The sequence below is a fragment of the Rhinolophus hipposideros genome (genome assembly GCF_964194185.1).
Source record: "Rhinolophus hipposideros genome assembly, chromosome: 12".
Lineage (NCBI taxonomy): Eukaryota > Metazoa > Chordata > Mammalia > Chiroptera > Rhinolophidae > Rhinolophus > Rhinolophus hipposideros.
This window is the reverse complement of record NC_138058.1, coordinates 46,629,066-46,686,763: the sequence shown is the minus strand read 5'-3', so window position 1 is coordinate 46,686,763 and position 57,698 is coordinate 46,629,066. Positions and strand designations below refer to the sequence as shown.

The 57,698-nt window shown below is 51.1% G+C and overlaps 1 protein-coding gene across 3 annotated transcripts; it reads left to right on the top strand.

Annotated features, from left to right (window-relative positions):
- The first annotated feature begins 9,447 nt into the window (after positions 1-9,447).
- On the top strand, positions 9,448-22,311 carry SIX3 (SIX homeobox 3). Of its 3 annotated transcripts, none has more exons than XM_081068315.1 (3): positions 9,448-9,707; positions 18,281-19,097; positions 20,887-22,311. In XM_081068315.1, the coding sequence occupies exons 1-3, from the start codon at positions 9,617-9,619 to the stop codon at positions 21,077-21,079; spliced, it is 1,101 nt and encodes a 366-aa protein (XP_080924441.1). In that variant the 5' UTR covers positions 9,448-9,616; the 3' UTR covers positions 21,080-22,311. The 3 variants fall into 3 exon arrangements, with proteins under 3 accessions (XP_080924441.1, XP_080924443.1, XP_080924442.1); XM_081068317.1 differs by lacking the exon at positions 9,448-9,707 and adding an exon at positions 10,056-10,090; XM_081068316.1 differs by lacking the exon at positions 9,448-9,707 and adding an exon at positions 10,523-10,647.
- The last annotated feature ends 35,387 nt before the right edge of the window (positions 22,312-57,698 follow it).

Sequence of the window (57,698 nt, the reverse complement as noted above, 5' to 3'; positions counted from 1 at the left end):
CGCACGAGCACATTGCCCACACAAACTGAGGTTAGTTCAGCTTTCACTGGAGACGCTGTGGTAGCAGGCTCCCACATAAGAAGCTCTTTATTGAACATGTATCCCACACTCTGCCCCTGAATGTGCTAATAGACAGGCTTCCCTCTTCACACTGTCCCACCATATGTTTAGCCTGCATATGGTAGAACTGAAAACATTGTACAACCAGGAAAAGATGGGCTCTTGGGAAAGCCAGCTTCCCTCAGATGAACTCGGAATGACAATACAGGGAGGAGGGGAGGTGGAAGTTTGGCTCCTCTGCAGCCACACTCATTGCAGACTCTTTCATAATCCTTGGTGTTTCCTCCTTTTGAATTAGGTGCTTCCCATGGAAGGGCCTTTATTTGGGTCTCAGGAACTCAAAAGACATCTGTTTATTATTGAAATTGAATTGCCCTCAACTTGTTGACTTTCACGCTTAGTTTAGGAAGAAACAGTGACTTGTTTAGAAAAAAAGAAAAAAAGAAGCATAAGAAAGCCAGATTTCTGGAGCAGAGGTGGAGGTGAGGGCAAAATGGAGGAGATTCTGGAGGGAGGATGGAGATTTGAGATGTCCTGTTTGGGGCAGGATCCATAATTCAATCTGGCACTGCTTTCCTCAGCTAAGGCCCTTTCTAAGAGCAAATCTCTGCTGAGTCCTAATGTGGATTGCATGTCCCAGATCCAAAGACCTAAGAAAGCATAAAAATGCATTCTGAAGAAAAGGCAATATGGGTGTAGATTTCCCATTTTGCCACTATTATTTATTTTTCTGGCAGTTGTAATTTTAAAATGTGCATCTTAAAGCTCAAACTAATAATCATCTGTTTCCAAGAGAAAAAAAACAGTTCATAATTGGTTAATACCACCAGAATCCTGCACTAGCTGGCGACCATAGCTATGTAAAAATCTAGCTTTCTACTGTTTTATCTTTAATGAACATAAACAAAAGTCTCTTCATATAGACAGGGTAGCCAATATTGTCCCTGCCTCTCGGATGAGAGTAAAGCTGGGTTGGGTGAGCCACTTTATCCACCCACTAATTAGTGACACTACCAAGTTTCCTTGTTTCTAAGGCAGAGGGCATTTTCAGTGGACTCTGCTCTATGTATAAAAACCTAACAAGCCTCCTGTCACTGTTTTGTATTTCAGAATGTTTCAAACAAAACGTTAAATTGGTACTATAACAAGACAATTTGTTAAAAATACAAAACTCCTTAGAATTGCAGTAATCCCTCATTCTTGCAAGAATGAAAGCAGGATATCACTACAGGGAAAATTTGCCCATGGAGAAGTCTCTGAGTAAGAACGTTCCCTCACTTTCTGGTGTAGTGGGCATCATTTTGTCAGACCTAGACATGTCAGTAACCTCAACCCAAGCTCCCTCTCCTGAATGAGGGAAAGATATAACATCAAAGGGGGAGAAAAATAAGAGCGCTTCAGGTTAACATAGCAGGCAGGCCATCCTAAGGAGAACTGTTTAGAGGAATTTATTATCAGGCTTCTAAATAAGTTCATTCATTTATATAAGCCCTTTTAAATGCCTCCCTTATGGCAGACCTGTCACTATATCTTAACTAGGTACCAGTTTTGCTTGTATGTTCTTCTCTTCACCATCTCAAATCATACTCAACTTTCAAGGCTCAGCTCAAACCCCACTTCTTCCAGGAAGCCTTCTGAGATTTCTCCCATGCTTCCCGCTTGTGTGCTTCACTCCAGGGTGCCCATAGAATAGCGTTGTCCTGTGCTGTCTTAACCTGTGTAAGTTCTTTGCCTTCAACAAGTATCAGCTCCCTGAGGAAAGGGTCTCCATATCACTTATCTCTGCATCTGCCTCACGTAGATGGTCTCCCCAATCCACTCTTTGAAATGGGATTTAAGGCAACTGAAACAGGGTGTCCTTCCACTCACATTGAGATTTAAGCCACTTTGGTTTAAATATATGGAGAACAGCCTTCTCCTCCTAGGCTATTGGCAGTATTCAGCATTCAATGAAGGAGAAAGACGTAGATGAGGGCGAGGCAAGTGGGTGGCCTATCTAGATAATTTGGGCACTCTCAGTAGTGGAGGGAAAATCAGACTGGTTAATTTGGGGTGAGAAAAAGGGAGCCAAATTACCCAAATAATTGTGTAGATCTGGCCTTTACTGGTGTCACCCTTTTTGATACAGTTAAGTTTTAAAAGCAATTTTCCCCACCTGTGTATCAAATATGCTTTAGAAACTTGGGAGTTGACACCTCGTCCAGATAGAATGGAATAAAAATGGAGGGAGTTCACTTTTTTTTCTTCCTAGGACTGCCAGTATTGAGGCACCTGAGCTTTTTCATAATACACTGACTTTCCTTATTTCCTGTAGGAAAAGTTGGCAGTGTAGGAATCATTACACTTTCCCTCCTTTAGCTCTGCTCAAGTAATCACAGGGGAGAGAACACCTACCCCCACCAACACCACCACCACCATGACACAACGACTTTTAGTATTGAAAACTAAGATTTTGCACGCGATCTGCAAATGTTAATTATTTTTGATGGAGAGATTTTCTTTATTAAATCACGAATTCCCTTCTTTCCTTCTAATACCTCTTGTTTTCATGTAGGCCTTTCAAAGAAGAAACTTTCTTATAAATTTTCAATCTTTTTAAAAAGTCCCCCAAAGCAGGCAGCATTCTGCTTTTTGCATTTAAAAGATTTAAGATACATTCATGTCTGAATGAAATGTCAGGCCAGAAGAAACTGTGCTTTATTTTCTTTTTCTTTTTTTTTTTCTTCCTGTTGGGCACTTAAAAAAATTCTCACCTACCGTAATTCAAAATAACCCTTCTTTATCATTCCAAATGTTTCATTTCAGTTTCTGTAATATTTACTTGTTCTCCTACTCAATTGGGGGATGAGGGGAGTCTGCCTTGATTTTAATAAGAAAATAGATTTTTAAAGTTTCTAAATGTAAAAATGGTTGAAAAGTTTTTTCCCTCTCAAATCGGCATTCAGAAAAATATATTTATATATTCATTTACTTCTGGTGTGAAAGCAGAATTGCCGCTTTTGCTCTAATGAAAGGGTTTTGAAATGATGCAAATCTATATGTGAGTGTTTCTAGAATTAGTACGCTTGTATTTAAAGTCGTGGTAGGGTTTCCTACTAGGGGAATCCGCATTGGGAGAAGTACCCCAGTCCAGGGCGCATTTAAGGACATTTTAATATCCAAACAAAAGCAATATTACCGTTGCTATCCACTCCCTCCCCCAGAGGAGAAACAATTGATAATTTGCATATGCACATGACACAAATTAAAGACAAAGGGCCCCTCATAGACTGGTTACTACGCAGCCCTCAGGACGCTGTGTATCCCAGCCTAGCACAGTTCTTGCTTCCGAATAAATAGCATTAAGCTCGATAACTAAAAATAGTGATTCTGGGCCCTCTGGCCCATTCTCACTGTAGAACCTTGTTTCCCCAATGACAAATATCCCCCAGTCTCTCCAGAAGCTTCTAGACAAAAAGAATGTATAATTCCAAGGGAAAAAAATATGTATATACTTTGCCCTTTTATTTTAATGACCAAACATTGTAATGCTAGCTAAATAGAAATTCTTGTCTGTTAATAGGTCCCTTTAGTTTGTAATAAATAAGAATGCTAATGACTAAAATTCGGTATTTGGTATGCATTAGCTTTTGTGAGCTTTTCTTTACAGTCCTCATTGACATGCAATATGGCAAGCTTCCTTTGAAACATATTTATAAAATAACTACAGTATAATTAAACCAACAAAGCCATCTTTTAAGTAAGCTTAATAGCTCAGGTTTTTTTTTTCACCTCAGTAAAAATTTATTTTAAAAAGAAAAATAGTTATGCTTCAATCGCACTGTACATTTTATTCTGTGCGTCTAATATTTCCTTTGCATCTACAATCTATGCATATCTAATTCTTTTTGACAACTATGATTATTAATCAAGTGCTCATGAAAGATATGCTTCATAGCTTCTTCAACAAGAATAATGTTTTTTTGTTAATGGAAATTGTAACATATCTTGACAGATACAATGTATAAGATACGCTTTTTTCTTAATTGTTAATATTGCTGTGCGGGATACACAAGGAGCAGATCAACAGATATGGCAGGTAATAATCAGAGTGGATGCTATTTTATACAGTGTAACTAAAAATATTTTAGTGATATAAAAGCAATAGATAAATAAAAGCAATTATGTTTAATTTTGCTTTCCGGTGTAAGAACAGTTTTTGGTGGTGGTTGCTGCTGTTGCGGGTGGGTTTAATAGAGAAGGAAGCTCGGGGCGCAGTGATCAGGACACAGGCAGCTCTGCCTTCTTGCAGCCAAAGGGTCCTGCAAGCCGCCCTTTCTCTGCTCTCTAAGGCGTCAGCGTCCCAGCGGCGCAGGGCCCGGCTGTATGCTAATTTGCAATACACAGTGGCTCAAGTTCACCAAGTTTTTCTCAATTTTGCAATCCGTTGCTCTCTCTTCTTGCCTCGCGGTTTAAGACCACGCGATTTTCCCACAGGAAAAACCCAAAAGACAGCAGGCGCCGGACGGGAGCAACTGGAACAGGTTCTGGCTGCGGGACTCCTGCCCGCTCCGCTCTGCCCCACGCGCCTTGCTCCCTTCTCTGCGAAACTCTGTCCGCTCCTCCCGGGGGTTGCCAGGCCCCCCATCCGCTCCCGGCGCGGAGGACAAACACAGTTGACATCACTGTTACAATCTTTATTTAAAACAGTTTCCACGGTTACAAATTACCGTGCCTCGTATGCAACAGGTTCCTCCGAAGCGGTATCATTACAGATTAACTGTAATGTGTAGGATTAGAATAAAAACATAAGGGATTAGGTAAAAGGGGGGACGCTCGAGAACTAACGCCCGAGTGCATCTCGCCTGCGAGCCAGCGGTGGGAACCCACAGGCCGTCGGTGCCCGGGCGCCGCGCTCACCGAGCTGGACCCCGCTCCTCCGCTGCCGGCGCCGGAGCGCTCAGGGGCAGCGGCGCCCGAGGGCCAGCGCGGCCGGAGGCGGTGGCGGGACGATTCCTGGGCGCCAGGGACTCGGGACCGGAGCCCGGCGCGGGAAGGCGAAGGGCTCGGAGGCCGCAGAGGCGGAGGGCGCGGGCAGGCCCACGGCCCGGCTGCGGGACACGTTCCCACCGCCGCGCGAAGAGCCCGGGATGCGGCAAAGGGGACAGCCCGCCCGCACGGGGTCCCCGGGTTTATCGGGGTTGCTGTCACCGCTCCTGTTCAAGCCTGATGGGCCCCCCTCACGGCGACCTGGTCTACTTGCACACCGCCGCCACTGTCCTGCAGGGCTGGGGCTGGGGCCCGGGGCCCGCGAGCAGTGGGTGGCGGGGGCGCAGGCCCAGGACGTGGGCCTTCGCGGGCCGCCACGGCCGGACGCCCGGGTAGGCCAGCAGCCCGGCCGGCGACGCCTGCCCTGGAACCCCAGAAAGGCTCCAGAGCTCCGTCGGCCCTCACTTCCCTTCTGGCCGGGCCGGCGCTTCTGGGCCGCCCCGAGGGCTGCTCGCGTGTCCCCGCGGAGCGCGCGAGGCGGAGAAAACACGCCGGGCTGGCGCGGGGGCTGGGATCGGGGGCTGCCTGGGGGCTGGAAGGGAGCGCGCAGCGTGGCCAGAGCGGCGAACAAAGCCCTCTCGGGAGCCCCGGCAGCGCGCGGCCACCCCGGCCCGCCCCACTGCGCCGCGGAGCGCGGGGCCTGGCCTCCGAGCGGGCCACGCCGCCACGCGGGCGCCGACGGCGCGAAGGGCAGCTCGGCCGGCAGTGAAGCCTCCCGCGGCCACCAAAACCACAAGAGCGAGCTGGAGGAGGCGACTCCCTGCTGATGTCCGTCCGGAAACAGGGCGACTCCGGGACGCGCTGGAGCCACGACTCTGCCAGCAGCCCTGGAGGGGCGGCGCGGGCTCCCAAGTGGACGACAGTGGGCGACCAACTTCGCCGCGACTCCTGCTTGGGAGAGAAGGGCCGGGCTGAGGAGGCGGCGGGAGGCGACTGTTGCAAACAGCTGTTCCTCATACATATTTCATTACACAATCAGATAATGCGTCCCACCACCTTCTCAATTATTCACAGATAAACATTTTCAAGACGTTTTGACATCTGTCTTAGTGCCTGCTATTAATTTAGTAATCACTGTAGTTAAAAATGTATGGGATTTTTGCCGTCGAAGCACCTCCTCTCGGGCGCGCGCGGGCCCACTGTTGGGCTGTGGCTGGAAGCCTGAGCCCTCCAGGGGTGAAGACACCTTTGGAGGTGACACGGCCTCTCCGGCGCATTGACACTGTTAATGGAAGGGATTAAAGGGGTATAAGAGGTATCTGGTTGTTTTATTTTATTGTTAGTGATGGTTTTCAACTCCCCCACCCGCATACTCCCCCTTTCCCGCCCCAGACCTGGACCGGACAACAACATTGTTCGGCCCTTTGCTGGGTGCAGCGGAAATGGTTAGCTTCTATCTAGACCGCGGGTTTCTGCTCAGGAATACTCTAGTTGGCTCATTTTGGGCCGGAGAAGGGAAGGGGGGGAGAGAGAGAGAGAGAGACAGAGAGAGAGAGAGAGAGAGAGAGAGAGAGAGAGAGAGAGAGAGAGAAGAAAACTCACGTAATCACTAAGAATTCCTCACCACACACACACAAAACCCTAACAAATACAATGCGCCTCACTCAAGAAGTCACAAACCTCCAAGGTTTTGCCCTGAGCCATGTGGCTCTGACAGAGGTGACAAGGGCATTTAGGAAACACAGAGAAAAAAATCGCTCCATTATTGGGGTGATCACTTCATAAGTTACATTGATGTCTAATAACTATGTTGTACACCTGAAACCAATATAATATTGTATGTCAACTAATTGAAAAATTAAAAAAATTAAAATTCGCTCCAGTGACTGTAGCCCGGGCTTTTGGGACTATGAGAAAACGAACTGCTTTTCTGCTTGAGTGATAAATGTTGCAAGGAGCTTAGCTGTGTACATGCAGTTTTATAAATCAGACAAGCCGTTTGAAGAATTTTGTAGAATTGACAAGTAAAGTAAAAGCAAACGTCTCCAACTCTGAAAAGCTGATTGTTATTATTGAAAAGCCTCCAAATAAACTACCCAAAGAGGGGAGAAATGCCCCGAGGTAAAAGAGATTTTGTGTCTTGAATCTCAGCTCCAGGGAATGGAAGTTATACTTCCGGTTTGGGAGTGATGGTCTCCTTATTCACTTTTCCCTTTCTGTTGCAGTCTCTTTGTGAGGTGTGTCAGCAGGTGGACTCTTATTAGGGAATAAAGAAACACAAACCTGAGGAAAGAGAGAAGTCTTGGAAGAAACTGCCCTTTCAAGGAAGATTAATTGATTCTAAAGTGATTTTTCACTCTTTATTGTTCAAAACAGCTACAACACACTCTTGCTAAAATTTCCAGGAATTAAGTGTATCTTGGGGAGAAAAAAAAGGACACAGTGTTTGCCCCAAAAAGGAAAGAAATTCTTCCCTGCTCATATCCTACACCCCCTCCGTTTCTAGGGCAACTACTATGCTTAAACATATCCCTCCTGCCTTGATTTCCAGATGGTTTGTCTCTTCTTCACAAGACAGACCTTGGAGGATGGTCATCCGACTTGCTGGCCCAGAAAGTCCTCTTTCTTTCTTCCTTCCTTCCTTTTTTTTTTTTTTTTTTTTTTGCCTAAAAGACTCTTCCCAAACTTATCCTCTATTTTCAGAGAGAGAGAGAGTTAGGAAGGAAGGGAGATGAAGTGGAAGGAAGGACACCATTGCGTCCAGTGTGCCTGCCTCTTCTGCAGGAAAACCATGGCGGCTAGTATATGGAATGTTCACTGGCCTGGAGAGGCAAACAGAGCTAAAATCACAAACAAGCCTGAACACTTCTTCCGGCATTTGGGGGAGAACCACTCGGGGACTCCTTCGCAGCTCCCCAGCTTGGAGGGGAGTCAGTGAGATCTGCGTGGGACTTGAGAATAGGGGCTGTGAGAACTTCTCAATATCTCTCACTCACAGACACACACACACAAATGAGTTTAATAAACCAAATCATGCAGTTTGCTTTGGAGAGTTCTTTTGCAGACTATTTGCTATAAAGGGGACTGGAATGGAAGTGAGGGCAGGAGGGTGTGGAGCTGAGCTAAGATTCTTTTTGACGACTAAATTTAGGATAAGAGAGTGACAGGGACAAAATAAGGGCCCTCCCGCTCCTGGTTAGAGCTGAACGTTCCCATTCGGATTTACGAATCTCACAGTATCGAGTGGGTGTATCTATGCTCTCCACACCAGGCTGCTTCAGAACGCTATCTCCTAATACTAACAAATAACCCCTGTCAAAATGCCCTCTTCTGGGCGTCTCCAGCCCAAACGAGAGGAAGTTGAAAAGGTCGGCTTTGGGGTGGATGAGGTGCTCTGTCTCATCTCCAGGGCTTGACCTGAAGTCTCTCACCCAGTCGGCTCAACAAAGTTGCCCTCTCAGGAACCAAGTCCTTCCAGCAGGAAGCCCAGGTCCTGGAGGCCTGCTTCGTCGCTCGGCCCACTCGCCCTGTGTGTGGCTTCCTGTACATCTGCCGCTGTGTCTGGGGTCACTCCCACGCGTCGTGCGGCTTTTGTCTGCGTCTGGACCACTGGCTATGCACCCGTGCATTCGAATAATTCGGTCTGTAGACACTTCCTTTTTCCTCAAATTCTGCTGTTAATGTTCTTCTAATGCTCCCATGTGTACTCGCGTACAATTGCATGGACGCTTCGTGTACAGTTAGGTGATAGCTTAAGCCTGGGCTCGGTCGTGTGCTACATACGTGCCTCCGGAGTCTGCATTCCGGGGAGATGTGCAAATGCAGACTCGGAGTTTTAGGTGGGGTGCAAGGTTAACAAGATTCCCTACCCCAAGGCCCTCTAGACCTCTCCTACACTTTCATCTGCCCAGCTTCTTAACCTTCCAGGAGGAGGGAGACACTGCTACGTTCCTGCACCTTGCTCCCTTCCAGAAGAGTGCAAATAGCCTCTGGGACCTCTCAGGGTGGATTTTGGCCCGGCCAGACCAGGCCAAATGGGGGAAGAGGACGTCGCGAGGTCGCCTGGAGATTCGCGACGGCACTACTCCCTCCCAGGCAACCAAACGTCGCCCCCGGGAGCCTGGGGAAGGTGTAGCACCGAACTGAGGAGGTCGCGGTGCCTCCAGGCCAGTGACGTGCGTGTTTGCGGGCGAAACTCGGCTCAGATTCCGGTGAGCAGCGGTATTTGTAACTGGGAACTGGCCTGGGCCCGCCCCCCGGCCCCTCCTCCCGCCCCCGCCTGAGCGAGCGGAGCTCGGCGGGCTGCGGGAGTGCGCGTCCAGGTCACCCCCAAGCACCGTGGGGCCACACCATCCCTTAGAGCCTTTGGAGTGGCCTAGGGACCTGGAGCGACAAGGAAGAGTACCAAGAATGGTGGCCACGGTCGTCCTAGGTTTTACGCTGTCTCCCTCCCCCCGGAGCCGCCTTGCCGCCTTCTAGTCTCCCCAGACGGTACCAGGGAAGGCCTCCGGGGCTGGGGCCTCCGGGTGAGGGGTTGGGGGTGGGGTGTGCACGTGCTCGCCTGCGGCTGGAAACGGTTCTCAGAGGGATGGTGCCGAGACTTGTGAGCTCCTGGAATCCTGTGGGAGTGTTTTCTCGAAGCGTGAGAGAGAAAGATGAAGGCTTGCTGCTAACTTCAGGTCAGTTTGTTCGTAAAAGGCCATTGTCAGTAGGTGGGTGGGTCCGTCTGTCTCTCTTGCGCATTGCCACAAAGTGAGGCCACTTCTTTCCCACCTTCCGTGCGGCCTCCCAGGCCAAGCCAAAGAGCCAAGGCCCAGGGGCCCTGAGGCGTGGCGGGGTGATGCCCTTCATGTGCGCTGCGGCGCTCTGGTCCTCAGCCCAAGCTGCCCAGGTGCCCACTCAGGGTCAAGCTAGAAAACATACGCGGGAAAGGGGCACTCCAATGGCTACCCCACAACCTCAGCGCGTTGTACCCACACACCTGGCATCTCAGTGTCGCTCTGGCTGGGTATCCGGATTGGCTGCGGCGGGGGGAGGGCGTGGAGAGCGATGGTGAAGTTGGGTTGGTACAGGGTGGAGGTGGAGATGGAAAGAGGATCGGGGAGAAATCAGACTTGGTGGGGATGTGGGGTGGGGATGAAGCTGGGGCAGCCTCCAACCGGCTCTTGGCCCGCTTTGCGGAGGTGCGTCGGGCTGCGCGGTTACCACCAGCACCACCACCTCCTCCCCCACCCCACCCCACCCCGCACAGGAAAATAAAGCTAATGGTGTAGTAATTTAGGAGGGCGTGCGGGCTGGGCGACCGGAGGGAAGGCGGATGGGGAACGCGCGCCCCAAGAGCGAGGGCAAACAGCTGTAGAGGCTGCCTCATGCTCAGGCCTCCGAACAAGTTAGCTAGACTGGGATCCACCAGGTATTTCGCAGGAAAGGGGGTGGGGTAGGGGTGGGGGGGACTGGGAGAGAGGGGAAAAGAGTCTCACAGGAGAACAGCGAGAGGGAGGGAAAGAGAGAGAGGAGCGAGAGCGCGCGCCGCGCGGTTTAAAAGGAGACACTTACACTTCCTAATGAATATTTATCCGCTGCTGCTCCCTGCTCCTGGCTTCCCTTACCTTTCTGCAGGTAAGATCCTCCCCGCGCCCCAGCCCTGGGGGCCCTCCCAGCTCCCCCAGTCATTCTCGGGGCACCGGTGATCTGGAGGAAGCGCTCTGAGAGCCGGGGAGGGAGAAGAAGGAGGGTGGCTCCACTGTGGCTTCGCTTGGGCGCGGGGGCTTGCGACCCGCACTGCCAGGAGCGTGTGCATGGGCTACTTGTGTTGGGGTGGGTATGAGTGCGTGCCTGTGTGTGTGTGTGTGTGTGTGTGTGTGTGTGAGAGAGAGAGAGAGAGAGAGAGAGAGAGAGAGAGAGAGAGAGAGAGAGCCCGCGAGCGAGCGCGCCTATTTCCTGCGCGCTCTGAGGACATTTTCCGACTTTTCACTCGGACGCCCAGGATTTCTTGCCTTTGCCTTTCTCTGTTTACCCCTCCTCCCACTTCGCGTCCCCTCCGTCTCCACCACCCTATCCCCACCGCCGGCGGCTGCAACGCGCTTCTGCGGGCTGTTGTACAGCTAGTGCGGGCTCCCCCGGCGGGATCCCGGTCTCTCCTAAGACAGCGTGTGATACTGGGTTTCTGCGATAACCCCCATACAAAAGCCGCCCGGCCAAACAGTTCCCCGCCCCTTTTCCTGCAACCGACGCTCCCCCTCCCCCCCACACACACCCTAGAGTACCAGGGCCCACAACGGAGTTCAGGGCGATCGCGACCCGGGGGTACTGGGTAGAGCTTCGCAGGGGCCGCCGGCCCGCGGTCCTGAGCAGGGACCAGGAGCCCGAGGACACCCTGGGAGAGGGCGCCGCTCACCCCCGACCCCACCCCCCGCACTTCCTCCTCCCGCCCGTGCAGGCGCGAGGAGCACAGGCAATGCAAGGCAGCCGGGGAGAAAACTGGGAGGGGAGGGGCTGACGATATAACCCGAATTTTTAAATGACTTACCCGGCCACCTGTTGAGACTCCCTTTGGGGCCGGCCGGCTGCGGAGCTGTGCGAGGTGGACACACAAAACCAAAAGCCGAAGTTGGAAACAGAAAATTCTTTCTCTGGCCATGCGGGGTGTGGCGGGTCAGGCTCGCAGCTCTGCGCTAGGGTCAGGCGGCTGTAGAGCCAAAAGCAACTTTGCCAGCTCTCCCGTCACCCCAGAGCGCCCCTTATCCCACACCTCCTGGGCTCGGAGGCCGGAGGCTGGGAACCCGCGGACTCGGCGATCAGGGCCCAGCACAGGCAGTTGGGCTTAAGCCGGGGCAGGCTTTCTAAGACGTGCTCAGAAGTCAAGAGCAGCAGCGCCGCCGCCTCCGTGCGGCCTTTCAAGACGCGGTCGCTCCTTATTCTTGTGCCTCGGCCTCTCTGGTCGCCCCCGACAAAGCCCCCAGAGCATGCCTGCTCCCTTCTCTCTAAATCCCCTTCGGGTCATTGCTCTACCAGCACCGGGCCGCGCGCTTCTCCTGCCAACCGTGTGGCTCTTAAAGAGCCGCATCCCGCCCCCCCGCGCCCTGCGCGCTCCCCCGACCCCCGCCTCCCGCCCTTCTCCTGTGGATCAAGCCCCCCACGCCGATGCCCCGACCGTTGCCCGCGGACTCCTAGCCCCCTCCCCTCCCCTCCTCCCCTGAGCAGTTGGGCCTGGCTCTGGGGCCACAGAGCTGAGTTTTTACCTTCCGCCTCAGGTCCCCTTTCTCTCCGATAGCATCCACCCCTTGCTTCCCCTCTCCTACCTTTGCCCCTTAGATTGGTCAAGGCTGGGGCACCACCTTGCTCAGCACAGAGATGAGCCCTAAAGATCATCAGTTTGGGCTTAAATATGGGGATGGGGGTGGGATGGTAAATGGGGTGGGGCATGCCAGTTGAACTGGGGGAAAGAAAGAGAAGAGAAGATCAGATGGATTTAAAAGGCTCTGCTAACCCAGGGGACTACCAGGCCTTTTGGCAGAGGGTGAGGACTGGTTGGGTGCCACTCATTTCTAAAGGTGGCTGCCCTGGAATGGTGTCCCAAGGTTACCAACCTGGACAGCCTGCTGTGTATCTGAGGGGTTGTGGGCAAATGGGGGTGCTCCCATCTCCAGGAGGCCCAGAGCATGGCTCTGAGAGCAACATGCTTCCTAAGCCCTGTGCACTAATCCCGCCAAAAGTAACCCTTAAAAGCCCGAGTTGGGTCAACAAGGAGGGACCTTGAGAGACAACTATCCTGGGAAAAGGGCATCAGGAGAGGCGGCAGAGGCAAGAAAGTCTACTTTTTCAGAGGACTGAAGCACAATTTCTAATAGGGTTTCTTAATCCCATTGGTTAATGGGGAAGTAGTGATGGCTTTGCCCCCCACCCTTCTTCCCAGAGTGACTGATGTTTCTCTTCCTCTCCCTCAGGCCTGTTTTAGTCCTGGTCTCATCCTAGCATCCAGTTAGTCCTGTACAGGGTGGCCCTGCCTAGAAGTTTTCTTCAGGCCTCCTGAAGACTGGAAGCATGATTAAAGAGAGACCAGAGAGGTCATGGCTCTCTTAGGGGGTGGGCAGGGTAGCCAGTGGTACCTTGCCTGCCCTGATGCCAACTGTCATAACATTTGACTATGTTTGGGTCTGTGGATGGTGGGGACAATGACGCTTGAGGAGTTGAACGTGCCCACCCCTTCTCACATCCAAGCCTTAGCACGTCAGTTCTGGCTGTCAGAAGGGGCTCCCTGCAAAGAAGTAGGTAGCCCCGTGCGCAGTGGAGACCAAAGGAACTTGCGGAGGAAGGAAGATGGAAAGCTGACCCTCCCTTGGGCGTCTGCCCTCTGCCACCCTAATATTAGGTCAGATGTGTCTTTAAGGAACTGGGGTGACTAACTGATTTGAATTGGCCTTCTTGGGGTAGGTTTGGCCGTGCTCCTTTTGGGCTACAACCTGAGGCCACAACCCAGTCCCCAATCTGTATGGCTCCCATCCTCCATGACTCCCACCTCTGTCCGCTGGGCGGGGTTTGTGCCCACAGCCCTGGGCCTGGCGGTGAGAAGTGCGGTGGCCCAAGACAGAGCCAAACTCCTCTTGTTTGAGGATGTGGGGGGCGGAGGGGCCTTCAGGAGGCGGCGGGACTCATTAGGCAGAGCGGGGTGCCGGGAGGTGCGCGCCGCCAGCCCCGGAGGCCGCCTTTGAGCCGTTGGGGCGGCTTCATTAAGCGGCGCTAACAAGGCATACAAATGCCGGGCCCAGCAGCTTTCTTGCAGTGGCGAGGCCTTAGCAGGGCGCCAGGCTAATGAGGGTCACTCAAAGGGGCTGATCAAATATTCAAATTTCCCCGCACGCCGGGAACTTTTATGTGCGGAGAAAGTTGAGGCAACTGAGCTGTGTTTACTGTCCCAGGCGACAATTGTTGGAGCGCGGGTCCCCCGAGGCTAAGGCAGGAGGCGGGGGGCGTGTGGGAGGGGGAGCAGTTGTTGTTGTTGTTGTTGTTTTTCATTCAAAGGAAAGTAATCGGGGTCCTTGAAGAGCTTCGCGGCCTCCCCGCCTGCGTGCTGCGCTCCCCTGCGCCCTCCTCGGCTGCCCGCTCCAAGCGCCTCAGTTCGTAGCTTGTGGGGAAACCCAGACCTCTGGTCACTGGGCCGGCCCCCGCCTCGCGCCGTCCTGGGGGCCGGAAGGGGCGTTGCCCCTCGGGACAAACTAGCCTCACCGAGCTGAGCGAGGCCGAGCGGATGCAGCTGCCCCAGCCCTCGGGTCCCCCCCTCTGGAGGTTGGCAGAGTTCTTGGCTTTCCTGGTAACGCCAAACAAGGAGAGAGTGGGAGTCTCTCAGGCTCCTCTCCTGGTGGAGTCGTGAATGCTGGAGTTGATGCTGACATTTGTAAATAAATGGCCAGTAGGTCCTGCTAGAGAAAGACACTCTGCAGCCCGAACGCCCTTTCTCCTCGCATCACCTGTACGCTGTCCTTCAGGTCATTTGGGCCAGGATATAGCGGGGACCATGGTGACAATTTTGTGACCTCGGCCTATACTTGCGCCAAGTGCCAGATCTCGGAGGGTGAGCAGTGAGAGGGTGTGGGAGAGCTAAGGCCCGCGGGCTGACGTGCCCATCCGATCTCCCCGCTTTGAGAGTCCCAGGGTGCAGGCGCCCCCTACGCCTCCGCCTTCAGCGGTCCCCCAGGTTCGTCACCCCGTAGTCGCCCTGCCCAACGCCACGGGGGCCCAAAGCAAGGGGAAGGAGGCCTAGGGCCCGGACCCCGAGAACCTTATGCTTCTAACACCCCCCCCCCCAGCGCCTGTTGGGAGGCGAATTTGGGAGGGGAAGCTCTGGTGCTTCCCAGCGGTCCTCCCCACCCCAGCCCCCGCTCTGCACTGGGATCTGCACTCCTAGACCAAGACGCTGCCGAGCCTGCGGTCCCAGTTCCGCTAGGAGCCCGGCCAAGTGTCCCCGCCGAGGACCCGCCGCCCTGCCTCCCTCCTTAGCTCTCGGGACTCTGAACTTACGGGCTCCGGGTGGCGGGTGTGGTGCGTCCGGCCGGAGCAGAGAGGCGTTGGTGGCAACTGGACAGCGAGGTGGGCTCGGTGGGCGGCGCGGAGCTGGGCTTTACCGGGAGGCTCTGACAGCCTGGGCTGCCCTCCCGCCCGGCGACGCCCGGCGCTGTCCCAGCGCACAAAGCTGCGCGCTCTGCCGCCGCCCTCCGCCCTGCTTGGCGCTCTGTAAGCCGCTGCCGCCACTGGAGCAGGCTTGGTGCGGCGGGTCGGCAGGAATCCCAGCCGACGCTGGGGAAAGGGTGTTGCCGAGCAGAGTCTCAGCCCCACTTGCCTTAATTCTCCCTGAGTGACGATGGTTTTCGATTTCAGCGCTTTCGGCAGAGCCCGCGGCACCTGCCCAGCCTCCCTCCGGGGCCAGCAGCACAGCGGCGGGGAGAGACCGTGTCTCCCCCACCCGCAGGCGGGTGTTGCGGGGACGGGGAGGGGACTGGGTGGGTACACCCGCCCGCCCGGCGCCTGGGTCCTCGGCTCCAGGGGATGCAGTTTCGGGGTCACGAGCTGCTTTCAAAAAGTTGAACACAATATTCGGAAACCCACCCGTAGGAATTCTCCCCCCACACGCGGCACAATACCCACTCCCCTCCCCTTTTTCATTCCTTCCTCCCCCGCTTCCTCCTCCTGCCCCTTCCTCCTCCCACCCCTCAGCCTATAATCCTTCCCCTACGAGAGAAAGGGATCGGGAAGAAAAGATGAAGTGTCTGTTTTTGTGTCCCAACCTCAAGGCTCTTTCTGGGCGCAATGAACGACCGCCAGAGCTTCGAAGCTGAGCGGGAAAGGATGCATTGGCCGGGAGGCAGCTATATGGAGGGGAGAAGTCACCCCAAGTAGGCCTTGGCCGGTCTTCCTTTTGAGCGAATGTTTCCCGGCCTCCGTCAGCGGGTTTAGGACCAGTGATCGTCGGCTGCCTAGGGCTGAGTGGGCCGCTGTCTGCCCCCTGGCCCAGCCCAGAGCCTCCAGCCCCCTGCGGAAACTCCCCACCCGGCTTTCGCTTTCCGCGCCTGCAGGCCTGGCGCTGCGGGGGTCAAGGCGCAAGGAACGCCGAGCTCGGGGGTTAGGGTCTAAGCCCCTGGCAGCCCCGGTCGCGTTAGGTTTCACATTTAAAATTCTTTCTCCATCTCTCTTTCTCTCCTGCCTCACTGAGACCTCCAAAGCGGTGTAGACGCGGAGCCTCGCCCCCAGGTCTGCATCGGAATGTAGAAAAGATCTTTAAAAAAAAAAAAAGTTTTGAATTCCTCAATGATTTTTCTTCTGGAAAGGCAGCTTAGGATAATTATTTCAGCTTTATTGAGGGCAGATTAGTTGAAGTCTGGACGCTGCGTTTCAATACACGTTGTCCACGGGCCGACAATGTGGGCATTGTTGGCTACCGTGTGTGAACTCATTCAAAATATATACTTTCTAACGCCAAACCGAGTCCTGTCTAAATATACACCGCGCAGGAGAAAGACGTCTCTGACCTCGACAAATCTGCGTAAATCACACTCCCATAGTTACAGAAGCCTCACAAAGGGAGGCCCGGCTCAAGATGCTGATTACATCTTCTTGAAAGCGACATACCTTAGAATAAATACTCCTTCACGGCCTGCGGCCTGCAGTGGCCAGAGAGAGGGACAGCTATCTCCATTCTGTGGGCCTCTTGGGGTCTGTTTTGGGCTTTCCTTAGAGAAATTAGACTTTTATTATTTTTTCTTTACAATGTGAACAAGCAAGCAATTTGCAGGCCTCTATGCTTCTTTGGGGCAGCCTCCAAAGTTTGAGTGCCCTTCTGGGGCTGGTAGGCAGGCCCAGTGCTCCTGGGGGTCGGGGGTAGTGGGCTTGTCGTGGGGGCAGAGGGTTCCCAGGCTTCTCAGCTTCTAGGAGAAGCAGCTGAAGACTGGGGGGGGAACAAAGAGGCAGGCTGCTTTTTAAGATGGAAAGAAGTGTCCTGTTATTTCTACTGCTGTTTTGAAATGCAGGGCAATATGGCAAATCAAGTTTCCTTGACTGGGGCAGAGTAAAGAGAAGCTGGATGCAGTGTAGAGAAAGTTGGGGTAAATGTGGCCGTTGATCCGGGAAGGGGGACGCCAGGGCGGCTTCCTATCCCCTGGGTCCTGGGCTCCGGCTCCCAGCACCCGATGCCCCCCGAAATCGGAGATCCCCGGGCACAGCAACCTGCCAGACCGGGGTCGGCTGGCGGTGGGCCCCATGATCTCATCTCTTCTTTCTTCCTCGCCACTATTAGTGCTCACATAGGCAGAAAGAGGCTGCCCGACGCGCACACCATGTGCAAACCGTGCCCTGTTGGCTGGCCCTCGGCCTTCATGCAGCATATGTAGTCTCTCACCTCCCAACAAAATCACCTCCCAACAAAATGCCCCTTTTAATTGCTCATCCCATTCAACAACTCTATACCCATAGGTCTTTGAATTTCTGGATCAACTTCTTTGAGGAAGAAGAAAGAAGGGAACTCAGAGACAGCGAAGAAAGGAGAGAGAGAGAGAGAGAGAGAGAGAGAGAGAGAGAGAGAGAGAGAGAGAGACAGAGAGAGAGAGAGACAGAGAGAGAGAGAGAGAGAGAGAAAGTGGCAAGATTAAGAGTTGCAAAGATTTTTTAAAATTCCCTTTCTCCTTCTCCCTCTTTCCCTCCGCTCCTTCTCCCCCTCCCTCCCCCCCTTCTGGCTAAGTGGTAAAACCGTCCTTACGTTCTCGGTATTGATTGGCAGGGCTGACAGTGATTGGCAGCGGTTGCCGTGGCAACGCCACAACGACATGCCGCAGACCAATAGAAAAGCGAAACAAAATGTTTCAATGCTGCACTCACTGTGGATTTAGGGGAGATATTATGAGGCTGTTGTCATTAGGGCGATTGCTGTGGAATCGCTGAATCTTGACTCGGCGGTGGTTGGCTCTCGCTCTCTCTCTCCCTCTCCCTCTCTCTGTCTCGGGTTCGCTCTCTGCGCGCGCGCACCGGGCCGCTCTCCTTCCTCCCTCTCTATGTGGCTGCGCGGGTGTGTGTGTGTGTGGATGTGTGTAGGGTGTGGGTGTCCCTTACGCCCTTCCTCCTACCCCTCCTCCTCCTCCTCCTCCTGCTCCCCCCTCCTTTCCTTCTCCTCCTCCCCCCTCTCCTCTCCCTCCTCCTGGTCCTCATCGCCCCTCTCCTCCTCTTCCTCCCCTCTCTCTTCCTCTCCCTGAATTTTCTCTCCTCTCAGGTCAGTCCATGGTATTCCGCTCCCCCCTAGACCTCTATTCCTCCCACTTCTTGTTGCCAAACTTCGCCGATTCTCACCACCGCTCCCTACTTCTGGCAAGTAGCAGCGGCGGGACCGGTGCGGGCGGCGGCGGCGGCGCGGGCGGCAGCGGCGGCGGCAACTGTGCGGGCGGCGGCGGTGCTGGCGGAGCAGGCGGCGGCGGCGGCGGCGGCGGCGGCTCCAGGGCCCCCCCGGAAGAGTTGTCCATGTTCCAGCTGCCCACCCTCAACTTCTCGCCGGAGCAGGTGGCCAGCGTCTGTGAGACGCTGGAGGAGACGGGCGACATCGAGCGGCTGGGCCGCTTCCTCTGGTCGCTGCCCGTGGCCCCCGGGGCGTGCGAGGCCATCAACAAGCACGAGTCGATCCTGCGCGCGCGCGCTGTGGTCGCCTTCCACACGGGCAACTTCCGTGACCTCTACCACATCCTGGAGAACCACAAGTTCACCAAGGAGTCTCACGGCAAGCTGCAGGCCATGTGGCTCGAGGCGCACTACCAGGAGGCCGAGAAGCTGCGCGGCCGCCCACTTGGCCCGGTGGACAAGTACCGCGTGCGCAAGAAGTTCCCGCTGCCGCGCACCATATGGGACGGCGAGCAGAAGACGCATTGCTTCAAGGAGCGGACTCGGAGTCTGCTGCGGGAGTGGTACCTGCAGGACCCCTACCCCAATCCCAGCAAGAAACGCGAACTGGCGCAGGCCACCGGCCTCACTCCCACACAAGTAGGCAACTGGTTTAAGAACCGGAGGCAGCGCGACCGTGCCGCGGCAGCCAAGAACAGGTCAGTGACAGGGCCCGCGGCCTGGCTACCGTCTCCGGACCCCGGGAGGGGGAGAGGGGTTGACATGGGGGCGGGTGGGGCAGGGTGCCATCGGCTGCTGAGTGTGCGAGAAGCCGCGACCCCCTGGCCAGTTGGACAAAGTTTCCTCTTGCCCAGACGTGCGGAAGAGGGGCGCGTGCTGTGGTTTTACCGATTGCTTTGCTGGAGAGAGGCTTTGGTCAGGGTGGAGAGTGTGTATGTGTGGTCCTGAGTGTCCACGGTCCTTGGTCCGGGCCCCGGGAGCCTTAGCCCTGCACTGCAGCTGCACCCGAGCACGCCTCCTCAGCCTGGCGGTCCTCAGGAGCCTACTGACAGGGAAGGAAGGACAGAACACTCCTTGCCATCTGGTCCTTATTTCCATGCATTGCACAAACCCGAGGAAGAATCTACAAATGTCAGGGAGAGGAAACCGAACCTAGGCCCCTGCCACAAAGGGAAAAGGCGGATGGCCTCATGCAGCCAGCCTCCTTCCCATAGCATGGCAAGTTGTATGACCTGGAGCAGGAGAGCCGGGCTGGGAGTGGAGAGATCCTGCGCGCGCTAGCCCTCCTGCCCCAGCCAAGAAACATCCCCTTGGCCCACTAAATTGTGAAGTGAGCAGGAGCAGTCTCTATATCTCGCAAATTTGCTACAGAATCACCAAGTTGTACCGGGGTTGACCCGTCAGCTGAGCTGGGCCTGGGGCAAGTAGGGAGAAAATAACTGGAGGGAAAGATGGGGAAAGGAGAAAAGAACAGGGATGGAAGAGAGAAGTGAAGAAGTTCATCAAGGTGAAAGCCTTAATGGGGAGCCTGTGTCCCTACTCCGCCTGGATAGGCGCTAGGCCTGGTGTAAGTACACTGGGAGCAGGACCCCTGCTGCTGACAGCTTCGGGGGCTGGGGGCTGGGTGTGAGTTGCTGGAGTGAGTGAGTGAGTGTGTTTGGGTTTAGGCGGCCCACGCCTGAGCTTTCAGTCCTCTCACCGGCCTATGGAGGCAACTTTTCGCCTGACAGGGGGAGAGCCCAGGGCCAGGGGAAGGCCTCCTTGTGGAGGGGAGTCAGGGACAGAGGTTCAGGCAGCCGCTGTTTGACCCGTGAGACGGGGAGCAGGAGACTGCTCTGCGCTCCCCTCCTGCCTTCTCCTTTCCCTCTTTCTCTCTCCCTCGTCTTTCCCCACTTTTCTACTCCCAGCGTCTGCATTTTCTCTTACCCCGGTCCTGCGCTCTGCGCAGGGATCCTGAGAGCAAAGCCAGCCGGCCCTGCCCCGGAGAGGCGGTGGGTGAGCAGCCCGCAGCTCCCGGAGTGTGTTTGGGGGGCCTGGGGAAGGAGACACTGAGGCGACGGAGCCGCTCCTGGGCCAGCTGGCTCGGTCTGAAGAGTCCCAGGGACCGGGGAGGAAGAAACACCCTGTCTTCCCCTCCCCTTCTGCTCATTCGGGTCTCTGCATCTTTCCCTGCGTGTGCCCAGGGGCCAGCCCCGAACTGAGAAGCCTTTAGAAGCTCGAGGGAGCCCTGGGGAGGGACACGAGAGCCAAGTTCCGTGCTGGGGAGGCTCTGCGGCGCTCAAGGAGCAGCCGGGTCCTTTTTAAGGGGAATGCACGCAGAGAGCGGAGTCGGGGGCGGTGGCAAAGGGCGCGCGGAGTGGGGGAAGCTGGGGAGCCCCGCGGGCGGCAGGCCCCGCGCTCCTGGCGGCGCGGGCTCGTAGGCGGCTTGGCAGAGCCTGGTGGCGCAGCCGCTGTGTCAGGGCAGGCGCCGCTCTCTGTCTCCCGCAGGCTCCAGCACCAGGCCATCGGACCGAGCGGCATGCGCTCGCTGGCCGAGCCCGGCTGCCCCACGCACGGCTCGGCAGAGTCGCCGTCCACGGCGGCCAGCCCTACCACCAGTGTGTCCAGCCTGACGGAGCGCGCGGACACCGGCACCTCCATCCTCTCGGTAACCTCCAGCGACTCGGAATGTGATGTATGATGCCCAAGGCCGCCCTCCTCCCCCTCCTCATTCGCGCCCTCCTCCTTGCCCTCTCTTCCTCCTCCGTCCCCAAAACAAACCGAAATCAGGACGCACAATCACACACACACAAGTACACACACACTCCTACCCCAGCCAAAAATATATAAAATCCAAGAAAAATAAATTGAACGCAAACCATCAATAGCCCCCAACTACCAGCTACCACCAACACCACCCCAAAGGACCGCGACGCCAACAGACAGTCACAAATGCTGATGTTTCGGGCAGAAACATAAAAGAGGTGACAGTTGTATACTTTCTAGGACAAGCACGGCTTCTCCTTTCGGTTCCCACGGACCCGGCACCCCACCTGCATGACGATTTATTTGTATCTGGGAAAATATTCTCTCTAGTTTAAAACGATTTAAAAGAGTCGACTACAAAAAAAAACCAAGCACCACTACGATGACAAGACAACAAAAGCAAAACAGACAAAAAGAAAAAAATAAAACCGCCATCTCTGTTCGGAATTTGTTTTAAAAAGAAAAAGAAAAAAGAAAAGAACTCCTGGAGAGGGAAATAGCAAATGTTTCTCGCCTTTTGTTGCTCTCTCTCTTTCTTCCTCTCTCTCTCTCTTTCTTTCTCTGTTTTTAAGTCCAAGTATTGGTCAAACAAGATGCAATCTTCTGTTTTTTGTTCAGCAGACAATCATTTTCTTCGTAAGCACCTTTTTCTCTCCACTCTGTCACTGCCTGTGTGGGTACTGGTTATAAATGTGGAAAAAGAATAGTTATGACTGTAACAGATTTTTATTTTTATTTCAAAATTTTATATGAATTATGTATATCTTAATGATCGGTCATTTTCCCAGTTTGTAATATATGTGTAGAAATTGCCTGTATATGATATTGCTTTTTCTCCTCCCCCTTTCTTTCTTTCTCTCTCCTTCCTTCTTCCTCCTTCCCGCTCACCTGTCTCTTTCCTTTTTGGGGTTCTCCTCCCACTCCGTGTTCCTGGCGCTGACTTGGCAGTCAAGGTGTGCTTGGAGGGCAGGGTTAGGAAGAGGGACCCCGTCGATAGCGAAAGCGGAGGGTGAGACCGTAGTATTCTTATGCAAAAGCTATTTCAAGTATTTCTTAGCTGCTTTGGAGATATCTCTCACTCCCCGTAGGGCGCTTTTACTGTTATCTTAACTGCGTGTTTATCTATATGTAAAAACTTTCTAAAGCAAATACAGTATTCTCCATTTTCTTATCTCTCCCCGAGACTGGTGTTTTTGTCCGCCCCTGAGCCGAAGCCCTGGGGTGCAGTGATCCGGCCTTCCTTCCACTCCAGCTACGCAGCCAGAGCTGGGGCAGAATTTTAAGGCTGGGTCTGAGCTTTTTTCCTGGAGGAGGGTGGGGGGAAATGGGAACAGGCCCTTCAGAAAAGAACCAAAGCCAAAACCTGACAGAAAAGGCAAAGAGAGTGCAGAAGGAGGGGGCCAGTTGCTTCAGCGGGAGCTGCCAGGCCACCATCCCCAGGAAGTGTAGCCTGCCGCGGCCCTTGTGGGTCACTGGGGGAGTGTTTGGCGTCTTTCGTTGTTGTCGCCATTTTTTTAAGGGGAAACATACAAAGTCGCCAAATCCAAGCATCCAACCAGAGCGGAGCTGACAGGTTTTGTATACTTTTTGGGGGGGTGGGAGTTAACTGTAGCCAGAGCATGGAGGAGGGTAGAGAGAGCAAGCAAGGAGTAGTTTAAGGAGTTTAGGGCCTGGAATCAGAATGAACTCCCTTCTCACCAACCGTGTGCGCGTCTGTGTGACTGGATGACTTGCCTTATGGGTCTCCACCTATATCTTTGAAATTTCTTCCCGACTTTTGGGATCAACTGGAGTCCCTCGAGTTCTTAAGATGTTTCAGAGTCGATTTACACTTCAAACTGAAAACCAAAAGAATCACCTCCTTTTGCTAACCAGGTTTCTGCTGGCCTCAGGCCTCCCGGCCCCCCGGAGCAGGGCCCCCACAGTTTCCTGTGATGGCATAGCTGGTGGCACCTCTCCTGCTCTGGGCCAGGCTGGCCTGCACCCAAGGAAGAGCCAAAGAGGTAATTTCAGAAAACTTGCCTTCCCTTGAAAGTCCAATTTCCAAAGCAAGGAGGATTAGGGAGAAACGTGCCTGGAATATCGCACTGTTTCCAAACTAATTTTGACTTCCGATTTTCTTTTGTCCCCATCCCTGGCAGCACCATGGGGTTTATGCAGGCGGGCTGGACAAAGGTGGCCATGCCCAAAGGTGACCTGAGCGCACAAGTGGGGCCTTTCGTGCCCAGGGTGTGGGCTTGCCTGGAGCAGAAGGTTCCCACATGCGCCCTTGCTTAGAACCAGAGCATCCAGACAACCTTGAGAGGTTCCAAGTTCTGTGGACTGGCACCCAGTGTCAGAATCTTTGCATGTGTTTACTGCCCTGGAAAACGTTTCTCATGATGACACATTTCAGGCAATGGAGACCCAAGTGGTAGGAATTTGGGGTTCTACACAGATTGAGCTTCTGTTCTCGTGTACAGAATGTTGTCCCTAGATGAGGGGCTTTGTCCCCTAACTTTGTTTTTTAAACGGCTTCTCACATACTTGACCCAGAGCCTGGGCCTGAAACCCAAAGAAGTGGCTGCCTCCAACAGTGTGAAGAGTCTGGATTGACCCTACCCCATTGCCTAACAGAATTTATGGCTGGAGAGTGATTCCTGGAAGGGTCTTCACTAGTGACACTAGAAAGCAGATGCCTTCTTGTCTGGGGACATGGGACAAACCTCTGGAGTTAAAATTCTTCCTTCTCTCAACATCCCCAAAGCTGCCTGCCTGAAGGAAGATAGAGAAAGCAAGTTGGGGCATACGCACCTATTCCTCTTTCTTCACTGCAAAAAGGAGGCTGTCAGAATCCGCAGCAGGCTTCAGCTTTGGAGGCCTAGGCCCTGCGGGTGTCACCCACCTGCTCTCTGTCTGTCTCGCTAGCTGTCATCTATCACTCTCTGTCATCTCCTATGTTACTACCCAGGTCTGTACAAACACCAGTACTTTACTCTGCACTTTCTGACCTGACCTACAAATTCCCCGCGGGAGAGGCATAAGCACTTGGGAGTGGTGCAGATCTGTGCACTTCCGAATGCTGGGCTTCCACCATGCAATCAAGGTCTGCACATAAAGTGATGTGTGTGTGTGATGTTTACAGTAAATGTGCGCACAGTGCATCAGTGCACACAGTGTGTATATATATATACACACATACACTTAGTTCTGCGAGGAGTGGCTCCAGTATACCTATAGAATGCTGTGAGTGCAGAGCCTTTCTGTGCAGTGGATAGGTGTCTAGATTCTGGTGTGGACATGTGTGGGTTGCCTTGTTTTAGTCAACCCACAGATATGACTGCCAAGTCGCCCAGCCCTAACTGACCTTCCTCTCCCTTTAAGGAACGGGGAGTCACAATGGGTATTCTTTGACTGGAGGGCTCAGGGAAGTTGGGCTCTGTGGCTTTCCCAGTCCACCCCTTTAGCCAGATACACTGCAGATATCATGTTGGATGTGGTCCCTGCCCCTTTAAACATCAGAGTGAGGGAAAAGAGGCCCCTTTCTGACTAGATCTCTCCTTTCATCCACTGTCTGCCCATTCTTCTTTCTGGGTCCCACAAAGCCATGGCCAAAGCAGTCAATGTCCCAGGGGCTGTGGGGCAGAGCTCGAGGTCAAGGCCTGGCTGAAGCCCTGCTGGCGGAAAAGCCATCTCAGCCACTGTGCACAGCCCCTGTTGCCTGGGAATGTTTCTGATTGTGCCTTGGGGTTGGGGGATGTATGCAATGATGTGTGCTCTCAAGTGGGCCTTGTTCGGCTGGATAAGAAGGCCTCAGCATTAACCATCCGTCGTCCCCTCTGTCTGCCCTGTGCCAGAGTGTTGGCACTCACTACCCTGTGCCACCGTGCTTCCACCTGGCACCTCAGCCAGCACATTGGGCCTGGGAATCTCCCTTGTGTGCACAGGCCTCTGTATACCTGGGCTGCTTACTCTAGTGTATGAGGGGCTGGAAGAATAGCAGCCAATTTGGGGATACTCTCTTCGTTCGTACCTCCCTCAAAGAAAAACAATAACAATCCGGGATTTGCACAGGAAACCTGAACCGGCAGATCTGAAACTGGGAAAATCTCTATCAAAGTCATTGAGCCCTAGAAGCTGCCTGCCTGGAGGAAGATAGGCCAATCTACCCCTTCCCGCTTGCTCACCTCTTTCTCCTCACCCCTCACCCCCATACCTAGGGTGCTTAGCACCAACCTAGCTCCTCTTCTTGCTCTCCTCCAATCACGCAGAATTGACTGCCAGCGCAGTTGATTATCCCCATGAGATGTATAGCTGATTAAAATGAAGTGACCTGGAAGCTGCCACGGCACAGGGTGGGGGTACTGATCATTAGTGGGATTGGAGGCATAGGAGCCCGGCCAGTCTGGGCTGATTGGGGTTGGAGGCAGTGGGACCAGCCAGTGATGCCTAGAACTTGGATGAGAAGAGGACTCCAGTGAGGTACTGGGAGGGCCAGGCCCAGGCCTCTGGCAGGCGAAGTGGGGATGGGACACGAACCCTGGTGTGGACTGTGGTGGCGGAGTGGCTCCCTCAGCTTCTTCTGAAAAACAGACTGGGTCAGCCAGGCACATTCTAGACTGAGCCCGTCGCTGGAGTCCCTGGAGCTTGCAGCCTAGTCCCAGGCCTGTGGCACACTAGACTCGCTTGGCGTCCTGGAACATTGGACATCCCAGTCTCTTCTTGCTCTCGCCATCCTTCTCTGCCTCTGTGGCCTTCTCAGTCCCACCTAGAACACCGGCTGCCACCTCAGGGGACTTTCCTGGGCCTTCCCCAATTCCCTCCACTCCCAAGTGCTGGGGCTGAGACACACAGATCGCCAGGATGCAGTCCCCCACATCCTAGCACTCAAGCCTGCTCATCTACACCCCCTTTGCCCTTCCGGCCCCAGCTGAGTTGAGCCTCCTCTGCCCCAGTGCAAGGGCCCCCGTGGTTGTCTGGCCTGAGGGAGGGCAGGAGGGAGGGAGGGAGGAGGGGAGCTAGCCAGGCTCCGATTTCTCCGGTCAGCTGAACACAACTTTCCATTCGAGTGTATTCATGCAGCGGCTGATTGAGCTCTGCTGTGTCGGGCGGGCGGGGCTCTGCAGGAGCAGGCAGGCGCAGCCAGGCGGGCAGAGGCTACACCACACACACACACACACACACACACACACACACAATTATCTACACAAATACAGCGCTTGACATGTTATGTACACATCTCACACCAAGCTAGTTCATCATACACCTAGTATAGCCCTTTCCCTTATTGCCCACCTGTCCCCAGAGCAGTTTCCTAACACCCATAGACCCCCTTTCCCTACACAATGTAGGGTCTACCTTTCTGATTACCACTTTACAAATTCTACATCGGTCCTTAGACACAAACATAAGAATCCTCCAACCTCCTTCTCCCCTGCAGGCATACTCTCCAGGGCACACACCCTCCAAACCGCACCAATGCATGTACGCACACATGCCCAATCTCACAGTCACACCCTCCTACAGAGCTATCCACACCACAAAAGAAACACACGTCTGTATAAAACAGCATTAGCACCAATAAGCATTAAGTGCACAGCCTGTTATACACAGGACAGTGGGCTGGGTTTCACCAAAAGTTCACCTACAAGAAAGGGAGTGGATGAACAGTAAATACAGTCAGAGAACACAGCCACTACACAACCCACCAGAACAAGAACAGAGGACATGCAGAGGAAATCTTCAGACACGCAACATACATGAGTCAACCCAAAGACATAGAAGAAATGTCACCCAGGGGTACTTTAACCCTTAAACCTCATAGCCTGAATCTAGGCACGGAGAGGCCATCCATTGCCCACCCTCACCCACTCCCAGCACACACACATACACACACACACACACAAGCACACACACACACAGCCTCCCCAGTAGCACTGGCTCAGTACCCCTCTGGTACAGAGCAGAAACAGGTATCCACTCCTAGCAGTATCTCCCCACTTTACAAGTGAGTCTATGACTCTCACCGATTTACACACACACTCTTCTGAAAAGGAATGGGCCATAACCTGCAGAGATCTAACCCTTCAGACATTGAGGACTTTACAGAATGTGCTGGCAAGACAGGAAATTACAGATAAAGTCATATACACACGTATATAATCTCCTCAGGCTGCTCAAGTGGGTTGGGAGGAGAGCCTCTCTGTGGGAGGATGGAGATTGTTGTTGGACGGGACTGCCACGGTCCCGAAAGGCACAGGCTGTTCTCCTCCCCTTGGAAAACTTGGGACTTGCGGCCAGGGCTGAGTCCGAACCCTGGGGGTTAAGGCAGGATAGTGTGTGCGGTCCAGGAACCTAAACAAAAGGTATGAGGGGCCCAGGCAAGGCCCAGAGGTGAGGGGGAGCCCCCTGTGTGTGGGAGGTAGTCCCCTAGGCCAGGGGTCTGGGACTATGCCCACTAGGCTCTGTGGGTGTGCGCTCCCCTGGGTCCCCGCTCCGCTTCGGGGCCCTCGCGGCGCTCCCTGGCGCTGGGCCTTTGTCCCCGCTTCCCTGGCTCGAACTCCGCCTTCCTTTCTTCAGGCCGCTGGGAGGCGCTGTGGCTGAACCCCCGCCGCTCCCCGCCCGATGTGCTCCTCCTCCAGCCGCGCGTCCTTTCCCCGGCGCCGGGTACCCACGGAGCCGGGACGCCCCAGGCGACGGCCGGTGCTGTGTCTGGGGGCGACCTGGAGCCTTTCCAGGCCGACACTGGCTTCCGTTTGTTGGATTTTGAGATGAGTCTTTACCATTATAACTAATTTGCGACCAGTATTAAACAAAAATTCTTAGCAGGGCCCCTTAATGACTATCCGGGTGCACCTCTGGCTCTGCAGCTCCGGGCGGGGGCCAGCGCTTCCTGCCTGCCTTCTACCACCTCGTCCCCAACACTTGGGCGCAGCGCGCCAGTCCGGACTGGGAGTAAGGCCAGACTGACAGACACCTGTACACATGCGGGCGGGGGGAATCCAGGCCACCCCTGCCTTTCCCTGACTTGAGATGAAAGCTGCTCTGATTACACCGGAAGGGGACACTGAAGCTGAGAGGGCCATGGCTTGGCCACTGTCACACAGCCAGCCTCTATCTTTACCTCTGCCCCCAAACACACACCTGTGTACCTGGTGTTCCGGTGTTCCCTTCCAGTTTTCCTCACTCCTGTGCTCCAGGTAGCCGAGTAAATACTTTCCTAAGACCCTTCTTTGTGCGCGTAAGATGAAGCAAATGTGAGAGAAGGGAAGGGCGCGGAGCAGCCGGGCCCAGGCCCTGCCGGTCTGGGCCACCTCCTCTCACGCTCCTTGGACCTTACAGGGATGTCGCCCCAACCAAAACGTGCCTCCTACAGGGGCAGGACGTAAGACGAGCGCTGGGCAAGGGGGTACGCGCTGGCTGGCATTCCTCTGAAGCCCAGAGGATGGGCCAGGATTTCAGCGGGCGCCCCTTCCAGACTGCACTGTGCTCCGCGTGAACCACCGGCGCTTCCCGGTGGCCTGGGGAGTGTGTGTATACGTGTGAACTTGGTTGAGTGTGCCCTGAGACTTGTGCAGATTCCCATGAGATGAAAGAGAAATATTAACTTCCCGACCTGTCTACCTGCAGATGTGACGGAGGGGGAGGAGTCAGTGTCCAGAGCGATGTGTGCTTATAGGTGTGGGTACATCCAACTTTAGTCCAAAACTCAGAACCGAGGGGGAGAGAGAAGCACAGTTAAGCCTGGCCCTTAACTTCCTCAGAGTCCAGCGGACAGTGGAGGTCATCACTGAAAAACAAACAAACGAGGTGGAGTTGTATAGAGAGGGTTTTGGGGAGCGGCCACTCGATTTGAATTACAACTTTGGGGGTGGGAACAGGAAAGCCTTCTTAGAAGAGGTGGCTTTGACTGGAAAGATGAAATGGACTGCTGGAGGAGATTCCAGGCAGCAACAGCAGGAGCAAAGGCATGGAGGAGGTTCGGGTTCCGGTGCAGGGCAGTGTAGTGTGGCTGGCGCCTGGGTAAGGAAGCTGATAATTGAGTCTGAGAGAAGGGGAACGGGGACCAGCTACAAGGTCAGACATGTTGTGTGGCCTTGATTCCATGGACACTAAGGAGCTAAATAAGGCTTTACGGAGAGTGTAAGTCGTCATACTCCGAGCTTTGCTTCAGGACTTAGTTGGCGGGAGTGAGGCTAGACACAGGGAGCCGATTCCAACGGGCGGATGAGAAGTGAAGAGGCAGCAGCACACGTCAAAGACGTCACCGAGAAGGAATGAGGAAGGACGTGAGGACCAGATGGAGACCTATGGGCTCTCTGAGGACCTGATTTCAGTGTTTGTCCCCTTTCCCTGGGTCTGTGACTTGGTCCCAGATCTCAGCCTCTGACCCCAGTTTCTCCGCAAGCATCATGCCCAGTGGCCTCTCATGAGGCTCACACGTTCTCCGCAGAGGGTTCTGTCCGTGGGTACCGCGAGTGGATCACTGTTGCACCTTATTTAGAAACCCATCCCCTACCCGGACGGGAGTACTGGCCCACCTCCCAGGCCCACCACGTTCTGCTTTAGTTCCACCTCGCAGTAACACCCTCTCTGGGAGGGCCAGCGTGAAGGAGGATGCTGGAAGCTTGAGCCTCAGGCCCGAAGCACAGCGGGTCCTCAAGGACTAGCTGGATTGAACTGAGGACACCAGGACACTAGGTGAATGGGAGCGTGGTCCTCATGAAAGGTCTCCGAGGGTCAGAGGTGGAGCAGGGGACCCAGGACACGCACGCCTGGAGAGTCTTGGTCCGAGCGCGACAGGCTCGACGCAACTTCGGGGCGCGCAGCCTCCCGCTAACGGGTTTTCGCGCCCTCGGGGCATCCCAACAGTCCGGAGCGGAATCTGCCCTTTGAGCCTTTAGGACGGCAGGGAAGACTTGCCAGGCTGAAGCAGCACCCCCACGCGGACATATATCAGGTTCAGAGCCGTCTGGCAACTTGGCCATCTTGTTATTGGACGAACGAGGGGTTAGAGACCCAGAGAAGCCTAGTGAGTCCAAGTCACCTCAAGTTTCTGGGAGATCCTTCCATTGCACCTCGCGGCCTCTCACGTCTGCTCCTCGCGAGCCTGGAGTGTACGCGTGACCTGGGCGAGTCTGTGCGAGTAGGTGTCTGCGTGCGTGGCCTTTGGATGACTCTACCTCCTCACGTGTCTACTGTGTGTGTGTGTGCGTGTGTGCGCGCGCGCGCGCGCGGGGTGGGGGGGACACGTATCAGGGAGCAGCACCCAAAAGCCTCAGTTTCCAGACTTGCTCTCAGGTTCTGGCTTGTGCTGTGAGTAGGAGCGTAAGGACGGGTGAAGGCAGACCACAGCTCTGTCCCCACAGAAGAGCCCAGGACGTAACCCCGCAAGTGGAACGAGCCGGAAGGCAGGAGAATGAATCCATTTCCTTGGGATTGGGAGGATAAGGGCATCCAGACTCCTTAAATTTTCGAGAAATTTCCAGCCACAAGTTTAGGAGCTTTTATGAGCTGGACACCCAAGGAAGAGTCCTCTTCCGCCTCCGGGGCCCCCGAGAGCCAGGCCAGGACTCTCAGACCTTGACCCCGCAGGGGCGCAGCGGGATGCCCTCCTGTTTCAGCTGTGTGCGCCCAGGCGAAAAGCAGGACCCAGTCGGCCGCGGCAGGCAGCTCCCGGCCATGGGCGGGTTTTTGCTGCCACCTCGCGGCGGCGGTGCGCAGCGCCCCAGCCTTTCGCGGCGTGTTGCCGAGGGCCTATACGTGAGGCTTTTCCTTTTCCGCTGGGTTTTTCCCAGCACCTCTTCCCCCAGGATAGCCTCCTCCTCCTCTTAAAGGTGTCTGCGATGGACCAAGCCCTATCTTAAGCCAAAGTCCACAGTTTTTAGTCTGTAGGACCCTCTACGTTGGCCTGTGGTATTTGGGTTCATCCTTCTAGCTTCTTCCTCTCGCTTTTACTATTTGATTCTGTAGCTGCCCACCTGGAGTTACATAATAGGTGTCTCATGCTAAGGCTTCCTTTTCGCTGCACGATTAACCTCCTTTCCAGATGCTCCTGGGTCCTGTAAAGATGGAGCCTGGGGACCTGCTTCCAAGATGATGGTCTGAATGGAGGCAAGCTACACGGATTGAGAACCAACTCAACACCGCCCTCCCACCAACCCCCCCACCCCCCCCCTCCTGTCGCCCCCGATCCCCAACCACTTGCTGAGCCCTTCGGGACTGTGCTCCGCGAATGGAAGCATGACCCTGCCCTGCCACTCTAGTTTAGTGGAAGGAGATAATACAACATAGAAATTATAATTTACGAGTAAATGGCCACATAGAAGTATGAACACAGAGAAAGCCAAGAGGAGAGCATTTGAAGCAAATCTTCATCCATAAGTAAGCAGATCTTTTCCAGACTGGCCATGAGGGAAAGACCATCCAGGGACTGGTAAGAGCGTGTCCAAAGACACTCACGCGTAGAGGGCATCGGTGTTGAGAAGGACGCTGTGTCTGCGGCGTCTGATGGCTCACACATTGCCTCACTCTGAACAGTATGGCCAGATTTGGCTCATGTATTGAGTAGAACCTTTGGGATTTCTTCCTTCCCCATTTAAATAGATCGGGACACAGACTCAAAAGGGCTCAGTCTCTGGCCTTAAGCACACAGCCAGCTAGGTGGCCCATAACTATGGAGTCCCAAATGGCGCCTGTGGGAGGCTGGGCCCCAGTGCCAGGAGACCTCAGCTGGGAAGTCGGGGGTGGAGAGGAGGCCAGAGGAGCCATCTCAGGCTCTGTTCCTTTTCTCAACTGTAGTTGTCCTACCCTGCTTCTCTGGTATGTAGCATAAATACCAATCCTCAATCTCTTTTCTTCAAATCCACAATTCAAAAAGCTTTGTTTGTGCCTGTTTGTTTCGTGTGTTGCCAAAACTATGTGGCAGCAAAACCTGACCTAAACTGATGTGAAGCTAGTTATAGTTTTTATTTCTCCTATTTGACATGGGTATCAGATGTTTCACTCTGAAAATAGTCATGTGTTTGCTTACAGGTATTGCTCTGGACCCTCTTGGGTGGTGTTGTGCGATATGTAACACAGGCATCGTTATATGTACCTTCCGGAAATCTCCAAAAGTCGGATTTCCCAAACACATCCCAAAGGTTCTGGGCAAGGGACTGTGCTCTATCGCCTTGAGTCTGTATTGTCTAAGGGTAAAGAGGTTCGTGGTGGGACAGGAAGTTGGGACAGTAGGAATTTAAATAATGCAAGGAGATAAACCATGAAGGGTAAAATCCAGGAAGTGTAGGTCAAATTGGCTGTGGGACAAGGTCAAAGAGCCATCCCAACAAGGCTGGTGGCATCATGGAGAGCCCCAGGGACTGGGGTCTTGATTTCTACACAGGCTGGAGAAGGCAGATAAATCCTGGCTCTTGACATTTGGGGCAAGAGAAGGAGCCACAGGGCCCTCTGGGAAAATTCATCTGTTTGGATGTCTTTCTGCTATCCACTTGGAAGACTGGCCCAGGACCAGGTCCCTGTCTCCAAACACTCTTTCTCCTCCCTGAAACATCCAATTCCCGTGTAGCTTTCTACTGGGTATGTCATGATGAGTTGGGCTGGCTGGCTTCCTGGCCAAGTTTAGTCCACAATAAACTGAGTGATATCTCATGACATTCTAGGTTATCTCCAAGGAGGGAAGGAGATCTAGGTTTCCTGTGGTCACTTGTACCTGTCTCCAGCAGCAGTACTGGTCAACAGGGAGAGAGCTGGGCTGTATTCAGACGTGGTGAGTCTTGTGGTGTGGTCTTATAGGTGAATTTCCAAACAGGCCTCAGACCTCATGAGCATGGGCTCCATCTTGCCTGCTCCTCTGAGACCAGGAGACAGAGGGTCTGGAGGAAGATGGGCTTCAGACACAGTGGATCAGCCACCTCTTTCCCCTCTGGGAACCACGTGGGAAGCTCAGTGCTGGTGAAACAGAGAGTGGGATGGACAGGGAGATAGGTTAGGACGAAGGCCTGGAATATGCAAGATTGGGTCCTTCTTCTTCTCATTCTTAGTCCATGAACTTTAGGTCTGAGGGCAACGCATACTGCTTACTCAAGGCCCCGTGGGGCTGTCCCTAGTGAGCTTTGGCCAATGGACACTACCTTCCCAACAACAACAGAAATAGAAAATGTCCTTCTTCACTCAAGTGAGCTCTAGAACTCTTCCTTTGAAATGGGGGAGGGGTTAACAGGATGGATAGAGAGGAGGAAATACTCAAAGCCTGAAAAGTTTTTTGTTTTTTTAAAATTGTGGTAAAACACACATAACCCAAAATCACCATTTAAACCACTTTAAGGTATACAACGCATTGATATTTAGTACATTTGCAACATTGTGCAGCTATTACCACTATCTAGTTTCAGACCATTTTCATTGTCCCAAAAGGAATCCTTGTACCCATTAAGCAGTCACTCCCCATGGTCCCCTTGCTCTCTCCCCCCAGACGCTGGCACCCACTAATCTACTTCCTGTCTCTATGGATGTACCTATTCTGGACATTTCGTATAAATGGAATCATACTATACATGGCCTTTTGTGACAATCTTCTTTCACATAACATAATGTTTTCGAGGTTCATCCATTTGTAGTGTGTATCAGAACTTCATTCCTTTTTACAGCTGAGAAATAATACCCCATTATATGGATTTGCCACATTGCTCTCATCTATTTATCAGTCGATGAAAGGGGGTTTTAGCACCTCCCCAGGGAAGGGTCAAGGTAAAGGGGGAGATCCTCTGGCCCCCATGCATGGGTCACCCCAGCCTGCCAGTAACTGTATTTTTTTTTTATTATTAGTTTCAGGTGCACAAGACAAGGTAATACTTAGACGTTCATCATTTATATCCCTCACACTGTGAACCCCCCATCCCCCTTCCACTATCCCTCCGACATCGCACCGAGCCATCACATTATATATATAAAATTATAGTTGGCATTCATTATTGTTCAGCTTCAGGTGTACCAGTAACTGTATTTAAACTTTAGAAGGAGAAGTCATCTGGACTGTGTATGCTTGGCTGGTGTAGTTTTCAGGTGCCTATTCCCCAACACCCTGGACACCCTATTATTTCTCAATACGTTTATTTAGAACAATTCTAAGCTGGTGCTGGATGAAAAGAAGAAATGGGGCTCGAAGCCACCTAGAACAGGAGACGAGGGCATCTGCAGGCATTTGGAGCCAGAGGTGGTGGTCAGGAAGATCGGGAAGGTGGTCCTGGAGATCAGGAAGGCTCATGGGCAGCCTGCGATGACAGAGCAGGCAGCTGGGGGTGCTCCTTCCTCTCTGTGGTTTCCCCACCCCTGCTCCCTCTGCCTGCTCCCTTTTCTTTTTACTGCAGAGTCAAGGGGAACATAGAAACTTCACCTTCAGTGGAAAGGAAGAGCTTGGTTCAAGAAGAAGCTGCAAAGTTGGAAAAACCAAAAGGACCCCTTTTAAGGAAGTCCAATTCTGCAGAGATTAGATCTCTGACTCATCTGCCAAGTCTACTCCGCGTCAGGGACAGCTCTCCTTTTTAATGGCCATTCTCTCAGAGTCGCACTCTCTCCTTGGTGCCAGACTTCACTCTTCCCCCAGGCCTAGCTCGAGTCCACCCTCCAGGTCAGGCTGGAGACAGTCAGGTGTGCACTAATCTCACCCCTGGATTGGGGGGAGTCCATCTCTACCATGAAGCCACAGCTAAGAGCCTCAAAGGGAGAAAGAAAAGGAACACTGATTGACTGCTTCCTAGGTATCAGACAGTATCCTAGGTTCTTTCATCATCTTATTTCTTTCAGTCCTCCCATCATGCTGGGTGATTACTATTATTATCCCCATTTTACAATTGGGAAAATTGAGGGCTCGGAGAATTTTGATATACTTGCTAGTCTCTATCACACTGAAGTCACCTTGCAGGAAGGCAAGGAGTTCCAGGCTCCATCAGAGACGAAGAGTCAGAAAGATGACACATCCCCTTGTCTGTCCAGGTGAGGCTACTCCCTCCCCAACAGGGCTCGTCTCCTCCAGCTGTTCAGCTCTTCTTTCTGTGGCAGAACTGCCCCTTTATCTCTCCATGAGAACTGTGGCCGTGTTATTTTCAATGTTTATGTAAAGTGTTATAACACTCAAAACGGAGTGATGGGAATCTGGAACTGCCCTCCCCAGGAACATCTGAGTCACAAGAGAACAGCTCAGAGCCTGGGTGGTGAAGGTAACCTGAGCTGGGAAGCGTGATTCAGGGAGCCCTGAGTCATCCTCGCCTGTGCAGAAGCAGAGGCCACAGGAACTCTGCAGGTGACCCAAAGGGCAGCTGTGGTTTTCAAACAGCAGGAAGAGGGGCTCACTCAGGCTGTGTGTGTGGGGGATTATAGTGGAGTGCAGCAAGTGCCAGACAAACACCATGTCCTCCGAGAGCCCGTGACCACATTCCGCCTGGCCTTACAGGGTCTCAACGTGTGGCTTAGTTCTCCCACTAGACGGGGAAGGGTGGTATTGCCCACCCCTTTGTATTGCCCATAGCACCTAACACAAAGTCTGGCATGTATTTGTTGAATTGATGAGTGAGTGAGTGATAAACACCAATGCGGGGCCATAGACAAAGAGCCCAGGCATTGCCAATTCCCCATGGACTATACCTAGAGAAACCCACCAGTGACTTAGGTGGGACGTACTGAACCCGGAGCAACAGAGATACAGCAAAGGAGTAGAGGCAGGGAATGCCTGCGCATGTGGGGATGGCATAGACAGGAGGATGCGCTGGGGTCGGATGGAAGGGAAGCAGTCAGGGAGCTAGCCAGGAGGAGGGGCTAACAGGTCAGGGCTTGAGCAAGAGGGGTGGGTGTGCCCCGGAGGGCAGCTGAATACGACTGTGTGAGGGAGGGTGGCCCGGCGGGCAAGGAGAATGGTCTTGGAGGTGATGTCACACTCAAGTACTTGGAGTTGAGACTCAGTACATCCTTGCTTGGGGTCAGGTTGGACACTAATAATCAAAGCTCTTTCCTGGTTCTAAATCCACCCATCACATTTTGGCAAATTTTAGAACAACCCTCCTGTTTCTCCCAGCTTCTTTATTGAGTTTAAAAGTCATCTATTTAAGCACACTTAGATCATTCCACTTTAATAATTTATCTTATTACAAACACAGGGAAAACCTATGTGCTCAAAGGGACATTCCATTTTCTCCACATAGATGTGTGGGCTGAGCTGTCTTTGGATGGTAACTTCTCGCTGATGAGTGTGCACTGGAATACCAGGTGAGGTCATGGATTTCATGAGGAAACACAAGAAAGAAAAAAAAAACACCTCACTGTGTTTGGTGTGTGTTAGAGCAAAACCACTACCCTCCCATCCACTTAGCAAACCCATTTCCATCAAATGAACCCAGAATTGGAACCAGTAGTTTTGTAGGTCAATATCTTTCTGTGCAAAGTCCCCATACACGTGTCACAAGCCCAAATCGCCACTTTAATATATGTGTATTTGATTTCAAGAGAAGGGTAAGTGTATTCCTCCCCAGGTGATTTCTGTGCACAGGGGCACTTCTGGGTTTGCAATTTCTCAAGGAGGTGACTTTGTGCTGTGGAAAAGTCAGGCTTCTTTGGGTTTGGGGCCCTTGTTCCAACACCTTTTTCAGAGAGATGCCAGCCTCCAAGGGCCAGTGATGTTAGAGTGGGGGCCTCGCTCGGAATCTCAGTGCTTCTTCATAATAACTCTGCCACCTTGAGTGGTCTAAGTCTGCTTTCCTCATCTGTAAAATGGGTACAGCAGCACATTTCCGGCCAGGGTTGATGGAATGTTAATGAGATAGTGTATGTTTCCAGTACCAGCTATACAGTGGGCGCTCAGTACCTGCCTATAGAGAGGACCCATGTGTGGTGGTGGCAGCTCTGAAATGGGGTGATGGTGGCCGGGATTGGGGCAGAGTAAGTGAGTGGGCAACTGAGAGGGTGTGTGTCCTGTGCAGGGGCTCCTCCTGCCTAGACACATGATAGACACTGGGTCCAGCTGAGCCCGGTTCTGGGCCAACTCTGCCCTCCTCTCCTCTATTCCATTTCAGAGCCCCACCCCGCACCAGCACTGCCTCTCCATTCCGCTGTGATAAAGGAGCACCAAAGTTATGGGCTTTGCCCACTCATGGGGACACAGTCCGGGTCTCCACTTCAGAATCCCTTCTCATCCCTGCTCTTTTCTTCATCCGTCTCCCTCTGCTTGCAGGATGCCCAAGCCTCATCCCTGGCTACTTCTCCAGCAGCCCTCTTCTCTAAGTGCCTCCCTCTGTCATGTCTGCCGCATGCCCTGGCTTTTGGATATAGGTTCCCATATTACAGAGACATGGGTGGCAGAGAGATGGGAAAAAGCCTGCCCCAAACTGAGCGCCAAAGCAACATCAGGGCCAGGGCAAGCTTCTCCTGTTGGAAGAAAGGGCACCTGGTAAACCTGGGAGACCAGGGAAGAAGGCTCAGCCTCTGGTAACGCTTTCCAGCCTGGCCCCATCTTTACCGTACTTTTAGGGCAGCAGTTCTCAAGCTCACCTGACTCTTAGAGGCACCTGAGGCTTTTGTTAAACAGTCACAACCCTGAATCCTTATTGAATCGAAATCTCCTGGTACTCCAAATGCTTTTTATGAACAAGCAAGATGGAAAAACACTGCTTTAGGACGATGCCACGCAAAGTGTGTGTGTGTGTGTGTGTGTGTGTGTGTGTGTGTGTGTGTGTGTGTGAAGGTCCCAGCAGCGCAGCAGCGTGGGTGTCACCTGGGGACTCTTGGGAATGTGGAGTCTTAGGTTCCATCCTGATAGGCATTTAACAAGACCCCCAGGTGATTTCTATGCCTAGGGGCATCACTAGGTTTGCAATTCCTCTAGGAGATGACATTGTGCAAGAGGAAAACGTAGGCGTTGTGACCTTACTCATGTCATTGCCCCAAGCCGCGCTCTTGCCTTTCTCCTCTATACATTGGAGGTAATAATATCTGCGAGCGGTTGTGTGGATCAGCTTGCATGCTGAGTTGGAATCATTTCACAAAGTTTAGACACAGTGACTATCCCTGTGGTCTGGCCCTTGCTGCTGTTCCTTTCACGCTGACCACCTAGGACTCCCCGTCCTGTTTGTCTTCTCGCAGGTGCTGGCCTTTCCCCCTGCTGCACTGCCCAGTCAGAGGCTGACTGCCTGAAGGCGGGCTCTTGGCTCCTGCAGATAAACTCCTGGAGAAGGTGGTCAGCAGTAGGTGGGTCATCACCTTGGCTTGCCCACACCCTCTCCCTCCTATTTCCAACTCTGGCCATAGGAACCATATACCCCCATCAATCAACGGACAGACGCTGCAGCAGGAGAACTGGGAAAAGAATCACAGACCCACTGCCAGGGCCTCAGCCCAGAGAGACTGTGCTGGTCCCAGAAACAGCCCAGACAGAAGTGGGTTTGGGGGATGGGCAGGCCTCTTGAGGGGGCTTGGGGCTGGAGAGTAGCTGCGCTGGGGCCAGCGGCTGGAACATCACAGGAGTGAAGAAACTTCACCTGGAGCAGAAGAGTGTATGAATACAGCAAGCACTGTTGTGATACCAGGCAATGTATTCCCCAATCAACTCAGCTGAACTGACTTCTGGATGGAGAATGAGATGAGGCTGCCGCCAACCTCCTCAGAGCTCACAGCAATTGTCAGCTCCAGACAATTCTTCTTCTATTAAGACAGGTCTAACAGCTGCCTCAGGTGGGTCTCTGGAGCCCTTCAGTCTGCCCTAGTCCGACTAGTCTTACAGCTGTGTGTCTTAGATTTTCCTGTCCCATCCCCTTCAGTTTTCTACTTTATCCTGTTTGTTCCCATAAATGTCCTCCCATGTGTCAGATCATATGCCCCCCCTCTTGTTTTGTCTCAGAAAATAGGATTGTTATGTTCACATGACTTCACTGAGTTTTATTTTATGGAAGGCAGAGGTAGAGTATAATTATCAGACTCTTTTTCCCAACAACTCACTGTAGATTTCCTATTCTGTCTTCTCAATTGCAAACGTTAGTTTACAACAATCATGTCTATAAGTTTTCAGTTGGTGGTATTGAGTTTTGCTTTGTGAAGTCACATCTAACCACCAGACCACAATTTCTTCCCCCCAGCTACCCCACAGCTATCTGGGACACAGCCCTGCTTTCTCCCATTTGGGTGCTTTAAGGTGGTCACTCCTGAAAAAGCAGACATCTTCTCCCTGTGATCTGATAGGACTCTTGGAGAACATTCTTCTGAACAACCCCACAAAGATCTATAGAAAGGTTTTTAAAAATTATAAATCTGAAACACAGAAGTAGGGTTTCCAGGCAAGAATTCCGGCCCATTCTCAGGAATTTTTTTCGTTTTCCCATTCCCGAATCCCGAGATATAAACTGTTTCTGTTCTCCATGATGAATCGATAGACCACAAAGTGACCGCCAATACTACCAACCACCTATGTTCAAGGAGCTGATTTTCCCGATTTCCCGACCACTGACTTTTCTCGGGATTCAGGAATGGGAAAGCAAAAAAAAAATTCCTGAGAACAGGTGGGAATTCCCACCTGGAAACCCTACACAGAAGCTTGAAGGATGTAAGAAACGTAACAGGGCAGGGACATCCAATATTAGACCACCTGATCTCCATGTGGGAATGCTGAGATCCAGAGACTCACCTGGGTGACCCAAGTGGATCCAAATCTGGGGAGTGACATCCCAGGTGCACTTGTAAGTTTTCTTTTCACCCTAGTTCTGGGGGCCTTTGTCTGGCTGAAATTTGAAGAGGGGTGTCTTAGAACGGGGGCACCACTGGCTGAAGTCCAGGGGCCTTGGCTTCCTCTGAGGGGCCTTTCCTCTTTTTTAGAGGCACATGATGAATTACTTTTTCTATCAGGGCCTGGCAAGCTTTCCAGGGGATTTGCTGTTCCTGGCAAATCCTCCCTCTTCCTTCCTTTTATTCCTCTCTTTCTTTTCCCAACTCTCCAGCCTCTTCCTTTCGCTTCCCCCCTTTTCTTACTCTTCCCTCAGAGCCCTTCCCAGTGTCCCCTCTCAGAGGCCTGAGTTCCCACCGACAGGTCCCTGCAGGCGGAAGAGCCAGCACCCCATATCCTCCGCATCCCCCACCTCCTGTGTCGACCCCCCCTCCGCCTGGCTCAGCGGCAGATGCAGGCACCTTCTGCTTTGTTTCCCATCCTGAAGACGAGCAGCTGCTGCACTAATTGCCACCAGCAGGGGGTCCAGGCGCCGACCTCACACTCCTCCTGCCATTGAGGCGGCGGCCCAGAGGGGGAGGTTTTAAGGAGCCCAACGAGCTAAGGCGCCGTGGAGCATTATTTCAGGAATTTTAAACTCTCGTTAAAGGCTTTGCCGCGTCTCACTTCAGTACACATCATGCTCCAGTTACTGCTCCGAACCACAGGGGCGTCAGCCTGGGCAGCACTTATCAATATTTTAGCATGAGAAAGGCAAATGATGTTGAAACATTGGACTATATTTCCATCTGTTCAAACTGAAATGGGACAACCACAGCTCAGGAAATGGAATACCTTCTCCCCAGCTGTCTCAGAAGCTGCAATACTCACCGGCCTGGCCTCTGCCCTTGCCTCAGTGTCTCCTTCACCTCTCTTCTCACTTGGTCCCCCCACCAGGTGTTCACACCTTGTGGGCAAAGTCTAAGGAACTTGATATTGACTAGGCTCTGGGTTTATCGTAGAGCAGGAGTGGTGTCACCTCAAAGAACTTGAGAATGATTCCTTCTTCCCCCCAATACACACCACCTTGTTAGAATGTGCCTCACCCATGGATTGACAGGGAAAAGCAAGGTTAATATGATGTCCCTTCTGGTGTCAGAAAACATCGACTGCATCCCTTGCACTGGCCTGGCTCAGTGCCTGCAGATTGTCCCTCCTGCAGGAAGACCCCAGGATGGGTGGTTAGATATGAAGAGGAACACACAGGCCATAAGCAGGTGCATAACCGCTGCAGAATACTGTAAACAAACAAAGGATTTTTATTATACTCCTGTTTATCGTGGCATAAAGCAGAGTTTATTGGCAGGAAAGAATCTTGACAAATATTGGCGTTCATTTGTCTCGAAGGAACTGAGCAGTTCCTAGGGTGTGGGAAGCAGAGGAGCCTGTCATGGGCCCTGAGACCAGTTGTCTCAGATAGTGATGTGGTGGCTCCCATGAGTCCATGGGCTATCTTCACAAGCTGGGCGCTAAGAGGGCTGAGATTCACAGGGTTCAAGGAATATGGAACACTCACCCTTTTTGTCCCCAGCCCTAAAACAGGATGAGGGACTGCTTCCTCCTATTTTCCCTCAGACTGTCTTTTTACAACTTCTCTGCTTGCAGACAAGGCGACCCACACCCCAAGCCATTTGGAGGAAGAGCGTCTCCTAAAGTCTTCAGAAATGCAGTCCTTGGGCTGGCTCAGGCGGTTAGAGCTCCGTGCTCCTAACTCCGAAGGCTGCCGGTTCGAGTCCCACATGGCCCAGTGGGCTCTCAACCACAAGGTTGTCAGTTCAATTCCTCGAGTCCCGAAAGGGATGGTGGACTTACTGGAGCTGAGCTGTGCCCTCCACAACTAGGACTGAAAGGACAACTTGAAGCTGAGCTGTGCCCTCCACAACTAAGATTAAAATGACAACAACTTGACTTGGAAAAAAGTCCTGGAAGTACACACCGTTCCCCCAATAAAGTCCTGTTCCCCATCTCCAATAAAATCTTTTAAAAAAGAAAAAAGAAAAAAAAAGAAATGCAGTCCTTTTCCTCTGTCAGGACAGGACAGAGGAGGGGAAATATCTAGTAGCATTTGAACCAAATATGCGAAGTGCTAGATGACATCACAAAGTCATCTCTGAAGTCTGATTTCCAATGAGTCAGAGGTCAAGGCCATTGCTGACGTTCTTGGAGAAGAAAGTTCTTTGCAGGTGTTTGTGTCTGAGTGAGGCCAGTGGGGAGGCAGCAATGTGACCCTCCCCTCCCCAGGGATCTGGCAGGGAGAGGCTCCCCAAGTGGTGTAAAAATGTGGACCTATTTGTAAATAGAAAAATGGAATGTGTTTACTTCGATCCAGAAGGGTTCTTTTTAACCTCACTGTCTCTATAAGATGGAGGATTAATGTCAAAATGTTGGGTAGACACAGCCTCCCCCCTCCCTCCCTTGACAACGGAAGGTGGGGCTTACTAAGGAGGAGAAAAACTGGGGGCACTTTGAAACCAGATTTTAAACGAGAGTCTCATGCTTCCCAAGATGTCCCAAGTATGCCCAATGATTGAGACATCCAAGCCAACCATAAATAAATCTAAAGATTCCATAGGCAGGACATTTTTATTTTAAAATAAATTATTTTATTTTAAAATAAAATAAAATAAAAAATAAAATAAAATTTTATTTTATTTTTTGTGCAATGCATTGGGGGTGACCTTGGTTAATAAAAATATGTAAGTTTCAAGTGTACAATTCTATAATACATCCTCTGTATATTGTATTTGTGTTCACCACCCAGAGTCAGTTCTCCTTCTGTCACCATATGTTTGACCCCCTTTACCCTTTTCTACCCTCCCACTCCTTCCTTTTCCTCTGGTAACACTAAACTGTTGTCTGTATCTATGAGTTTTGTTTGTTTGTTGCTTTAAGTTTTATATCTCACATCTGAGTGAAATCATATGGTTCTTGACTTTTTTCTGTCTGACTTATTTCACTTAGTATGATAATCTCAAGATCCATCCATGCTGTTGCAAATGGCAGTATTTCATCTTTTCTTTTTGCTGAGTAATATTTATAAGCAGGAAGTTTTAAGCAGGAAATTTAATGTGGACCTGGTAACATCATGGGTATATTAATATTATGTTTGATATACAGCTTATGAAGTTCTTAATATTGACCTGAAGAAGACCCAGATTATATCAGTTAATTCAACAGTGTTTATTGAGCATCTACTATGCACGAGGCATTGTGCTAGGAACTTGGGTTCTATCAGTGCACAAAAACAGTCAAAGATCTGTGTTCTCATGTCAAGGAAGATGGACAATAAAAAAAACCCAACATAATATATAAGTAAAACATGTAGTGTATTTGAAGGTACCAAGGCTGTAGGAACAATGAAAAATAGAACACGAAAGAGAACAGGAAGGGTGGGGTAGGGGCAAGTTGTGGCCAAAAAATAGGGCTGTCAGCTTAGGCCTCAGTGAGAAAGTGAGATGCGAGCTGATATGAAGGAGGTGAGCCAATGAAGCATCGGGAAGAAATGTGTTCCAAGAAGAGAGAACAGCTATGCTGAGACCTACAGATGCGCATGTTGTGTTTGAGAGACAGCCGGGAGGTCAGTGTAAGTTGAAGGGGGAGCATGGAGAGGTCATCACAGAAGTGATGCTAGGCGAGGGTGCCAATGCACAGCCATTGTAAGCAGGGGCTTGTGCTTACAGGAAATGGGAGCCCTAGGAAGCTTCTGAGAACCTGGAAGGTGGCAGATGCCACTCACAGGGACTGGGAAGGCTGATGGGAGAGCACGTTTGTGGCAGGGAGGAGGCGATCGGTAGTTCCTCTTGGACATGTTGAGTCTGAGCATCTCTGAACCTTCCAGGTAGAGAGGCGCAGTGGGCAGTTAGACAGGCAAGCAGGAGGCTGAGAGGGGTCTGGGCGGGTTGGAGTTGTTTGCGTATTATATACAGATGGTGGTTAAAGCCATGGGAAAATATGACCTCACCAAGGCAGAGAGTAGCTGGAGAAAAGGAAAGGAAAAGAGCCCTGAGCACTCCAACTGTTACGGGTCAGGGAGAAGAGGAAGCACCAGCAAGAGGCTGAAAAGGAGCGACCAGGGAGATGGGAGGAAAACCAAGAGAGGGTTGTCCTGGAAGCCAACGAAGTGTATCCAGGGAGGGGGCGATTGTGATGAACGTCAAGTAACGCACATGCAGGGGTTAGTAGAGCTTGACACACGTTAAGAAGTCAGCAAATAGTAGGTATTTGAATTATTGTATGAGTACCATTATGTGAGCTTTGGGGGAGAGGAGGAAAATGGAAGTCAAAGTGGAGAAACATGCTCTTGGTGAATGAGGTCATCATCAATAAGAATCTATACTCACTCAGAATCTGATGGAGAGGGATCCTTGATTAGCAACCACCAGATTAGAGAAATTCTGCCCTTCTAAGCAACCCTGGGAAAAGGGTCCAAGTTTAGGGACGGGGTGGGGTGAGTTGCCTTTGATCTTCTCCACCCTGCTTCCATTCTCCACTGTGGGGAATAGGCAGCCAGGACACAATCCTGCTCACCTGTGGGCTCTCGAAATGACTTCTGGGACTCCCTTTGACCTTCACCTTTGACCTGGGGATCAGTTCCTCTGCCAAGCCTGCTGCGGATACCTAGCTTAGTGAAACATGGCACGGACACGCAGACTAGTGTAGACATGGAGGGGCTGCTGAAAGAATTAAGGATGAAGGTTCTGTGTGTGGTTGTATGGTGGTCCTGGGAACAGTGGTTCACGGGGCCATTTTTGAGACTGCGAGGTTTTTGGATAGATCATTGCACAGTTTGCTGGCTGCTCCATGAAGTTGTGTGCTGCATGTCTCCCATCGCATGTCCCCAGTAGCTAGCACAGTGCACAATGATTGATCAAGCGGTATGCTCACGAACCCAGGTATGCACAGGTCCTCTCACTGCCTCCCCGATCCTTAACCCTGCAGAGCAAAAACTCCAGCTGGGATGGTGAGTTCCCTTCCAGCTTTTGTTCCTCGGTGTATTCGTTTGCTGTGGGATCCTGTATTTTTACTAGAGATAATCCTCAGAGGCAAGGGATCTTGACAAGTAAGAGTCAACAGTTTTAATATGCCTTGAAGGTTATTCTGATACACGGCTCGATTGGGCACCCTCAAGTGTACACACACCTTCCCTTCTGGGAAAGTGCTAATCTGCAGTTCGTGTTTGTGCTGTAGGCCAAATGGGGTCCCGGGTGGGACAGGCAGAAGGAAGGATGGAAAGAGCCAAAAGATTCCCTCTGCCCCAAAAGATTCTCTCACCTAATCTGCAAGCCCCCCGTAAGTCCCACCATGGAGTCTCATCCAAGTCTTAGGGCTATGTGATGTCCTCTCCAAAGACCCATAAAAAGGCAGCTTCTTTGTAGAATTCATCCCTTTTTCTAAAGGTTGGAGGCTGCTGAAAGAAAGAACTGTCATCTCATTTGGTCCGGGGCCTGTCCTGCATGTGTCGTGGGCTGCTCCCCTGTGCTTGCGGCATCCACCCATGAGCCAGCCCAGGGCCACCAGCTGTGGGTTCTGACGCAGTCTTTTGAGAGGCATTGGTGCCATTTGCTGTGTCTCTGAGCCATCCTGCTGCTGGTCTCCTCCCCAGGCCAACGATTAGGGCAAAGGTACAGGGAGCCAGACTGTCTGCCCACACCTGGCACTTTTGCCAGGAAGTGTCTGGACGGCTCTGCTGTTCTGCCCCTCGCTCCAGGCACCAGGATGAAATGAAACCCCAGACGGGCAGTTGGGGATTATCTAGTGCCCTGGGCCAGATAGGCTCACTGCAAGGATTAGTGGTTTCCTCTGAAAAAGCCACAGCCACTCCATCAGACAATACCTTTTCTTCTGGGACTCTCTTTTTCCCTCTTAACCAAGAGGCCCAACATACAGGGGGCTCCATCCTGCAAAGGAGAGCTTATCTTGGAACACAGGGATAAGGGATAACACAGGGATAACATTTGGTGACAGGGAAATCACTACCTTCCTCAATAGCGCAATCCATCTGTAGTTGTTCTAGACAGTTCTTAGTACTGACTCAGAAGCAGTCCTCTGCTGTTTCCTCCTTGGGTCATGACGCAAAGCCTGCTATTCTGTCCAGGGGCAATGGGGCACCAAATAATTCTACTATCAAGGTACCAAAGCAGATCTTGGTCTAAGCCCTGCCTCCGTAGGAATTCTGGTGCTCCCATTATCTACAGGACACCTCTTCAGACACTGCAGGTCCCTTCCTAAGGGGAGGATACTTTCAGGATAGAAGGATTGTTGCTCCTACTGAGCTGCCCACCTCTCCTCCAACTGCCCCTGCTATCCCCTCAGGCACTTGTCTGCTCAATGTTCCATTCAGCCATCACTCCAGCCGGGTTTATAGCCCCTGGGCAACTGTGCACAGCACTGAGTGGGGCCGCTAGGTGTTTCCTCATTGCCCCTGGCACTCTGGACTCTCACCTACCAACTGCTCCTCCTGGAACCCCTTGCTGGGTTCCCCTCAGCCCAATCCATACCTCTTTCCCCATCACCACAAGGCCTGCATCCAGCCACCTCAGCCCCGGGGGGGGGGGGGGGCGGGATTGGACAGGTATCCATGGCAAAGGGCTAGCAGGCTCTGTCTTAGAAACAGAACCCACAGCCTTCCTCGCTGAGCCTCTCTCAACCCCAAATTCCAGAGTTTGTACTTTTTTTATTGTGGTAAAATATACATAAGAGTTATCATTTTAATCATTTTTTAAATGTGCAGCTCAGTGGTATTAAGTATATTTACAGTGTTGTGCAACCATCACCAGCGTCCATCCCCACAACTTGCTCATCTTCCCCCGCTGAATCTCTGTACCGATTAAACAATAACTCCTCATTCCTCCCTCTTCCGGCAACTACAATTCTCCTTTGTGTGTCTATGACGTTGATTACTGTAGGTATCTCCTATAAGAGGAATTGTACAGTATTTGTGCATTTGTGATTGGCTTATTTCACTTAGCATAATGTCCTCAAGGTTCATCCACGTTGTAACATGTATCAGAATTTCGTTTCTTTTTAAGGCTGAACTACACTCCATTGTATGCATAGATCACATTTTATTCACCCAGTCATCCACCAGTGGACTCTTGGGTTGTCTCCCATTTTTGGCTGTTGTGAATAATGCTGCTATGAACATGGGTGTACAAATACCTGTTCAAGTCCAGAGTGTGTATTTTACATGTTGCTCAGAGAGTTTCTCCCTCTTCCCCCACAACACACGCTATGTTCCTATCCAATGGAGAATCTTCCCAGGGCAGGGCAGGAACCTGGTTCTTCAGTGGCGCTATAACTTGCACTGTTTTGCGTCATGTCAATGCTTTTTAGGGGTTAAAAAGCCCTAGAGCTCAGAGAAAGACCAAGGTGAGGTCTACACACTCACTAGAAGATCCCTTCCTGGCAATGGCATGGAGGTGAAGGTCTGCATCTTGGACTTGGCCATTCTTCGTCGAGGTAATAGAAGAAAGAGCAGAAAGAGGAGGGATGTTGAGACTCCTCTCTGATCCCCATCCCTCCACCTCCTTCTCACCCCCTCCAGAAAGGGTTGAGATTCTGGCAAGGACGTGTAATTCTTCAGTCAAGTAAGAGGAGGATCTGAATAAGCTAAATTGGGGTCCCAGTTGCCAGGCCTTCTCCAGCTCTCTCCGGCTGCCTTCTTCCCACCCCACTCATTGGTGGCTCATCCCACCTTGACCAGCTGAGGTGGGTGTGGGCCTATAGCCTGGACCTGCTGGGCTGTACACCTTGTTTCCCAGGCTGCGACTTCCTTGCTGTTGCTCTTGATTCTTTCTTACCAGATGGTCTTTTTCTCACCGATGGAGTTGCTGAAACTCGAAGCCAGTTTGAGAGGGGACAGCAGAAGCGCCCTTCAGCCCATGGTGGTTGTGGCTCTGAGACCAGTTGCTGGAGTTAAAGGAATCTTCCAACGGGTCTTGCTGGGTGTTAACCTGGTAGGTTGGTGCCCAGTAACGCTGGACACAGAATGGTGGAGCTTCAATTTCTTCTGTAAAATGAGAACAATAATAACCACTTTGTGGGTGTGTTATGAGGAATAAATAACAAAGCAAAGACACTGAGCAAGTTCCTGGCACTTAGTAGGTGCTCAATAAATACTAATTATTGTGTTTATTATAGTTACTGTTTTGCTTTGTCTGTGATTATCCTTTAGCATATTCTTCCCTTAGGGGTGTCTTGGGAGGCCCTGGGGTTCAGGTGCTCTTGTGTTGGAGCCTTCCAGCTCTAACTTTCTAATACCTGGCATGTCCATATCCACGTGGATTATTTTATTCTCATCCTTTGTTGCAAACCTGCCTCTCTTCCAAAACGCCCCAGTTTGGTTGGTGACACATCACCCCAAATATATGGAGCCTCCTTCTCCCTCAGTCCCCCATGATGTTCAGCTAGTGTATGGCCCACCTCTGAGCCCAGCTGTCTCACTCCAGGAGGAATCAGTCACTGGCTCGCCTGCACCTGGAATATTTTTACATAAGTCCAGGATAGTACTTATCACAACATGCTGTATTTCTGTTTTTAGGCCTGTCTTTCCCATACCACTAAGGGTCACGTCCTCTATTTCTTTTTTTGTTTTTTTTTTAAGATTTTATTGGGGAAAGGGAATAGGACTTTATTGGGGAACAGTGTGTACTTCCAGGCCTTTTTTCCAAGTCAAGTTGTTGTCCTTTCAATCTTAGTGGTGGAGGGCGCAGCTCAGCTCCAGGTCCAGTTGCCGTTGCTAGTTGCAGGGGGCACAACCCACTATCCCTTGCGGGAGTCGAACCGGCAACCTTGTGGTTGAGAGGACGCGCTCCAACCAACTGAGCCATCCAGGAGCTCAGCAGCAGCTCAGCTTAAGGTGCCGTCCGTGTTCAATCTTAGTTGCAGGGGGCGCTGCCCACCATCCCTTGCGGGAGTCGAGGAATCAAACTGGCAACCTTGTGGTTGAGAGCCCACTGGCCCATGTGGGAATCAAACCGGCAGCCTTTGGAGTTAGGAGCATGGAGCTCTAACTGTCTGAGCCACAGGGCCGGCCCCTCTGTTTCTTTTTAAAGATGGGTAGATGGATAGATAGGAAGGAGGCTGTGGAAAAGCACTGTGAATTTTGGGTCTAGCAGCATCTTTCTCTCTAAACATTAACTGAATCCTCCATCACCCTTTTTAGGAAAATGGAGCAACCACCTTTTCCCTCTACCAGGATATGTTGATCTTAGGCCCAGAAAGTATAGGTGACTTGCCTAAGGACACAGAGCAAATGAAAGCATTAAAGTGTCTGAATGCAGGACACTGAAGTGTTGACCTTGCCAGTTCCTCCCAGTTCTTAAAGCTTCAGAGTGGACAGATGAAGAAAAGGAATAATGGAGGCAGCACTCAAAGCTACAGGTTTGAGAGACTTGTCTCAACATACACAGGAAAGGAGAAGGAAAAAACAAAACAAAAAATCAAAGCAAAAGTCCCAGACAATTTCTGGGTAAGAAATATGCTGAAAAGATTTGAAGGGTTCTAGGGAAGATTTGTTATGTGAAACTGCTGTTTCCTGACCAGGGACAACTTCTCTCAGGCATCAGTAAGCAGCACCCTGGCCCCTCATGACCTGCAAAGGAGATAAAATCAGGCCCTCTTTGGCAGGTGACCCCAGGTGAACTGTTCACACATGCACAGAACAGGGCATAAGCAAGGAGAATTAGGAGGAATGAACAAAGCTAGGCTAAGATGGAAGAAGAGGGAAGAGGTGTGGCCAGGCAGAAATGACAAGGATTGACAGGGGAGCAGAGAGAGGATGATGGTGTGTCGCCATTAGAGAAAGGATAAGTGATGATGATGGTGGGCATTTACTACCCACCCAGTGAGTGTCAGAGCCATGCAAGGTCGATATTATCCTCATTTCAGAGATGAAGAGACTGAGGTTCAGGAAGGTGAAATAAATCACCCAAATTCACAGTGGCAGAATCAGCATGGAACTCAAATCTGTATGACTAGACCCCAGGTTCTTTCCTCAATGGTCACATAGAGAAATTGGGGTTTGGAACTGGGGGCCACAGTGATAGGACCTATTAGCCTGGAGGAAGGATAAAGAAGGATTTCATGACGGGGCATATCTGCCAACTCCTATTTGCATAAGTACATACCCACAGGCCCATTCCTTCAACTGGCTGGAAAGAAAAGGATTTGGAGTCAAGAGATCAGCTTCATCTCCCCCAATTATTGAGTGGATTATGTCGTGCGGGGGACCCTGCTCGCTGCGCCATTTGTCGTGCAGGGTGGCAGGCAGGGTCTCAGCTCCCGCTCCCCACATAAGAATGCAGGACACAGGACACGGTGAGGCCAAACAGGAACACCCACAGAGCCATAGATAGGGGAATCAAACCAATATATTCTCCCTGGCGGCTGGGCTGGAGACACAGGAAGCAGGATCTACATAATCTGCCTAACAGCAGTCCTCACTTGCCAGCCACCATCTTCTTGCTAGCCCCCATTCTTTCTGCTAGCGTAGCCACAACTGTTATATTAGTGGCCAACGGCTCACTGGTTACAGCTGACGGCCAACTAGCCACAGCTGATGGCCAGCCAATCACAGTTGATGGCCATTTACTACCTGAGCCAGCACCTTTCTATGTGAGGCCGAGAGCCTGGAAACTGCTTTATGGGGCTCTGTCCCCACAAATATCTACTGGCAGGACCAATAACCATTGGAGTTTTGAAGCAGTGATGTGCATAGATGATATTTGCAGATAGTGCGACAACTGTAATGGGATTTGAAAATACCTGTGATCATTGCTAATACTACTGTGGTTGGTTGCCTCCATTCATAATTTCAGAAAAAGCTAAATTTCAGTTAAACGTCAGTTTTTTTGTTTTTGTTTTCACATGGTCAAGGACTCCTTTGACTCCTATCCATCAATCTCTTGGTGGGAAAGGCAGGAGGGTATTAGAAACACTTGTTTTAGAGCAGTGTTTTCCACTTGGGAACCTATTAGAAACCACTCCCCCACCCCCATTAAGTGAATCAAAAACTCCGGGGTGGGGCCCAGCAATCTGTGTGTGAACGAACCTCCAGGTGTTTCTGCTGTATGCCCAAGTTTGAGACCCTTAGAGACGTCTTAGAGCTCAGTGGGACATAATTTCTGGAGTGGAAGGCATGGCCAAGGTGACTCCTTTCCCTAGAAGTCCTAGAGAATGATCAATTACACTCTATTTTCTCTCTCTGCTTCCTTCGGACTAACCCTTCACCTGAGGTGGTCTGGTGGGGTGGAGTTCAAACACCCAAGATTCTTGTTAATGCCTAATGAAGTGCTACAAAGCAGCTTCTGCCACAAGTGCAGAATAAAACCTAGTGGCAGGGACAGCGGCTAAGGTTTCACTCCTTTATGTACATAAAAAATAATTGGGCCTTCTAATTATCTCCATAAAAGTGAGAAACAAAACCTTTCCTGGCTTATTAGCACTAAGAAATCATTAGACGCCCTCAATAGCTTTCTAATGATTTCTAGAGGAGGCTGCTATTTGCAAGGCATGTGCCAGCCATTGTGGGGTCGTTATGGAGCCTTTTAGACCTGGTGCACACAGAACCGGGCACTTGCATGCTCAACAGTGTTGGTATGGGTGCTCCCTCCCTAACAGCCCATAGCTCTTCCTTCCGAGCCAGCAGCTTCCGGCCTGTTCTAAGGAGGGAGGTGCGCTCTGGCAGGGCGGGCTCCCGATGGCAGACAGGGCAGCCTCAGGAGACCCCACTTCTCCTCTGGCCCTATCTTTTTCAGGGACTCGGAACATGTTAATCCTGTCCCAGTCTCCTTTGGGAAAAACGTCTAGGCTTCTAACATTCCACTTCTCTAACTCAGAAAGCACAGGCTTTGAAAAGCTGAAGGCATATTTTGATAAGCTGGACAGTGGTATCTCACCTGACTGGTAGGAGGCTCCCCTGCCGGTCTTGGGTCTCTGAGGGGTTGAGGTTTAGGGCTGAGTGTTAGGAACAAAATCTGCAAGTGGAGACAATCTGGCCTACATTTCTCCAGCAGGTGGCACCATAACTTTATTTTCGGAGCCTCTATGGTCAGGGAAGGCAGCTGAGTTTGCAAACCGGGAAATGTGAGTAGCCAGCCACCTGGCGCTCCCCTTCTCCATACTTAGGGCTTTCACATCCCTTAGATAGCAAACGAACTCCAACCAACCGTCTCCTCCCAATCCCTCAATATTTCTGCTTCTTTATCTGGGCATCATAAACAAACTTGCCAGAAACACTCACTGATTGTCCTTCTAGACCTGGAGCATTGAGGAAGAATTTGAGCAAGCCATAATTATGCTACCACCCTAAAATTCTGGGGCTTTCCCCAAACACCCCCAGCCTCATCGTAGAGAGATTTACCATCCAGATCTAGCACTTCTAAAATCTATATTTTCAACCTATGTAATAATGAGATCACTCGCCTGGCTGACCTCATATCTCAGAGGCAGCAGGAGAATGTGCTTCAGGACTTAACTCTACACAGTCTTTGGAAAGATGAAATCCTGACCAGTAAGTCACACGTTTTTTTTTTTTTTTTTTTACACATGGGTATGCCTTACTACGTGAATAGAACTGCCTCTCTTTGTATAGAATCTCAGAGTTCATTCCCTTAATTCACCTGCTCACCAGTGCAAAAGCGCCTCCAGCATGCAATATGACAACCGGAGGGAAGCAGAGTTCCTTCCAGGTTGCAGATGGTGTCTGCAGCTCTTTGAATGCTCACTTGTAAAACGCACGGGGGAAGTGGCTCTCCCCAGGATTCACAGCTACAAAGTGGAAGGATCTCCTAGTGTTGTCCTCCGTCAATCCCAGCACATTCAATGTGTGCTACACAAAGGCCCAGCAACACGAATGCCTCCCAATCACTCTTGGCACACGTTTGTCCAGATCTTACTGAAACCTGCCCACAAGGCAGTCTGGTCCACTGTTGGGTAGCTTCGACTTTGAGAAACGCTTTCCCTGTTGTCTGGTTATCTTCTTCTACATAACGACTATCCCCAAATTTAGTGATTTAAAACAGCAACTGTGTTCTCATCTCTTATGGTTTCGTGCATTAGAAATTCAGGAAACACTTGCCTGGCTGGTTTGTCTGTTCTATGTGGCAATGACTGGGGTCATGCGGTGGCATTTGGTTGGCCATTGAACTGGTCTGGAGGGTCCAGGGCATCTTCTCTTCTATGTCTAGCTCCTTGGCAAGGACGCAGGGAGATGGAGCTGGGCTGGGCCTGTGATGAGCTCCTCCATGAGGCCTCAGGGTAGCTGGGCTTCTTACATGAAGGCTCAGAACTCCAAAAGTGAGTATTCCAATGATCAAAGTGGAAGCTGTATGGCCTTTCATGAACTAACCTTGGAAGTCACATATGCCCCTTCCACTGTATCCTATTTGTCAAAGGAGTCAGAGGCCCACCCAGGTTCTAGGGGAAGGGTAGTAAATTCTACCTCTTGATGGAAGAGGTGGAAAACAACCTGCCACTGTGTTTCGAAACAACCACAATTATTGAATTGCAATGAGCTTTTCTATATCTGCCTCTAGCTCTACACTTAATAAATCGAGGCTTTTTTCTTTATTCAAAACCTCTTTCCAAGTTTCATGGCAGCCTCCCTAAATACCTAAGATTTATGACCCAATCCACAAAATGATACAAAAGAATTAACAACGTTCACTCTTGTTTTACTTTCACCTATAAAATTTAAAATGAAACTTTATTATTTCATACATAGATTGAGGCTGGCACCTTCAGGTTGTTTCAGCTACAAACACGTTACCTGCTAACATGTTTGTTAGTGTAGAAGATATTCCAAAAGAGAGTGAATGTTTCCCAAAAGGAGTGTCAGTGGGGCTCTTAGTCATTTGTCTGCCTTGTGTTACAGAAGAGCTTGGGTGCCAGCCTGATTATCTCTAGTTTCAAGGAAATTACCTGTTCAAAAAATGGTTAAGAAGCTCAAAAGGAGTTTACAAGTAATCTTTAGATTGAAAAACTAAACAATGAATGCAAAAAGAACAATGAAAAACAATGGAAACAACAATGAGATACCACTGCACACCTATCAGAGTGGTCAAAATCCAAAACACTGACAACACCAAATGCAGGTGAGGATGTGGAGCAACAGGAACCATCATATACAGCTGGTGGGAATGCAAAATGGTGCGACCGCTTTGGAAGATAGCTTGGTAGTTTCTTACAAAACTAAACATACTCTTATCATTCAATTCAACAATCATGCTCCTTAACTTACCCAGAGGAGTAAGATCATTCCTTAAAACTAGAGATGATCAGCCTGGCCCCCAAGCACTTCTGTAACACAAGGCAGACAAATGACTAAGGGCCCGCCCCATTGACAATCCCTTTGGAAAACATTCACTCTCCTTTGGAATATCTTCTACACTAACAAACATGTCAGCTGGTAACATGCTTGCAGCTGAAACAACCTGAAGGTGAGTACCAGCCTCAATCCATGTATTACTAAGTGAGAGAAGTCAATCTGCAAAGACTACATACTATATGATTCCAATTACATGACTTTCTGGAAAAGGCAAAAAAACTCTGACAACAGTGAAAAGATCCATAGTTGCCAGGGGTTGGGGGAGGCGGGAGGGAATGAATGAATAGGTGGAGCACAGAATTTTCAGGTCAGTGAAACTTCTCTGTGCGAGAGTATAATGGTGGACACATATCCTTATACATTAGTCCAAACTCATATAAAGAACCACACTGAGAGTGAACCCCAATGTAAACTGTAGGCTCTGGGTGACGATGATGAGTCAGTGCAGGTCCATCAATGGTAATAAATGCACCCCTCTGGTGAGGAATGTTGATAATGGGGGAAGCTATGCATGTGTGGGGGCAGGGAGCAGATGGAAAATTTCTGTCCCTTCTGTTCAATTTTATTGTAAACCTAAAACTGCTATTAAAAATAGTCTATTAAATATATATATATATTTTTTTTTTAATGGCAAAGCAGGTACTAGTTCAGCTCCTGATAAAACTTCATCTACCCTGTTATGAGGTAAAAATGATATCCTGATCAGATTAGACAAGGTGAAACACACACACAAAAAAACCAACCAAAATGATCAAGGTTATTTGAAATAAAGATTTGCATTTATTATTGTTATTGATGTCCTGTTAAAAAATAAGATATTAAAATATTATAGCTGGGCCAGCCGGGTGGCTCACGCGGTTGGAGCTCCGTGCTCCTAACTCCGAAGGCTGCCGGTTCGATTCCCACATGGGCCAGTGGGCTCTCAACCACAAGGTTGCCAGTTCAGTTCTGAGCTTCCCGATGGCTCAGTTGGTTGGAGCGCGTCCTCTGAACCACAAGGTTGCCGGTTCGACTCCTGCAAGGGATGGTGGGCTCCGCGCCCTGCAACTAGCAACTGGCAACTGGACCTGGAGCTGAGCTGCGCCCTCCACAACTAAGACTGAAAGGTCAAAAACTTGACTTGGAAAAAAGGCCTGGAAGTACACACTGTTCCCCAATAAAGTCTTGTTTCCCTTCCCCAATTAAAAAAAAAATCTTAAAAAAAATATAGCTAATTTTATACTTCATTCAGTTTTAATTATTTTCATGTCTTAAAATGTACATGACATAGTATACAATGTATTTAAAATACACAAATGGACTGTGCTCAAAATTTTTTTTGATGCAGCAGATGAACAAAAACGTTTAGAGACTAATGGAATATATTTCCATCTTTCCATTAATTTAGCAAGCATTTATTGAGCATGTACTATATGCTATACATGTACATACTATAATAAATACTAAAGATACAAAAATAAGAGTAGGTCCGTTCAACCTGGGGGTTACAATTAGGCAGGCTTCACAGAGGAGGTGACAGATGATCCTGTGGTCAGAGTAAAACCCTTACCTCTGTAACTAGTACATGGCATAGACACTTGCCCTCTTGCTCCACCTTTTCTTTGGACCTTCTGCAGCTCTGGTGTGGCTTCTGAGCACAGTGATTAGTGTTGCACACAACATCCCAGAGAGCAGGGAAGAAGAGTATTTCCAACTCTCTTCCTGGTGACACTTGGAACTAGACCATGCACCTCATAAAGGCAGGGCCCACATCTTGCACATATGTATTTGCAAACTGACCCTGGGTGTGAGGCCTGGTACATCGTAGACTCTTGATTAATGTTGTGCAACTGAATTGCACTGAAATTCTTGATTGTACCAGCGCATTAGTTAATGTCTTTAGAGAATAGTGAATAATTCCTGTGCCTCCACCTTCAGCTCCTCAACCCACAAATTTAGGTTTTTATCCACCCCCAGTCTGTTACTTGCCTCAGTTTATCTGTCCCTTGTTTGCCCACTCATGTGCCTTTATAAGATCTTCCTGAATTTGTTCTCATCTTCTTGGTCCTTCACTCCCTAGAAGAGCATAATGTCACCTGCAAATGTAGATTTCACCAGGATCCTGCATGTCATTTATTAAAATGAGGCAAATGGTTCTGAACCTCTAGGCTGGGAAGGGGATAAAGTTAACTCTCTCTGACTTTCAATAGCTCATCATCTCCCGTAGCTCTGAAGGAACAGCTGTGGATTTTTATCTCCCTTCTGCTTCTGGACTCTTCCTGAGAGTGTCAGCCTGAGAAAAGCCCGAACTAAAAGTGGGAACATCTCTGGTAGCTTCCTGAGTCCAGACAAAGTTATTCAGGGATCTGAGTGGCTGGGAACTTTCTTCATTCAGGTGCCTGGGCTATGTTCTAACTTACCATTTCATAACCCCATGGTGTGGGCAGCAAGCACTGGAGAACTAGGATATATATATTCATAACAAAATAAAGAGGAAATATTCATAATAATTATAGTCCTCATTTCTGTAACTGGTCATATAGTTGTAGCTGGTATTTATAACTACTTTCTTCCACCACACATTCTGTATTCCCTTTGCCTTTAGCAAGCACCTCAGCTGGTCACTGTTCTTTATCTGGTGGGGTGATTCCTGAATGATCTGGGCCTGGCTTGCGTTGTTGTAATTTTCCACTGACCTTAATCTCAGAACATGGTAATGTTAAGAGATGCCATACGGGATCTCCTGTACTCCAGACATACTCTTCCTTACCTCTACTGTGGAGAAACAGACCAGCTTCCCCTTAATAGTCAGGACCAGTCACCGCAGCCAGCACAGTAACTCCCTTCTTTGCCTGTTGATTCAGAGGTGTGAGGAGCCCGAAGTAGGCAGATGGTGGCCTTAACTTCCAGTTCAGTGGAATCATTGTTGTGTCTCTTGATGGAAGCATTTCTCCATCTGGAACTAAGACCTTTAGGCCAGCAGTGTATAAGATTGTGGGAATAGGAATCAAATTTTTTTTTAAATTTATTTATTGGGGTGACAATTGTTAATGAAATTACGTAATTTCAGGTGTACAATTTTGTATTACATCATCAATAAATCCCATTGTGTGTTCACCACCCAGAGTCAGTTCTCCTTCCATCACCATATATTTGATCCCCCTTACCCTCATCTCCCTCCCCCCAAAAATTTTTGCTAATAGGTCACGAGGGGTAATAGTGAATGTTGTCACTTCCATTTCTACCCCTTGATTCCTGGACCCACGAATCCTGGCTGTGGGAGACACAGCACCATATATTGGACACAGATTCAGAGCACAGACTCATACATGCTTTCTAGAGAACCTTGACCCAGCCATGCAAGGTATTCCACCTAACTGGCACTGTAACTAAGTCTTCAAAAGGCCATTCCACCTTTCTATCATGACAGCTACTTCAGGATGGTGAGGAACAAGTAAGATCATTGAATTTCACGACCATGGGCCCATTGCTGCACTTCTTTCGCCATGGAGTAAGTTCCTTGACCAGAAG

Coding starts and splice junctions, on each gene's coding strand:
- SIX3 (XM_081068315.1), top strand. CDS start 9,617: ATGGTGCCGAGACTTGTGAGCTCCTGGAATCCTGTGGGAGTGTTTTCT. Junction 9,708..18,280: donor AGGCTTGCTGCTAACTTCAG/GTCAGTTTGTTC, acceptor CTCTCCTCTCAG/GTCAGTCCATGGTATTCCGC. Junction 19,098..20,886: donor GCCGCGGCAGCCAAGAACAG/GTCAGTGACAGG, acceptor TGTCTCCCGCAG/GCTCCAGCACCAGGCCATCG.